At 46.1% G+C, this 72,089-nt stretch overlaps 1 protein-coding gene across 3 annotated transcripts; it reads left to right on the top strand.

Annotated features, from left to right (window-relative positions):
• Window positions 1-18,467: 18,467 nt before the first annotated feature.
• Window positions 18,468-70,013, top strand: LOC146071279 (scaffold attachment factor B2-like). 3 transcript variants are annotated; one of them, XM_083179433.1, is made up of 19 exons: window positions 18,468-18,719; window positions 21,530-21,617; window positions 23,265-23,326; window positions 29,242-29,269; window positions 29,964-30,423; window positions 30,715-30,761; window positions 40,145-40,245; window positions 42,800-42,949; window positions 44,432-44,541; window positions 45,549-45,664; window positions 46,025-46,116; window positions 47,899-48,035; window positions 48,226-48,516; window positions 56,094-56,225; window positions 56,366-56,402; window positions 56,883-56,977; window positions 57,705-57,763; window positions 57,853-57,913; window positions 67,200-67,464. In XM_083179433.1, exons 1-19 carry the CDS (start codon window positions 18,561-18,563, stop codon window positions 67,309-67,311), a joined length of 2,337 nt encoding a protein of 778 aa, XP_083035559.1. In that variant the 5' UTR covers window positions 18,468-18,560; the 3' UTR covers window positions 67,312-67,464. The 3 variants fall into 3 exon arrangements, with proteins under 3 accessions (XP_083035559.1, XP_083035560.1, XP_083035558.1); XM_083179434.1 differs by lacking the exon at window positions 67,200-67,464 and adding an exon at window positions 69,820-70,013 and having other exon boundaries at window positions 18,469-18,719; window positions 56,363-56,402; XM_083179432.1 differs by having other exon boundaries at window positions 18,469-18,719; window positions 56,363-56,402.
• The last annotated feature ends 2,076 nt before the right edge of the window (window positions 70,014-72,089 follow it).

The raw sequence follows: 72,089 nt of genomic DNA, 5'->3' as shown, positions 1-72,089 counted from the left end.
TGGTTAAAAAAATAAAAATAATTCTTTAAATATATCGCTCTGAAGAGCACTTCTGAGTATTAGCTTTTAAAAAGTAGTCTAACGTGTATGGGGCTTCAGGGACAGCCATCCTTGCCATTGCCATCGATGGCAATTCTGCAACTGACCATCGGTAGTGCTAAACTATGCAATGGCTGACCAGCGATATTGTTATATAATCGATGGTCATCCATTGTGTCTGATTGATTGGCCTGTAGGGACGAGGCTTTGCAGATGTCGGGGGCGGAGCTGTGTGCCGTGCTGTTGAGGGGGGGGAGACATCATGCTCCGCACCAAAGGTGTCTAGCTCCACCCATTTACTGACACAGGAGTGTGTTCTGCACTGGCAGGTGACAAGTATAGCATACTTTTCAACTTTTGTCTGCTTGAAATTGTGACCTGCTGCGACAAAGGCATGGACTAGTATTGTGTCCCCTATTTCTGTCATTTCTAGCAGCTGGGCAGCCCCTGGCTCCCTGACTGCACTCCCTCTGTCCCTGCACCATATACAAAGCACCATATTACATTATACACAGACCCCGATATTACATTATACACAGCCCCCCATATTACATGATACACAGTCCCCCTATATTATACTATACACAGACCCCCTATATTACACAGACCACCCCTATATTACACTATACACAACACACCCCATATTACATTATGCACAGCCCCCCATATTACATGATACACACACAGACCACCCCATATTACATGACACACAGACCACCCCATATTACATGATACACAGCCCCCATACTACATGATACACAGACCCCCCCCCACACACACACACCCACACACACACACACACACACACACACACACACACACACACACACACTAGGGGCAAACGCAGGATTTTCAGATGTGGGTTTCCAGAGGGGCAGAGCAAAGCATGGAGATGGACACTTAGGAGATCCAGTATATGCCGGGTCAGTTAAAGTATTATAGATAGACCAAATTTATATAAATAATAATAATAAAAATATATATATACATAAAGAATAAAGAAAAAGGCTGGCACTCCGGGGTCTTTTCAAACGTGCTGTATTGATGGCAAAAACGACCAACGTTTTGGGGGGTGGTCCCCCTTTGTCAAGGTGCGTGGTGATAACAAGAGAAAACATGGTGGGTGCTTACCTTATAAAGGGTGAGTGTAGGAGACGTGTCCCGCCGTTTGCCGCACGCCCGCCGCCGGCTGGTCTGTTTACCGGAAGTGTCCGGGTAGGAAGCCCGTCAACTTCCGGTCTATGGAACGCTGTGGAACGCAAACAATATAGTAGTCGCGGCTACCGCAGTGTGATTGGGTGCTGTGTTCCCGGCGGCTGGTGATTGGCTACGGCAAGTCACGATCCCTATTACAAACAAAACAAGATGTGAACAGTTCTAATATAATAAACAGTTCTAATATAATAAACATTGCATGTGACAAAAGCGCTTATCTTTAAAAAGTATTTGAAGTGACAAAGCTTTATGCATGTGGCCTAAAACGGCGTTTGTTTAAAAGTTCTAAGATGCGCTACAATATGTCTGCGCAATGTAAGAGCCTCAGTGCCTGTATGTTACGTGACTGGTCCATGAGGCTGTAAAATATTCCAAAGTGAGTTTGGTGTGAGATCCTATTTACTTGGGTCTGTGCGGGCTAAGATGGATGCGTGTCCATGTACCCACTTTGTATATGATATATACAATGTCCTAGGTCTATTGCTACAGGGTGATTTACATTAATGGAGGCCATTGTATGGCTGTCTCATGTTCCTATGTGTCTCAGGGGAATAAAAAAAAATATATGTGTCCGTACCCCAAAGGATCATGTATTCATTGGTACGGGGGTGATTTCCATTAGTTTAAGCCGCTATATGGCTATCTTATGTTCCTGTATATCTTGAAGGGAATATACCTGGAAAGGACACATTTGTCCATGCCCCGAGGGGTCGTGTATCAGCTCCTGTCCTATTGGTGAGGCTTAACTGCTTGTTAATGTGATTGTATTTATATACACCAAGAGCATGTACATGAGCATAAACATACATTAGAAAAAAATCTAAGGATAGCAAGATAGTTGGGAGAGGAAGAAAAAGCACACCACAGGCTCCAAAAGAGCACTATATCATATAGTTACATAGGAATTTGTATATATGTATATACACACAAGAAGAAAATCAAAGGATAGCGAGATAAGACGGAGGTGAAGAAAAAGCACACTGGTAATTCTATCGAGGTTCATTATTAATGGCACTGAGAACAGTCTCGATCATGCAAGACCTCTGTGGGACACAATATAATATACATACAATAGAAGAAAATGGTACTCTTTACTTAGAACGGCGCCCACGATTTTGATCGTGGGCATTGTTAGTAAAAAATCTCGGGCATTGAATGCACTAAAAAATCGGGTGCGATGCGACCAACGCGATGCCCGCGATTTCCCATAGGGAACAATGTTAAATGTCTCAATTGACCCGATTTTCCTGTTCAATGCCTCAATTGACCCGATTTTTCCATAGGAAACAATGTTAAATGGCCCACAGAGGCCAAATAGGCACCCTGAAGTGTGAAATGGCTCCCACAATTGTTAACGCCACCCCACGATCAACGTGAACCCGAAGCGTGGCGAGCGAAGCGTGGCGAGCGTAGCGAGCCCGCGAGGGGCGGCGGTACGCGTCCTACGACCTTTTCATACCCCCACTATCCACGTCGGCGTGGAGTTGAGAATAGAAAGTGTGGCAGCGGAGCGGACAGCTGTAAAGCCCGCGAGGGGACGCGGATACCTGTGAAGGTATCCGCGTCCCCTCGCCACGCTTCGGGCGCGGTGGCTCGCTGCGCTAGCCACACTTTCTATTCTCAACTCCACGCCGACGTGGATAGTGGGGGTATGAAAAGGTCGTAGGACGCGTACCGCCACCGCTCGCCACGCTTCGGGTTGACGTTGATCGTGGGGTGGCGTTAACAATTGGGGTGGCCATTTCACACTTCAGGGTGCCTATTTGGCCTCTGTGGCCTCCAGTCGTAGCAACTTGCCCGCTCGGTCTCCTCGTCTTATTCCAAAGTGCCTTGTTACTGGCTGGTCGTTGCCCTTGCCTGCCAGTGCCTGACTTATAGCGGACTTATGCAGGCCCATTCGTTCCCTTACTGATCTTATGGTCTTGTCCACATAAGTCATTTTGCACGGGCAGGTGATAACATACACCACGTGCGTTGATGTGCACGTCAACACGTGTTTGATGGGAAACTGGGCAAGACTGTGTGGATGGACAAAGCTGGTTCCTGTCGTCATATGCTGGCACGTGGTGCACTTGATGCACTTATAGCATCCAGGTGGTCGGGTTAAGAAGTTGGTGCTGGGGGGTTGCTTTTGACATGAAGCCCGTGACATCATTGTGTACAATGCTATCCCTGATGCTGTTGCCTCTAGTGTAGCACAGCAGGGGCCAAATGTAATAGGGTGAGAGTTTCAGAAAGTGAGAGATTTTGGGAGAGTTTTCACCTTTTTTTTAAAGGAGCAATCAATTACACTGCAAAACCAGGTTGATTTTGCCATGTAATTGATTTGCTGCTTTAAAAAACAAGGGAAAACTCTCCCAAAATCTCTCACTTTCTGAAACTCTCACCCTATTACATTTGGCCCCATGGGTCTTTTCTTTCTGAGTCCTGGGAGTTCTTTGTCTGTTTTTACAATGGGCCACAATGCCCTGGTGGCCCTAGGCAAAACAGAACTGGATACATTCAGTCTCGTCACGAATGGTAGTATCTCTTCCTGTGTATCTGAATTGTTGGTTCTTGGTGCTAGTAGATATTTTCTGTCCATGGCCAGAACCTCACTTTTTTGTTGTGTGAGTGCCTTTCTGTCATATCCCCTCTCTTCAAATTTGGAAATGAAACCGTCCAGGATCATAGGTAGGATGTCCCTGTCACTGGTTATCCTAGCGGCTCTAACCATCTGTGACTTAGGGAGGGCTCGTTTCAGCGCCCTGGGGTGGAAGCTATTTGCTTTTAATAAAGTGTTTCTGTCCTTGGGTTTACAGAACACTTCCGTGCTGATGGCACCGTCCTGGACCCTTACCAGAACGTCCAGGTAGCTGATGGTACTACCCGATGTTGTGAACGTTAATTTAATAGGGGATGGTCTACTGTTAATCTCTGCAATCAACTTGTCCAGTTCTTCCTTCCCTCCTGACCAGATCATGAATAGGTCGTCTATATACCGTGTGAAGCCCTTAATTCGATTCTGTGTCACCGGGTCGTCAAAGAACATGGACCTCTCTTGTTCGAAAATGTATATGTTCGCAAATGAGGGCGACACACAGCTCCCCATAGCGCACCCAGTCTTTTGTCGGAAGAACCGGCCGTTGAATAGAAAGTAATTATTGGTCAACGTGAGGCGCAATAATTCCATATACAAGTCCAGATCCAATGACTCCATTTGGTTGTTCATTAGGAACCGGCTCATTACCTCCAGGCCCTCTTGTTGCAAACACAATACCTATTGGTCCCTTCTGAGTGATATTTTTAAAATAAATTGGGTAGTGTGTATGGGGCTAAAGGGCTGGCAAGGATTGAAGGACCAAGAGGAGATGAGCAAATGGAAAAAGGATTACTTAGCAAGGCAGTGGGCGAAGCTGCAGAAAGAGAGGATGAATTTAAAGTGATGACCACCAGAGATCCCTATTCTTTCCAGAAGCATTCAGCAGTGTGCAAGTGTTTTTGCAGGAACATTAGTTTACGTACATGCTACTGAATCCTAGGTGTCCATCAATCATGGTCCGGGAAAACCCCCATGCCGGACCATGATTGGCTGGTGAGCCGGCCTATGCCCACGGGAAGAGTGCTGCAGGGCTCCCGGAGAAGCGCTGAAGACGGTTGGTGAGTATAGTTTCTCTCCACAGGTACCCAAGTGGATACTACTGGAGAAGGGGACCGATGCTTCGTGGCAAAATAGGTGAGTATTGGATGAATGGGCTCCAAAGTGTAATAAAGGTTTACTGTCAGTGTGTGCGTGTGTATTTATTTAACTATTTGTGCTACTTTGGGACTACAAGTCCCAGCAGGCCCTTTATTGCCCCACATGCTGGGACTTGTGGTTCTCCAAGTCCCTGCATGTGGTGCAGGCTTGCTGGGACTCGTAGTCCCACAGCAGGATACAATAGTTTTGCTTTCTTTTTACACCATTTATCAGCTCGATGCCCACCGCCCAGGGGCATCGAGGACAGCCCTGGGCTTCAGCATGGACAGGTTAGTTCTGGAGGGGGGGACCCCTTCTTTGGGGGGGTCCCCACTCCCCCAGGACCCCTGCCCATGCTGACCGGTCAGGGGTGAATGCTTTGGCCAGGGGGACTTGTATAAAAGTCTCCCCCCGGCTGTGGCATTACCCTGCTGGCTGGTTGGGCCCGGTGCTGGTTCTTGAAGTACAGGGGACCCCTAGTCATTTTGTCCCCCGTATTTTGGTAACCAGGACCGGCCCTTGAGCCTGGTGCTGGTTTTGGAAAATCAAGGGAACCCCAACATGTTTGTCCCTGTGATTTTATGAAACCAGGACCGGTTCTTTGAGCCCGGGGCTGGTTATGCTCAGGAGGGGGGACCCCAAGCCGTTATTTTCCCCGTTTTTTTTTTAAACCCTTTTTTTTGGACAGACCATGCACAGATCACAATGATCTGTGCATGGTTCTGTCACATTCGCCAGCCAGAACCTGGCCTTATTTTCTGGGCGATTTTTGGTAACGTTTTCCAAAAATCGCACCCTATTGCATGTGCGAGTTAGATGCTTTCCAATGGGAAAACATCTGGAAGCGAATTGAAGTGTGACTAAAAAACGGCACTTCAAAATGTGCGATTTCACAGCTTTTTTACTGCGAATCGCACCCTATTATATGTGCGATTTTTGGAAAAAACAAAAATCGCACATGTCTAAAAAAATCGCCTCCTATTACATAGGTGTATAGATGCCCATTTCCAGCAACCATCACTTCAGTGTTCTAATGGAACATTGTGTTTGCTAATCGCATTAGAAGACTAAAGCAGGATTAGAAAACCCTTGTGCAATTATGTTAGCACAGCTGAAAAGGGGTTTGCTTGTTAGAGAAGCTATACAACTGGCCTTCCTTTGAGCTATTTGAGTATCTGGAGCAACACATTGGGGGGGGGGGGGTCGATTATATTCTCAAAATGGCCATACTCTCAAAATGGCCAGAACAAGAGAACTTTCATGTGAAAATCGACAGTGTTGTTCTTGGAAATGAGAGAAATTGGTAAGAAACTGAACATTTCCTACAACTGAAGCTCTAACCAGAGTAGAAAAAGAAGTGGGAGGACTCAGTGCACAACTGAGCAAGAAGGCAAGTACATTAGAATCTCTAGGAATAGATGCCTCACAGGTCTTCAACTGGCAGCTTCATTAAATGGTACCCGCAAAACGCCAGTGTCAACGTCTACAGTGAAGAGGCAACTCCAGGATGCTGACCTTCTAGGCAAAGTTGCAAAGAAAAAGGCATATCTGAGACTGACCAATAAAAGGAAAGGATTAATATGGGCAAAAAAACACAGACGTTGGACAGAGGAAGATTTGAAAAATGTGTTATGGACAGACAAATTGAGATATTTTGGATAAGGAAGGCTATGACTCCATTTTACAAAGCTATGCCATACCCTGAGGACAGCACTTGATTGGAGCCAATTTCCTCCTCCAACAGGACAATGACCCAAAGCACATCTCCAATTTATGCAAAAACTATTTAGGGAAGAAGCAGACAGCTGGTATTCTGTCTGTAATGGAGTGGCCAGTGCAGTCACCAGATCTCAACTCTGTTGAGCTGTTGTTGGAGCAGCTTGACTGTATGGTGTATTCGAAGTGCCCCTCAATCCAATCAAACTTGTGGGAGGTGTTTAAGGAAGCATGGGGTGAAATTTCCTCAGATTACCTCAACAAATTAACAGCTAAAATGCCAAATTTCTGCAATGCTGTAATTGCTGCAAATGGAGTGTTTCACTACAAAGCATACACAATAATAGGTACTTGTATAGTTTCACTGCGGCAGGCTATGCTACGTTTTCAGCGTAGGCTAAGCTATGTTGTCAGTGTAGCCCAATGGCTGCCTAGCGTAGTCAGCGTAGTGTCCCCGCGGTAGCCCTGCCTAGTCAGCGTAGTGTCCACGTCAGGCAGCGTATTCACTGTACTGTCCCCGCAAGCTGCAGCTCTGTCCCCGGCGTCCCTTGCATGCCTAGTGAGCGCCTCTCACACAGCATCGGTAACTACCAGATCCCCAGAACTGGCAGACGGTGGCGGAGAGGGGATCCAGTTTGTGCCGCGGAGAAGCGCTCCATCTGCACGAGCATCTCAGATGCTTGTGCATCTCAATAATTCTTGCAGCAGGGTGCGGCAACCCTGCCCAGGTCCGCTTCAGGGACATGGGGTTAGGGGTTCGTTAGCACATGCGTCTTGTGCAAAAATGGGGGTGTGGGCGCAAGTGCATCTCATGCACAATAAAGGACGCATTTGCCAGTGCACCATGTTACATACTGGCAAATGCCTTGTCACACCGGGAGGATTTGATGAGGTTGTGTGGTACACAGGAACTGAAGACGGACCAGCAGATGAAAGGTTAAATCGAGCAGGTTTAATGAAGGATTGCATATAGGGTTGACAAAGATGACTGTCACAAACTTAAGTTATTGTTTGGTTCTTACCTGGTTTGTGACTTCTCCTGTCAGTTCAGCTCTGCTCCATGCTGCAAGGAAGTTCTGTGTGGTCTGAGCTTTGCTAATTGATTGCAGCACCTGGATGAATCCATGCTGCCAGGCAGTTCTGTGTAACCTGACCATTGCTTATTGATTACAGCACCTTAGTGAGACATGCTTAGCCCTCATTGATTGAGGCACCTGTGAGAATCCAGTTCCTTGTGCTTCCTATAAAAGGCAGTCTCTGGCAGACAGACTCTGCCAGAGTATAGGTTTACTAACCTGCTCCAGCGTTCCCAGTGCTTGGTCTGATATCCTGTGTTTCCAGTGTATGATTCCGGCTATTCTCCTAACTATTATCCTGCCTGATCCTCCGGTACCATGTCTAGTGATTCCAGTGTATGACCTCGGCTATCCTGGTGACTATTCTACGGTCGGCTCCCTGTGTACTGCATCCGTGATATCCTGTGTATGACCTTGGCTTGTTCTGTGACCATTCTCTTGCCTGCTCCCTGTGTACTGCATCCTGTGACTCCCAGTGTATGACCTGGCTAGTACTTGGACTCTTGCTCAAGCCTGCTCCTTCATTACCTGTATCTGTCTGCAAGTTCCTGACCCGGGTAGTCTGACCATGAGCATTCCAGAGCTTACTCTGCCTTACACCCAGTGTTTACCAGCACCATATGGGAAACCTGATCAGGGGACCGTTACCGGGAGATGTCCGTTTGGAAGAATATGAGACAATAGGATACCAATGGAAAAGAACTGAAAGACTGTGGAAACTGAATCCAGCCGAGCTGGACCTGGAGGCGAAGAACCGAAGAGACCAGGAGCGCGGGTTGGCAACCAGACTGGACTGAGACAGCAACGACGGGATCAGGGCCATCCCGCTGGGACTGAGAGCAGGGCAGGAGTAGCAAGAGCACTATAGGTAGTCAGGAGTCTTCTTACGAACTGCACATCTCAAGATACTTTTTGAACTGACACTGTTTAGCCTAGACAGATCCCCTATATCCCTAGAGGGCGGCTGCCATTGGCTGACAGGACAAAATGGGCGGAAAGACCCTAACCTGGCCCAATCACTCCTTTGCCCACATTCAGGATGGCGGTGCTGGCCTCACAGCGCCACCAATCAACAAAGCGCGTGCTGCTCCCTCTGTCCTCCCTACTGCTGTGTCTGACCATCGGAGCCTGCAGCCACATGCCGGGAGACCACACACGCTAGCTGACGGTGGGCACGGACGGGTGTACTGTACCCACCATGCACCGCCGCGGCGGTGTGTGACATGCCTCCTTTTCAAACCACCAATATCCATGTTAGCCTGAAGCATGCACGTCCTCCTGACCTGTTCGTACCTCCACTATCCACGTTGGTGTGGAGTTGAATTTAGCGAGGCACCAAGCCCGACGCATGGCGAGCGGCCGTGTAAAACGTGCCCGAAGCATGGCGAGCGGCCGCTTCAGCATGGACAGGTTAGTTCTGGAGGGGGGGACCCCTTCTTTGGGGGGGTCCCCACTCCCCCAGGACCCCTGCCCATGCTGACCGGTCAGGGGTGAATGCTTTGGCCAGGGGGACTTGTATAAAAGTCTCCCCCCGGCTGTGGCATTACCCTGCTGGCTGGTTGGGCCCGGTGCTGGTTCTTGAAGTACAGGGGACCCCTAGTCATTTTGTCCCCCGTATTTTGGTAACCAGGACCGGCCCTTGAGCCTGGTGCTGGTTTTGGAAAATCAAGGGAACCCCAACATGTTTGTCCCTGTGATTTTATGAAACCAGGACCGGTTCTTTGAGCCCGGGGCTGGTTATGCTCAGGAGGGGGGACCCCAAGCCGTTATTTTCCCCGTTTTTTTTTTTAAACCCTTTTTTTTGGACAGACCATGCACAGATCACAATGATCTGTGCATGGTTCTGTCACATTCGCCAGCCAGAACCTGGCCTTATTTTCTGGGCGATTTTTGGTAACGTTTTCCAAAAATCGCACCCTATTGCATGTGCGAGTTAGATGCTTTCCAATGGGAAAACATCTGGAAGCGAATTGAAGTGTGACTAAAAAACGGCACTTCAAAATGTGCGATTTCACAGCTTTTTTACTGCGAATCGCACCCTATTATATGTGCGATTTTTGGAAAAAACAAAAATCGCACATGTCTAAAAAAATCGCCTCCTATTACATAGGTGTATAGATGCCCATTTCCAGCAACCATCACTTCAGTGTTCTAATGGAACATTGTGTTTGCTAATCGCATTAGAAGACTAAAGCAGGATTAGAAAACCCTTGTGCAATTATGTTAGCACAGCTGAAAAGGGGTTTGCTTGTTAGAGAAGCTATACAACTGGCCTTCCTTTGAGCTATTTGAGTATCTGGAGCAACACATTGGGGGGGGGGGGGTCGATTATATTCTCAAAATGGCCATACTCTCAAAATGGCCAGAACAAGAGAACTTTCATGTGAAAATCGACAGTGTTGTTCTTGGAAATGAGAGAAATTGGTAAGAAACTGAACATTTCCTACAACTGAAGCTCTAACCAGAGTAGAAAAAGAAGTGGGAGGACTCAGTGCACAACTGAGCAAGAAGGCAAGTACATTAGAATCTCTAGGAATAGATGCCTCACAGGTCTTCAACTGGCAGCTTCATTAAATGGTACCCGCAAAACGCCAGTGTCAACGTCTACAGTGAAGAGGCAACTCCAGGATGCTGACCTTCTAGGCAAAGTTGCAAAGAAAAAGGCATATCTGAGACTGACCAATAAAAGGAAAGGATTAATATGGGCAAAAAAACACAGACGTTGGACAGAGGAAGATTTGAAAAATGTGTTATGGACAGACAAATTGAGATATTTTGGATAAGGAAGGCTATGACTCCATTTTACAAAGCTATGCCATACCCTGAGGACAGCACTTGATTGGAGCCAATTTCCTCCTCCAACAGGACAATGACCCAAAGCACATCTCCAATTTATGCAAAAACTATTTAGGGAAGAAGCAGACAGCTGGTATTCTGTCTGTAATGGAGTGGCCAGTGCAGTCACCAGATCTCAACTCTGTTGAGCTGTTGTTGGAGCAGCTTGACTGTATGGTGTATTCGAAGTGCCCCTCAATCCAATCAAACTTGTGGGAGGTGTTTAAGGAAGCATGGGGTGAAATTTCCTCAGATTACCTCAACAAATTAACAGCTAAAATGCCAAATTTCTGCAATGCTGTAATTGCTGCAAATGGAGTGTTTCACTACAAAGCATACACAATAATAGGTACTTGTATAGTTTCACTGCGGCAGGCTATGCTACGTTTTCAGCGTAGGCTAAGCTATGTTGTCAGTGTAGCCCAATGGCTGCCTAGCGTAGTCAGCGTAGTGTCCCCGCGGTAGCCCTGCCTAGTCAGCGTAGTGTCCACGTCAGGCAGCGTATTCACTGTACTGTCCCCGCAAGCTGCAGCTCTGTCCCCGGCGTCCCTTGCATGCCTAGTGAGCGCCTCTCACACAGCATCGGTAACTACCAGATCCCCAGAACTGGCAGACGGTGGCGGAGAGGGGATCCAGTTTGTGCCGCGGAGAAGCGCTCCATCTGCACGAGCATCTCAGATGCTTGTGCATCTCAATAATTCTTGCAGCAGGGTGCGGCAACCCTGCCCAGGTCCGCTTCAGGGACATGGGGTTAGGGGTTCGTTAGCACATGCGTCTTGTGCAAAAATGGGGGTGTGGGCGCAAGTGCATCTCATGCACAATAAAGGACGCATTTGCCAGTGCACCATGTTACATACTGGCAAATGCCTTGTCACACCGGGAGGATTTGATGAGGTTGTGTGGTACACAGGAACTGAAGACGGACCAGCAGATGAAAGGTTAAATCGAGCAGGTTTAATGAAGGATTGCATATAGGGTTGACAAAGATGACTGTCACAAACTTAAGTTATTGTTTGGTTCTTACCTGGTTTGTGACTTCTCCTGTCAGTTCAGCTCTGCTCCATGCTGCAAGGAAGTTCTGTGTGGTCTGAGCTTTGCTAATTGATTGCAGCACCTGGATGAATCCATGCTGCCAGGCAGTTCTGTGTAACCTGACCATTGCTTATTGATTACAGCACCTTAGTGAGACATGCTTAGCCCTCATTGATTGAGGCACCTGTGAGAATCCAGTTCCTTGTGCTTCCTATAAAAGGCAGTCTCTGGCAGACAGACTCTGCCAGAGTATAGGTTTACTAACCTGCTCCAGCGTTCCCAGTGCTTGGTCTGATATCCTGTGTTTCCAGTGTATGATTCCGGCTATTCTCCTAACTATTATCCTGCCTGATCCTCCGGTACCATGTCTAGTGATTCCAGTGTATGACCTCGGCTATCCTGGTGACTATTCTACGGTCGGCTCCCTGTGTACTGCATCCGTGATATCCTGTGTATGACCTTGGCTTGTTCTGTGACCATTCTCTTGCCTGCTCCCTGTGTACTGCATCCTGTGACTCCCAGTGTATGACCTGGCTAGTACTTGGACTCTTGCTCAAGCCTGCTCCTTCATTACCTGTATCTGTCTGCAAGTTCCTGACCCGGGTAGTCTGACCATGAGCATTCCAGAGCTTACTCTGCCTTACACCCAGTGTTTACCAGCACCATATGGGAAACCTGATCAGGGGACCGTTACCGGGAGATGTCCGTTTGGAAGAATATGAGACAATAGGATACCAATGGAAAAGAACTGAAAGACTGTGGAAACTGAATCCAGCCGAGCTGGACCTGGAGGCGAAGAACCGAAGAGACCAGGAGCGCGGGTTGGCAACCAGACTGGACTGAGACAGCAACGACGGGATCAGGGCCATCCCGCTGGGACTGAGAGCAGGGCAGGAGTAGCAAGAGCACTATAGGTAGTCAGGAGTCTTCTTACGAACTGCACATCTCAAGATACTTTTTGAACTGACACTGTTTAGCCTAGACAGATCCCCTATATCCCTAGAGGGCGGCTGCCATTGGCTGACAGGACAAAATGGGCGGAAAGACCCTAACCTGGCCCAATCACTCCTTTGCCCACATTCAGGATGGCGGTGCTGGCCTCACAGCGCCACCAATCAACAAAGCGCGTGCTGCTCCCTCTGTCCTCCCTACTGCTGTGTCTGACCATCGGAGCCTGCAGCCACATGCCGGGAGACCACACACGCTAGCTGACGGTGGGCACGGACGGGTGTACTGTACCCACCATGCACCGCCGCGGCGGTGTGTGACATGCCTCCTTTTCAAACCACCAATATCCATGTTAGCCTGAAGCATGCACGTCCTCCTGACCTGTTCGTACCTCCACTATCCACGTTGGTGTGGAGTTGAATTTAGCGAGGCACCAAGCCCGACGCATGGCGAGCGGCCGTGTAAAACGTGCCCGAAGCATGGCGAGCGGCCGTGGAATACGTGCGGGATTTGCTGCGCTCGCCACGCTTCGGGCTTGGTGGCTCGCTGCACTCACCACTCTTTATAAAATCAACTCCACACCAACGTGGATAGTGGGGGTATGAACAGGTCGGGAGGAAGTGTAACGCTTCGGGCTAACGTGGATAGTGGGGGTGTTTAAAGAAAACATTCACACAATGTCATAAGTAGTGACACAATGCTGACTGACTACGCTAACTGCGTAGCGCTGACTGACTATGCTAACTGTGTAAGCTGTGGCTAGCTGCGAACGTACTGACGTACTCCGGCTAGCCATGAACACTACGCTGATTCTGACAGGGATGCTGACTACGCTAACTACGCTGGCCACGGGAACACTACGCTGCTTCTGACAGGGACACTACGCTGACTACCTAACTACCGGCGTGAAACTACACAAGTACCAAATAATACACTCCAATATAACAAAAGTGGCTGCAAACTGTTCTCTGGTTGCTCTTTTTCCGACAGAGCAAATATAAATGTTCGTCAATGGTAGAACATTTCTATGTGCAGACCAGATGTTAAGTGAATGTCCCCGTGTAGAAGTCTATTTCTTTTATTCATCAAGGGCCTTATTCAGACCTGTTTGCTAGGCTGCGTATACTCGCAGCCTAGCAAACAGTCCAGCACTACCCGCCGCCCCACTGAACGCTGGTCGTTCCCATGGGTACGCAGATGGGCCAATACCTGCCATGGGCGGGTGGCTGATGTCACAGGACATCTGCAATGCTTACAGAGCAAACCAGAATCAGGCACAGAAAAGAAACGGTTTCACCAGGTGTGATTTGTGAGCATTAAGATAGCTTTAACTTACTTTTATGGGGTTCCTATGGTTATAAGGACTCCTCCAAAAAACTCCGGACAGATCTTGAGAATGTAGAAACACATGCACCAATGCAAGATCAACAGTGAATGCCGGCCAATTCACAGTTTCATAGTTGCTGCAATTCGCTGGTGTATTTCAATGGGGTTTTGACTCAAATTGCCTGCTCGTGACAGTGGTGGCAGCAGCTGGTGCAGTGCAGGACAAGAGAAGCAGGGCACTGGAGTGTGGACTGAGCTGTAAGCAAGTGATCCAAGCAACAGATGATTCCACAGATTTTTAGACTGATTGTGTTAAGCCAGTGGTTCCAAACCCAGGCCAACCGGCAGGTGCACTCATTATTCAGGCACATTTGAAAATATCCACAGGTGGAGCTAATTATAGCACTTGTGATTCTGTGTGGAGACCTGCAAAACATGCACTGTTGGGGGTACTTGAGGACCAGGGTTGGGAACCACTGTGTTAAGTGATTAAGCATAGGTGATTTCTGTTATGCAAGGGAAAAATAGGTTATTTTAAGGTGGGTAAAGCACCACTTAGCACAATCGCTCAGCACACAGCATCGTGAAGTGCATCTTGGGTGTCCCGCAATGTGAGCTGAGCGATTGTGCTTAAGCCTGTCACTCAACACAGAGGACAGGTTATCCTGTGCGTACGGGGCTTAAGTGATCTGAATAATCAAGAATGCTTGATCTATCTACTCAAGATCGCAGATGCAGATCGTTATGGGCCCTACACACACAACGATTTGTGCTTTTCTAAAAATGGGGGGGGTAGTCAATCCCCACCTGGAGAAAAAACACACAAGGGGTCACGCACTAGGCATGTTCACCAATGTTCACCGAAAGCGAACAGTGAATGCCGGCCAATTCACAGTTTCATAGTTGCTGCAATTCGCTGGTGTATTTCAATGGGGTTTTGACTCAAATTCGCCAAAAGTGTATTCAATGCTAAAATTGAGAACTGCTTTCACCGTGATTTTCGCCGAGTTTCATAATTTTGCATTTAACATCTTTTTAAGGTGAACTGTAATGTGTACTTTTAAAATAATTGTTTTTCTATTAATTTTTTTGGTGTCAAAAAAATCAGTTTAATTATTATTTGAAGGATCTTCCTATTTAGATTTCTTTACAAGCACAACATCATTTTATCTAGATTTTGTTTTTCATGACATGCGGGGGGTGAGGACCCTCTCATTAAATATTCACTGCGCTTGGTTCCGCTCATTACATATGCATGGATCGGGACCAGCACAGCTCTCCCAGCACCTCCCCGCCTGCCCTGTCTCCTCTCCGGCCGCAGCTGTGTGCCTGTCTCCCTGCCAGCCCTCCTTCACCTCCGCCGTCTCCCCTGCAGCTGTGTGCGGTTCTGGAAGGGAGGTCACCATCCCCCTGCCTTCCTCTGTCCTCCCTGATGTGTGCGACGTTTGCTGGGTAGGTGAAATTTCGATGTCAGGGGTAGCAAGCCCCTGATTAGTTTAATACAGCAGCAGCGCAGCGAATCAGGGACCCCGGTGAATCACAGCAAACGCATGGAGAATCCAAAATGCTGTGTGCTCGCCGTAGCATTGAATACCTGCCTTACAGTCTGTGCTCAGTACTTCCCTCCATTCCAATCATGTTCCCCCACTTCTGCTTTCCATTAAGATCCCTCATGGTGCCTATGGATAACCCCCCCCCCCCCATGCTGACAAAGTGCAGCCTGCTCGTGGCAGTGGTGGCAGCAGCTGGTGCAGTGCAGGACAAGAGAAGCAGGGCACTGTAAGCAAGTGATCCAAGCAACAGATGATTCCACAGATTTTTAGACTGATTGTGTTAAGCCAGTTGTTCCCAACCCTGGTCCTCAAGTACCCCCAACAGTGCACGTTTTCCAGGCCAACCGGCAGGTGCACTCATTATTCAGGCACATTTGAAAATATCCACAGGTGGAGCTAATTATAGCACTTGTGATTCTGTGTGGAGACCTGCAAAACATTGGGGGTACTTGAGGACCAGGGTTGGGAACCACTGTGTTAAGCGATTAAGCATAGGTGATTTCTGTTATGCAAGGGAAAAATAGGTTATTTTAAGGTGGGTAAAGCACCACTTAGCACAATTGCTCAGCACACAGCATCGTGAAGTGCATCTTGGGTGTCCCGCAATGTAAGCTGAGCGATTGTGCTTAAGCCTGTCACTCAACACAGAGGACAGGTTATCCTGTGCGTACGGGGCTTAAGTGATCTGAATAATCAAGAATGCTTGATCTATCTACTCAAGCGATGTGCAGATCGTTATGGGCCCTACACACACAACGATTTGTGCTTTTCTAAGCGATCTAGTCAAATCGCTTAGAAAATATGCCAAAACCGCTCCTTGTGTAGTCAGATCGCTTAGAAATGGGTCTGTAATTGGAAGTTTTTTTCCCAAAGGAAAAGAAATCAGGCGCTGTGGCAGGAGCTGTGATTCTAAAGAAAGCAGCTGCTCAAAAAGGGGGGGGGGTAGTCAATCCCCTCCTGGAGAAAAAACACACAAGGGGTCACGCACTAGGCATGTGAGCAGCGCTGCCCACATGCCTAGTGCGTGACCCCTTGTGGGTCTGTAATTGCCCTGTGTGTATGGCCCAGTTAAAATCGCCTATAAGCATAGGTAAAACATTGGGTACTCTTTACCTAGCACGGCGCCCACGATTTTGATCGTGGGCATCGCAGGTAAAAAAATCGCGGGCATCGCGGCCATTGAATGCACTAAAAATCGGGTGCGACGCGACCGACGCGATTTCCCATAGGGAACAATGTTAAATTTCTCAATTGACCCGATTTTACTGTTCAATGCCTCAATTGACACGATTTTCCCATAGGAAACAATGTTAAATGGCCCACAGAGGCCAAATAGGCACCCTGAAGTGTGAAATGGCCCCCACAATTGTTAACGCCACCCCACGATCAACGTCAACCCGAAGCGTGGCGAGCGCAGCGATCCCGCGAGGGGCGGCGGTACGCGTCCTACGACCTTTTCATACCCCCACTATCCACGTCGGCGTGGAGTTGAGAATAGAATAGTGTGGCGAGCGCAGCGAGCCACCGAGCCCGAAGCGTGGCGAGCCCCGCGAGGGGACGCGGATACCTTCACAGGTAAACGCGTCCCTTCGCGGGCTTCACAGGTATTATTATTATTATTATAATTTTATTTATAAGGCGCCACAAGTGTTTCGCAGCGCCGTACAAAGGAACAATACAGGGAGACAAAACTTGGCATAACATTGAATAAATAACAAAAATAGAGTACAAATAAAGAGCACCACAGTTCAATACACATTACAGCTTAAATGTAAGTAGTGAGGACCCAATCAACATACAACTAGAGGCTTGAGGCCAATGATGGAGATGAGTATGAAGATGGTCACTGAGTGTTGGATTAAAGGAGAGCTGTGAGTGAAATGTGAAGAGAAGTGGGCTTTGACAACAGGAGGGAAGAGGGCCCTACTCGGAGGAGTTTACAATCTAGTAGGAAGGGGAGACAGACAGATTACAAGAGGTGCAAGCGAGGGGGTGGTGGTTAGATAGCAGGATGTAAGCAGGCAAGGGGTCGGAGAACCAGCTGGTTTATGCAGTGGAAGGGTACGCTTTGATGAATAGGTGAGTTTTCAGTGCCCGTTTGAAGCTTTGCAAGGTCGGGGAGAGTCTAATGGAGCGAGGGAGTGCGTTCCACTGAAGGGGTGCAGCACGGGCAAAGTCCTGGACTCTAGCATGGGAAGCAGTGATCAGGGTGGAGGAGAGACGACAGTCGTCAGCTGACCGTAGAGGGCGGGAGGGTGTATCCTCGTCCGCTCGCCACGCTTCGGGCTCGGTGGCTCGCTGCGCTCGCCACACTATTCTATTCTCAACTCCACGCCGACGTGGATAGTGGGGGTATGAAAAGGACGTGTACCGCCGCCCCTCGCGGGCTCGCTGCGCCCGCCACGCTTCGGGTTCACGTTGATCGTGGGGTGGCGTTAACAATTGTGGGGGCCATTTCACACTTCAGGGTGGCTATTTGGCCTCTGTGGGCCATTTAACATTGATTCCTATTGAAAAATCGTGTCAATTGAGGCATTGAACAGAAAAATCGGGTCAATTGAGAAATTTAACATTGGTCCCTATGGGAAATCGCGGGCATCGCGTCGGTCGCGTCGCACCCGATTTTTTTAGTGCATTCAATGCCCGCGATGGGCGCCGTGCTAGGTAAAGAGTACCAAACATTGTTCAGCACACCTAGCTTGGGCCGTACACACACACACACACACACACAGGCATTTTCTGAGTGACCTTACTTCATTTAACTACATCTCTCAGAAAATGCCCCAAGATCGCTCATCTACACACATCGCTACGCCAAAAAACACGGGCAGCCGTCGCCACGTGTGTACGGAGCTTTGGAATCAAATCAATAGCCTATAAAAAAAATTCGGAAACTTTTGAAAACTCTCGCGAGCATTTTGTCTGTTGAGCGCGTGCTTGCGTCCTGAGCAGACCACGCCCCTTAATGGTACGCACGTTACGCCGCCCGTCTGGTGTTGATTCTGAGCAGGCGCAGCATCCATTTTGTAGTGAGTGAGTGCGGGCGGTGGTCGCAGCGCGTGTGTGTGTACAGCAGCATTTACGCAGCTTTCCCGGGACAGCATGGCGGACAGTCAGCCTCCCGTGGATTCGGGCGCTAGCACCGACGTGGAGACGAAGAAGCTCAGCGACCTGCGGGTTATTGACCTGAAGGCTGAGCTGAAGAGGCGGAACTTGGACACCGGCGGGAACAAGAGTGCGCTCATGGAGCGGCTGAAAAAGGTGAGATTGCTCGATTCCTGTGCTTGCATGCAGTGCGGTCGGGCCCGGAGATTGGCGAGGAGTGGGGTAGCAGAGGCTACAGGGCTCACCCGGGGCGGCGGGGACGTTTTGTGCGACGAGTGTCCTTTGTTTCCTTCAAGGCATCAGCTGCCAACGTCCCTCCGGGTTTAAGTACGGAGTCCTGTTCTGGTCTGTTGTTGGTAATCGGGCTGGGTCTAGTATGTACAAATTTGTGATTGTTTTTCTATTCCCCTTCTGTGTACTGTATGTTTTTTATGTGTGCTGCTTGTGAGACTGCAGCTTAAGCCATCCCCTGGTGGATATACTGTAGAAGCTCGTCAACCCTCATGTGCACTCTCTCATTGGCATTGCTATCCACCAGTGTGTATGTGCAACGTATTGACTTATTATTAAATACTGAGTTTGCCATAAACCTCTTACCCTTTTGTTTAGGGTTATTGAAATTACCTATATTGTGAGTTCTTACGGATGCCACCAGGCTTGACAACATGTCTCCAAGGGACCCGTTTATTAAGGATTGTATTTGCAATGTGTTCTGGTCAAAATGTGAAGGTGCACATACATGTTACAATTATTGCATACAATATTGTATACAATATCGCATCTCATTGTTTTTTGGTTTTGCTATGAGATGAGATCTAGTCCAAAAAGTATGTGCTGCACATACTTTTTGGACTAGATCTCATCTCATCGCAAAACTGAGATGCGATATTATATACAATTATTGTATTCAATATTGTATATAATATCGCAACGTGTATGGGCACCTTTACTGTGCATGATTGCATTGTAGTATGCGATCCTAGCGTTAGGATGTATTATCCTGCACATTAGCCCAGCGACCTAAAGCGATGCTGTGAAATGTTGAGCCATCAGGCAGCTTCTCATTTACCCATAGTAACCTATGGGGGATGCAGCTGGGATCGGAGATTCCTGCTGTGGTCCCTCCTGATACATTCAGGTGGTACTTAATATCTGTGGCTAAACTTTCGGGCAATTGGCCTTAAATTGTAAATAGTTGAAACCCCCCCCCGGCTGTAAATTCCATATTTTTTGGTGCTGAATGTTTGCATTTCTATTAAGTAAGGATTTTGTGTGGAATGCAACTTATAGTTTTTAAATGCACAAATGTACTTTTGATAAAATAAAAACACTCCAGGGGATATGTTTAATTGTTTATAATGTCCGATCTCTAGAAGAAGGGGTTAGCTGTGTTTTTTTTTTTATTATTGTGCAGAGACAGGACTGTTTCGGCTGTGTAGCACTGCTAGACCTGGCCACAAGTTCTGGTTGAAACCTGGCAAGTGCCTTTCGGGCACCCAAGAGGCAGATCGCTCAGTTTGTAGGCACCCCAGCAATGGGACTGCTCATCTCTGGGCTAGACTTATACTGCATGCATCTGGTCATCGCCAGTGTTTTCCCACCAGAGAACACTGACCAAACCAGGTTGCTCAGCACACATCGATGTGTGTTAAGTGATCTGTGCTGAGCACTTGTGTGTGGAATAAGTAGCTTTGGAAAACCCAATAAAGCTCCCATACACATGGGGTGGTGGCGGTTTCCATGCTTAAAAGAGCCCATACACGGTCCGTTGTGGACCGGCTCCCTTCTGTAATATGCTATGCACTATCCCGCGCATCACATAGTACGGTACAAAAAGTATGTGCTGCACATACCTTTTGTACTAGGTACACATCGTATCGGATCGCAGTGCATGCACTAGGGATGCGATCCGACAATGTGTGCTGTTTAAGTTCCAAACGGATCCGTTAAATGGACCGTGTATGGGCTGCTTATCATTGATCATTTGGCACACTAGGAGACACAATGTGTGCTGAAGGCCTATACACACTAGGAGAAATCTAATGTAAAAAAGTGAAAGTTGAGAAATTGAGTAGGCCAAATCGAATTGAAAATCAGATCTGTGTGTACAAAGTGTGGTGTTGACCCTTCTGTATCTGGCTGATCTTTTTTGCAGCAGAGCATTTTGGCACATTGTTGGAGCTGGATGGTTTTTTCAGGATTACTGTTTTGTTTCTTCTCGGGCTGACACTAGCTACAGAAGTGTATTGGACCACAAGGGTTAGCCAGGCTAGGAATGTTTATTGGGGAAAAGGGTCTTAAGAGGGGACATGATTAAAATCTATACATCAAGGGCCAATTCAGAGAAATGTCAGGTGCTCTCTACCATGAAATTTATGCACAGGACATGTGGGCATCCCCTAAGGCTGGAGCAAAGGAAATTTCGCACGCAACGAAGGAAAGGCTGTTAAGATATGGAAATAACTGCCAGAAAAGTTGTGGTGGCTGATTCACTAAATATATTTAGGAAAGGGTTAAAATTATTTTTTTTTTTTAGCTCGGAAGTCTCCATTTGGGCCCCTTGTTCTGACCTTGCTCCACTCCTCCCCAGGTCCTCACAGCGAAGGGCAACTAGCCTCTTCCATACAGCCATCAATTATGATGCAGACTGGGAGGAACAGTTAGGGTAAAATCATGTCAGCATTTGTAACCTTTTACTTGTGTTGACCTTCCGCCTGATGGCCAATAGTGGTTGAACTGCCTGTCGACCTAGACACCGTTGACCTAATAGCCTAGCCTGAACACTAGTGTGGTCTACTTCTGTTGTATACTCTATGGTCACTATTTGTATGGATTTAACCTTATAGTTGTGCTTTTAGATATCTCTGGCATTTTTTGTTTAATTTACGTAGCGCTATTGATGAGTTTAGAATAATTTTTTGCTTTGTCTGGCTTCTCATTTCCTTGTTTGTAATTTCATTAAAAAGGCTATTGAGGAAGAGGGTGGAAATCCAGAGGAGATACAAGTAACACCAGATACTCCTAGCAAAAAGACCCCAAAGCGAAGTGGAAGAGGTTTGTACAAATGTGTTTTCTTTCAGTGTACTGCATCTGTCTCTTGATCTACCATATAGGACTAGAGATCTGAGCGATATTTATTTGATGGTTGGGTTTAGCCATGCATCGCGGCTAAACTCAACCAAGCTAAAGGGTGTTTCATGGAAAGTCTTTTTTCAGCACTTAGAGGTGACTTTTTGTGTATATTAGCTCAGTTCCCCTGGAAGATGCAAGCTGAATTGCCAGCAGTAGTGTAGTGAGGCATTGTGTCTGAAGCATGGTGAATGAAGTGCTGTAGTAATTTATGTACATGTTGACTGGTTTTGGCATTGACAAAAACCTTGTCCACCTAGACCAGGGCTGGGCAACACCGGCACTCCAGATGTTAGTGAACTACACATCCCAGGATGCTTTGCATCAGTTTCAGCAAAACTAATGCAAAGCATATACTGGGATGTGTAGTTCACTAATATCTGGAGGTCCAGTGTTGCCCAGCCCTGACCTAGACCAGTGGTTCCCAACCCTGGTCCTCAAGTACCCCCAACAGTGCACGTTTTCCAGGTCACCCGGCAGGTGCACTCATTATTCAGGCACCTTTGAAAAGATCCACAGGTGGAGCTAATTATAGCACTTGTGATTCTGTGTGGAGACCTGCAAAACATGCACTGTTGGGGGTACTTGAGGACCAGGGTTGGGAACCACTGCACTAGACCTTTGCATTCACGCACTTATATACTGTGCTACAAGAGTTTTCCCTCATAAGAAATGTTTAGAATAGTTTTCCAACAATATCTCTGCAAATTTAAAACAAAATGGGTACTTGTGGAGTATCACCTTGATCGTTTGATAAAAAAATCGCATGCGATGCGATCGCACCCGATTTTGCACTGAAATGCATTGAAATGTGTAGTAAACATGTGAAATGCCCCCAAATGCCATTTTTCATAGTGTACCACCCCCACTATCAACGTCAACCCAAAGCGTGGCGAGCGGCGGCGGTACGCGTCCTACTACCTTTTCATACCCCCACTATCCATGTCGGCGTGGAGTTGAGAATAGAAAGTGTGACGAGCCCGAAGCGTGGCGAGTGCACTCGGATACCTTCACAGCTATACGCTATAGGGGGCCTCACGGGTATCCGTGTCCCCTCGCGGGGCTCGGTGGCTCGCTGCGCTCGCCACACTTTCTATTCTCAACTCCACGCTGACGTGGATAGTGGGGGTATGAAAAGGTCGTAGGACGCGTACCGCCGCCCCTCGCGAGCTCGCTGCGCTCGCCACGCTTCGGGTTGGCGTTGATAGTGGGGGTGGTACACAGTGAAAAATGACAGTTGGGGACCAATTAACATGTTTCATACTAATTTTAATGCATTTGGATGCATTTAAGATAAAAAATGTATGCCATTGTATGGCATCCGATGCGATCGCATACGATTTTTGACCAAAAATGCTGAAAAATCGGTAAAAATCGCATTGCATCATATGCCACTACATATGGCATACGATGGGAGCTGTGATACTCCACAAGTACCACAAAATGTAATATCAAATTATAGATATTTAGCATTTTAATGTGGTTTTACACCAATCCTGTTGAAAACGTGTAGTAACCAGTGCCCTTCGAAACAATCATAACTTTTTCTTTTTTTTTTCTTTTCTTGCATAGTTCGAAAGCAAGAGGAAGGTGCAGAAGATAACGGGCTTGAGGAGGATTCAGGCGATAGTCAGGTAAATAGTTTAGGTGTATTTGATCTTCTACTTTTCAACAAACTAATAAATTACTGTAAATCTTTCTACTAAGACAGATGTACTACTTATTTGTTGCACTTCCCCTCTCCTGCCATATTAGCATTTCTCTGACATGCAGCAGGGGCCACTGGGAATCACTTCGGGTTTTGGAGCATGGATAGCTGGGAGCTAGGCACTACTTAGTTTTTATACAGGGGAGACTAGCTCCTCCCCTCCAAGACCCATCATCCCCCAGTGAGAAAATTGTGCCTGAGGGAGCTAGTCACAGCTCTCACTGCTCCTGCACTACTCAAAGCTTTGAAGCCTTTTTTTCTCTAAATATTCAAGATCTACACTAAGGATCCCTTCCCTGCTTATTGAAAAGCTAGGGTCCGGGCTTTCCAGCGGCCCTGGGTTTTTTCCCCAGGCTGTCAGTCAGGGCCTCTTCAAAGGCACCTGCCGCGACATTACAGCGTTCCTGCCACCCTCCATAAAGAGGATTGCCAGGCGCTACTGAAGACCTCAGCAGGGGTGAGTAAAAGACCCATGTCTTCAAAATGTATCAGACGCCGCAGCGCTGACCTGTCAGACGCCGCGCTAATAGCCTGGCGCGGCGGAAGGGGTTAATGGCGGCTGCGGCGGGGATCTGAGCGCGCCTTTGCAAAAGGGCGCGCGTACTAGCCCCCACCTGTCCCTAGCCTCTATACGCTCAGGACAGCGCTGTCCCTGCAGGGCGCCGCCGCCATTTTGTCTGGCGCGGCGGGGGTTAATGGCGGCCGCGAGGGGGGATTGATAGATGCCTGAATAGACAGGCGCAACAAGCCCTCCAAGCGCCGGACTGTCCCCTTCCTAAGCAGGGCACAGGCAATGCTGCAGTGAAGAGGGGGGAAGGTGCGCGCTGAGGGGGCATGGCGCGGCCCTGTTACACACACACACACACTTTATATGTTGCTCTCTCCTCTTGTCTTGCAGACTGCAGCTACAGTAACCCTTTCAGGGCACTTTCTTTCAACTTGTTTATAGGGACTTACTCCCTTCCAGGACCCGCTCTCCCAGGGGGGATTTGGGTATTGCCCTAGGGTGACCCACTGTCTGTGTGTGTGTGTGGGAGTGTGTGTGTCCCTTAAAAATCAGTCGGCAGGACCACGTGCAGACATGGCGAGCAGGTCCAAGGCTGCTCAAAAGTCTTTCTCCTGCACAGTTTGTTCAAATAAGTTCTCCCAATACACTGATGGGGGAACTTCAGTCTGTCAGACCTGTGCGGTTCCCCCGTCAGGGTCTCAGACTACCGACACGCCAGCCCCCCAGTGGGCTGCAGCATTAGTTGGTACTATGACAAAATTATCTGCAGAGTTGGCAGTATCCCGCAGGGCAGAGCCTGCATGGGCTACGGCTTTGTCCAGGTCAGTGGACTCCTTGGCGGGGGCCCTTGCCAAGCCCCAGAGGCCGGGTCCCTTAGCCCAGAAGCGCCCTTTTCAGATGATGCTTCAGGGAGAGGACACAGACGAGGAGCCTGAGCCCTTTGAAGAGATGGAAGAGGGCGAGTGGGAGGAGGTACAGGATACCCCTCAGGAGGCGGAGCCAACTCCGGTTGGTATAGAAGCCCTTATCCTTGCAGTTAAAGAGGTCTTACATTTGCCTGAGGATCCTCTTCCGGCTCCCCAGGAGTTGGATTTATTTGGAAATACACAGAAAACCTCTGTGGTGTTTCCTTGCCCAAACCAGGATCAGCTGCTAGAGGCCTGGAAGCGGCCAGACAGGCGTTTTCAGGTACCAAAGAGGTTTCCTTCGATGTACCCTTTTGAGCAAGCAGCCTTCAGCAAATGGGAAACTCCTCCTCCGGTGGACACATCCGTGTCAAGGTTATCCAAGAAGACCACCTTGCCAGTCCCAGGGGCGTGTTCGCTCAAGGATCCGTCAGACAGAAAGATGGAAGCCACCTTAAAGGCTATCTATACGGCGGCGGGTGCCCAGCTTCGGCCGGCCATAGTGTCGGCCTGGGTAAATAGGGCAAATGCCAGGTGGGCGGAGCTGATCACTGAGGGCCTCGACTCAGGGATGCCAGCAGAGGAGATTCGCCAGCTGGCGGAACATATTAAGGAGTCGGCAGGATTCCTTGGAGACGCTGCCAAGGATATTTCCCTTATTTCATCACGCATCTCTGCGAACGCCATTGCAGCGAGACGGGCCTTGTGGCTGCGCTCTTGGCAGGCGGACGCAGAATCTAAAAGAGCGGTCGAGGGTCTCCCCTTTGCGGGTGATATTCTATTTGGTCCAGAACTGGACAGATGGATTTCGCAGGCTACCGGGGGAAAGTCTGCTTTCTTGCCAACAGCGGCACCTCCTCAGAGACGCCAGTATGCGGGACCCTCTTTTCAATCCTTTCGCCCACAACGTTCCTTTCGGGGCAGAGGAAGAGGCTTCCAATCTTCCAGAGGTACTAGAGCCAGATCTCGTCCACAGGCCGCCCTCCGGGCCCAGGAGCCAAAACAGCCCCCAAAGCCGGCAGCATGACGGTTTGCCAGCTTCAGTGGGAGACTGGTCAGTCGGAGCACGTCTCTCCTACTTCAGAACCCAATGGTTCTCCCTAACGGAGGACCCTTGGGTTCGCAGGATTATCTCGGAGGGCTATCGTATACAGTTCGACGCTCCCCCTCCCAACAGGTTCTTCACCACAGCGCTGCCAGAATCCTCGGTCAAAAGGGATGGGATTCTCCTGGCTATACAGATGCTGTTGGACTCTCAGGTCATCTGTCCGGTTCCGGTCTCACAGAGAAGGTTGGGGTATTACTCCAATCTCTTTGTGGTGCCGAAGCCGGATGGGTCTGTGCGACCCATACTAAACCTCAAGGCCTTGAACCTACTGGTCTCGCACCAACCATTCAAGATGGAGTCAGTCCACTCAGTAATAGCTTCCTTGGAGCCAGGAGAATATATGATTTCCCTGGACATAAAGGATGCTTATCTGCATATCCCCATCTGCAGCCATCACCAGGTTTTGCTACGCTTCGCAGTGGGCAGAGACCATTTTCAATTCAGGGCTCTACCTTTCGGATTATCGTCAGCCCCCAGAGTGTTCACCAAGACTCTGTCGGTGGCGATCGCCGCTTTTCGGAGCCAGGGGGTGACGATAATCCCTTATCTGGACGACCTTCTCGTCAAGGCCCCTTCAGTTCAGATTCTCGAGGACCATACCAGGAGGACGATTTCAATGCTGACCAGCTTAGGCTGGGTCATGAATTACAAAAAGTCCTCGCTGACCCCTACTCAGAGAATTCGGTTTCTGGGCCTTTGGTTGGACACAGAGGCTCAGAGAGTCTTTCTTCCGGAGGAAAAGATTTTGGCCATTCAGGAGCTAGCTCGAAGAGTGTTGCTACCCCAGAGGGTCAGTTTACACCTTTGTGTGCAGTTACTGGGGAAGATGGTGTCGGCCTTTCCAGCACTGGCCTGGGGGCGCTTTCACTCCAGAACTTTTCAGATGGACCTCCTCAAGAAGGGAGCAGGTTCTCATCTATTGCTTCAGACAGATCCGGTTATCCCCTCACGCCCGGCTATCCTTGACTTGGTGGCTCCAGCGAGATCACTTGAGCGAGGGCCGTCGCTTCGCGATCCACAATTGGACAGTAATGACGACGGACGCCAGTCTGAGCGGTTGGGGAGCGGTTCTCCTAGACCTCAGAATGCAAGGAAGATGGACTACCCAAGAACAGACCTTACCGATCAATGTATTGGAGTTAAGGGCTATTTACAATGCACTGGTCAGATCGGAGAATCTACTTCAGGGTCACGCAGTGAAGGTCCGCTCTGACAATGCGACAGCAGTGGCCTATGTGAACAGGCGGGGGGGAACTCGCAGCAGAATGGCCATGACAGAGGTCAGAAGAATCCTTCTTTGGGCAGAACGTTGGAAGGTGGTTCTGATGGCGGTGTTCCTTCCAGGAGTGGAGAACATAGAAGCAGATTTTCTCAGCCGAAAAAGTCTGCATCCAGGAGAATGGTCCTTACACCCAGAGGTGTTTCAAGACCTCACCAGGAGGTGGGGCACTCCCGAGGTGGACCTGATGGCCTCGCGGGAAAATCATCAGCTACCAAGGTATGTGGCTCGCACAAGAGACCCAGGAGCAATAGCAATCGACGCGCTATCAACTCCGTGGAACTACAGGTTGGTCTACCTGTTCCCTCCGCTGCCTCTCCTAGCGCCAGTCTTGAAGAAGCTCAAGAGAGAGTCAGTTCAGGCGATTCTCATTGCGCCCTTTTGGCCTCGACGGTCATGGTTCTCGGACATTCAGAGGATGGCAGTGGACGAAGTCCGGCTGCCGCTACGCCAGGACCTTCTACAACAGGGCCCATTTTGGCATCAAAAGTTGACACAGCTCCATTTGACGGCGTGGCTATTGAGACCGCGGTGTTGAGGGAGCGGGGCATACCTCGTTCAGTAATTCCCACCATGCTGAGGGCTCGTAGACCGTCGTCAGCAGCCCATTACCACCGGATTTGGCGCACATATGCGAAGTGGTGTGAGGAAAAAGGCTGGCCTTATCGAAATTTCAAGCTCTCTCGCTTACTGTTGTTCCTGCAACGAGGTCTGGATGCAGGCCTTAAGCTAGGATCGCTGAAGGTACAGATCTCAGCGTTGTCCATCCTTTTTCAAAGGAGGTTAGCACTATTGCCTGAGATCCAGACCTTTTTGCAAGGGGTCCTCAGAGTGCAACCACCTTTTGCTCCACCTGTTCCTCCATGGGACCTAGACTTGGTCCTGTCGTTCCTCCAGTCAGAAACTTTTGAACCACTGGAAAGGGTGGAACTTAAGTTCTTGTGTTGGAAGACGGTCCTTCTGCTAGCTCTGGCCTCTGCGCGCAGAGTATCAGAGCTTAGTGCACTGTCCTGTAGAGCTCCATATCTTATTTTTCATGAGGACAGGGCGGAGCTACGCACGACTTCTGCGTTCCTCCCAAAAGTAGTTTCTTCATTTCATATGAACCAGCCTATAGTGGTACCGGCTTTGCAAGGGGACTCTTCTCAACAAGAATCGTTGGATGTTGTGCGTGCCTTAAAGATTTATGTGTCTAGAACTAGACGAATCCGAAAAACAGATAGTTTGTTCGTGTTGTACGACGCTTTTCGCCGGGGACGTCCGGCTTCAAAACAAACATTAGCGAGATGGATTAAATTCACAATCAGAGGTGCCTACTTAAAGGCGGGGAGAGTTCCGCCTTCCTCCTTGACGGCACATTCTACCAGATCTGTAAGCACGTCTTGGGCTGCAAGACGAGGCGCTACAGTTGCGCAGATTTGCAGGGCGGCCACTTGGTCGTCCGTAAATACGATTGTACGCTTTTACAGTTTCGACACCTTCGCTGACTCTGCCGCAGCGTTCGGTCGTTTGGTCCTCCAGAATCCCCAGCGCTCTCCCACCCGGGGCCTGGTCTTTGGAACCTCCCCGAAGTGATTCCCAGTGGCCCCTGCTGCATGTCAGAGAAAAGAGGATTTTGGTACTCACCGATAAATCCATTTCTCTGAGATCAGCAGGGGCCACTGGGCGCCCAACCCAGCCTGCGGATCCTGGTCGTTGTGGCTGTACGTGGGTCCAGTTTACTCGCTTGCCTGGTTGTTGTGTTATTGTTGTTTTGTTATAACGTTTTTGTTCCTATCTCCTCTAGTTACCAATTTTCTCACTGGGGGATGATGGGTCTTGGAGGGGAGGAGCTAGTCTCCCCTGTATAAAAACTAAGTAGTAGCTATCCATGCTCCAAAACCCGAAGTGATTCCCAGTGGCCCCTACTGATCTCAGAGAAATGGATTTATCGGTGAGTACCAAAATCCTCTTTTTCCCTTCAATCAGTGCTTTGAATTCCAGTATTGGTGTTGAATTCTGTATTTTCTGTTAGACTAAAACATTTTTTCTCTTTTCATAGGAAAATGAGGAAGCCAGTTTGGAACAAGGTATTGTCTACAATAAAATGTGTATCTCGTTCTTTAAGTTGTGATGTTTTTGTTTCCTTGTGCCCAACAAATTTGAGGCATGAGCCGCAGAGATTGGAAAAGTAGATTGCCAGATCTGTGCAATTTGCCTGCTTAAAACAGTTGCATAGTTAAATGAAAAATTTGAATTTCATAGATCTGGCGATAAAGACAACAGGCGCTTGGTTATTCTGCATCACAATTTTGTTGAAAGTAAAGCATTCGATGCAAGAAGATGAAAGTAATAAGGACCAGTCAGCTTTTTTCCTTTGGAACGTAATTTAATGCGTTGCATTTCTTGCGTTATGGATCACTGGAAGATTACTTTCTCAATGGATTTATCAGAAATTGGAATTGAATTACTCAATGAAATACTGCAGTAAATGAATGGACGATTTGAAGTTTACAAGAAGACAGAACATCCGCACAACATCAAGTCTGCTTTAATTCAAGACATCATGAAGCTTAAGCGGTAGCCGTGTTTGCAGCGTTTAGTTTAGTCGGCGTGCATTGTTTAAACTTCTAGACTTTCAGCTCAGTATATACACATTGCTTAATATAACTTTCCAATCTCTGCATAGTTTTCTAATTTGGCAGCCATGCCAGTTCCACGTTTCTGTGATTTGTTTTTCCCTGGTAATTAAATTTTGCCGTTCTATTCCTATTAAATCTATAGAAAATGAGAAAGTGCTCGACATATTGGGGGAAAGTGATAAATCTGAACAGCTTAAAGAAGAGGCTCCGGAAGGGGAGGAGTCAGTTAATCAAGATGACAGTTGTGTTGACTCAGAAAAGACCAAGGATGAGGAAGAGGTTTTTGTGACAATCGAATCTGCAGACAGCACTTTAGATTTAGATGGAGAATCTAATCAAGAGTGTGAAGCTGAAGACATTAAACCTTTAGGTGATAGGGAGACTAAAGAACAGAGCACAAACAAGGACATGGACTTTGAAATGCTAGAGATAGATAAAACAAGTGGTCAGAGTAGCCAACAGCAACCAAATCTTGGTGAAGACTTGGAATGTGAAGACAAACCACTGGAGGATGAAGATGCAACAAAAAATATTGAAGGCACAGAGGAAGAAACTTCGGCCACTAGAGAGTCCTCTGCAAAAGAGGATGATCAGAAAATGAGGTTTGTTGTTTTCTAAGTATTCGACAAGATATATTTTTCCTTTTCGTTTTTTTTCTATTAGAGAGGCATTTTAAGATATGGTTTTCTTTGGCAATCTTTTCTGTAGTAATTCTTGCCAGGTTTTTTAAATGTTCTTTTCACTTTTGATTAGAATCTAGTTATCCAATATACTGTGAATATATTTTGCATGTAACTTCTTCCCAATATTTTTTTGATTGAGCGTCAAACGGTAAGTATTGAAAACCTGTAAAATATCTTGAAGTTCATCACTAATTTTAACTTTTTATTTAGTTCGACTGAGGAAGAAACCGATAAAAGCATCACAAAAGATGAAAAAGGTGTGTTTATGTTTAACATACAGTTCAAATGCAGTTTACTCAATGGTTAAAGTGTACATGGGTGCACATTGTTAAAGTTAAAAAATCTACAAAGTTCCCTTCTATAGGCTGCAGCATATAACCTTAACTTTGTACACAAATACCATAGTCGTATAAGCATTGGTTTGGGCTTTCTCTTTGACGACTGCCCCTGCCTGGAGAGAAGAGCATCTTAAATACTATAATTTTTCACAATTCTCTAGCTCAAATTCTGCATGCTGTGTTTTAGTTAGGTGTATAAATCACAAATGGTTTCAATAAAATTATTTTAGTACACTCACAGATTGAGGTGTTGGCAAGGAAGTGTATTGATCAGTCACTTCTTAAAAATGCCTTATGGGCCAGAAATAGAGCAGGTGACATTGTGGTCCTTTTTGTCTCAACAAGCTATGCTTTCCTTAAACACACTACATCATACATGCAACATCAGTTCAGGTTACTTTCTTAACCATGACTTTCTCTAATAATCATGTTTCCTTCCAGTTTTCTGCTTGCAATATATTTCACTTATGTGATCATCTAACAATTCAACATGTGACAGACCTTAACTGACTTATAAATTGTACCAAGGAATATTTTTGGTGTATACATTCCATATAGGGATATAGATGGTATGTAGAGTCTGGCACTTGGAAACTGAATTGATTTGTCATGGCTCCTCCCCTTCTGTACACCACCTAAATACTGTTAAATTGCCTGTTGGAGCTGGGCGGTTTCTTCAGGCTTACTTTTGTTTCCTCTGAGGCTGACACTAGCTGCAGGAGTGTATTGGACTACAAGGGCTAGCCAGCCAGGCTAAGATTGTTTAATGGACAAAAAGGCTCTTAAGAAGGGACATGATTAAAATCTATAAATACATCAATGGCTAATTCAGAGAACTGTCATGTGCTCTCTGCCTTAAAATATTGATGCACGTGACATGCGGGCATCCACCAAAGGCTGGAGGAAAGGAAATTTCACATGCAAAGAAGGAAAGGGTTCTTCAGTTAAGGCAGTTAAGATCTGGAATTATCTGCCAGAAAAGGTTGTGGCTGATTCACTAAATATATTTAGGAAAGGGTTGGACCAATTTTTAGCAGATAAATACATCCTTTAAATTATTCATAGAGGGAAGTACAGTAGGATAAATACAGTCATGGGCTCAGTGAATGCTAGAGAGGATACTATAATTTTAAAAATAGATTGAACTCTGTGGAGAGAGATATTCATTCTATCCATGCAGGATAGCACTCCTTAATGAGGTACAGCTTCTTAGGTGCCTTCCTAGGTACTCCAGGCATGGAGTCCAACAATATCACTCTGGAGGCAGCACTCAATAAATAAATCTGTCAAAAGTGGTAGCTTAAATCAACGTTTCGAAGCACATTTATTTAGCTTCTTCAGGACACAAATAGACAATGAAAAGTGTGACCATTATATACATACCAACAATCAGTGCATCCGGATGCCGTCTCCCGGTTATGTACAGCTGTGCAACACGATGACGTCACAGACACTACCACGCCACTGTTATTGAATGGCACAAGCAGTATGTCTGTCAGTGCGTCACTTTGTGCGTCGTCCGGCCCCTGTAACCTTGGCGACCCGACAGCAAAACATTTAAAAATTGACAGATTGTAATCAAAGGCGTACAAAAGGCATATGTTAACAGGCAAACCGTGGCCCCACTTCTCTGTACTCCATGCTAGTCTAGTACGCTGTTTCAGAATTGTGCTGAACATTATAAGCGTAATCTACCTCCATTGTATTCATAAAAAGCAGTGTTAACCCGGGGACTCATTCAGACTGATTGGTGCTAGCGTTCCCAGACCTTGCTTCACATCTTAACAGCTTCAAAGACCGGTTACCTGTCCTCAGAGGCAGGAATGTGATCAATAATGATACACTTGAGTGTTACTATGCTGTGCTTCACCAAGAACAAATGACAAGCCAACGGTTGGTTGCTCCCACGTTTTTGAAATGCTGCTTTAATCGAGGACCGATGTCCAGTAAATTGTTTTAATGTTCTTTCAGTTTTTCCTACATAGTTAAATGAGCGTGGGCAAGTTAACATATAAACAATATATTTATTTGTACACGTGACCTGATGGCAAATAGTGAACTTCCTACCAGAGTGGGGATGCAGGAAATCCATGCTTGCTGTCATAGAACGGCAGGTGGTACAATTTAAGCACCTATAACACACATTATGTGGTCTTAAAAACTGTTAGTGATATTGGTCTTCATCACCATATCCCTCACATTCCTCCCTCTGGTAAACCAGCTCATAATGCTTGTATTATGGAGGCCCAGAGCATCATCTGATTCGATCATGGGCCACAGATCTTTAGTAATCCTGCTAAGTTCAGGGCTAGCTTTATTGAAGTGGTTAACACAAGAAAAACTATTGATTGCCTTATCTTTATTCCTGTACTCCAGAAGATGTAGAAATATACTATATTTTCTATACCCTTAAGTAGTAGTGGGGCTGCATACTCCCTTTTCAAAAACTTCTCAAACATCTTATCTATTTCTCTTTTTGCCAATACATCATTGCTACATATCTGTTTCGCCCGTATAAATTGTGAATACGGCAATACGAAGTTGAGACTCTGGATGAAAGTTGGATGTGTGCAAAATGGAATTACGTTCTGTTTCTTTGAATACACTTGTGGTAACATCACCCTCGTGTACTAAAATCTGAACATCTCAAATTCACTGAGTATTAACTGTATATGTTAATTTCACTGGGCTGTGCCATTTGCTGACCAGATTAATACAGTTTGGACCCTCAAGGTAATGATCCATTTGTGCATGCGTCAGTTTGGGACATTTGTCTCTTTCAAGGTAGTATAGTTTGTCATTTTCCATTCCTAGATTCTTCAGTTGGTCCTGCTGTCAAAATTGGACAGTTCTTGTCTGTTTTAGATTTAAGGAGCCCATACACGCTCCGTTTTGCGGTGGCTCTGTTTTGTACTATGCGATGCACGCTCCCGCGCATCACACAGTACGGTACAAAAAGTATGTGCTGCACATACTTTTTGTACTAGCTACACATCGCATGCACAAGGCATGCAATGTGTACTATTTAAGACCCGAACGGATCCATTAAACGGACCGTGTATGGGCAGCTTAAGTCTTCTGCCTATCCTTTCTTTGGTTCCTAAACTCCAAACATCTCTGCACGAGTCCTACCTTAATTTTCTAGTTTTGAACTGTTAATGGATGCAAACCTCTGGGCCTGAGAAGGTGTTGTGTTCCAATTAGTTATAGAGGAGTTTGGTCTCCTCAGGTGCCTCTGTTATCCTGGAACCGGGGCAGTCTACAATGCCTTTGTGGTAGCTCAAAAGCATTTGCATTTAAGTCCAGTTGGTAGACTGAATGCCGTGACTTATGCTAAGCCGCAAGGGTGCACGAAGAGTGCCATGGCCAGGGAAAAGCTGGTACTATGATGCTGCAGCGAATAACTTCTTTGACGTATTATCTATTAGGTTTCCTATTGGGGAGACACATTCTTAGCCATCACAATGCTCACCTGGCAACATTTTTAAGGATCTGTTATCGAGACTGGGCTAGCTGGATGTAGAACTCATGGTATTTTTAGCTAAATAGGCTTTTTTTTTTTTTGCTCTGGACTGAGAGTCCTGGGAACAGTAGCTGTGCTTGTACTTTCAGTTATGCATAATCACTTGAAACACTTAACGCTTTTGCCTCTAGTTCCACACCACCTTAAATTGGCTTTGTTTTACGCAGTGGCTGTATAGATTGTATTCAAGTAAGGGGAGGTTTAGTTGCTGGTGCAACCAAACAAAGTAATTTCTTAGTGGAGGCACACTATTTTTAGTATATCACATTAGTTACAATAATAAAACCTAACATTTATTTATGCTTTGTTAAAGCGGGAAGGAATTCTTTTTATTTGCAGTTTTTTTTTTTATATAGTGCAGCTTATTCCGTTGTGCTTTACAATAGGAGACAGTGATACAGCAATCTGGGTATTTACAGAGTCAAAGGTATGAGGGCCCTGCTCGCAAACTTACAATCTATAGGGAAATAGGCATTAATACATATTCTTTATTGCATTAATTCCACCAGAATGCAAAGGTTCCTGGTGTGCTTTTCCAGTTTAACCAGGGGTCCAGTTCCAGTTTGGCCAGGGGTCAGGAGGATGGAAATAGTGAGTGGATATATGTGGACTGTACAGTGGGGATGTGATCAGATTGGAATGGAATATGAAGGTTAAGTGACTGGTTCTGGAATTTAATAAGCTTGCCTGAAGAGGTGAGTTTTCAGGGAACGCTTGTAGGTTTGGAGAATGGATGAGTCTTATTGTGCTTGGGAGGGCATTCCACAGAGTGGGTGCAGCCCGAATAAAGTCCTGCAATCGGGAATGGGAGCGAGTAATGAGTGTGGATGAGAGATGTAGAGGTCGGGTGGAAGATATTTTGAGATAAGAGATGTATGTTGGTGTAGTTTGGTTTATGGCTTTGTGTGTAAAATTTTGTATAGAATACAGGTAACCAATGAAGTGACTGACCGTAGCTTTTCAGACGATGAATGTCTAGCAAGGAAGATTAGCCTCGCAGCTGCATTCATGATGGACTAGTGGTGAGAGTCTGTATTGGGGAAGGCCATAAGGGAATTATTGCAATAATCCATGCATGAGTTGTGTGTAAGGTAAGGGTGAAATTTTTAATTTTTGGTACTTATGTTAGTTGGGCGCCCACTATAGTTAGTACGCTTATACCCCCACTATCCATGTCGGCATGGAGTTGATTTTATATAGCGTAGCGAGCAACCTTGCCTGAACTGTGGCGAGCGGATACGTAAAACTAAGCAAATGGCTTAGTGGGTGCCCAACTAACATAAGTACCAATATTTTTTTTCTCCTTCGGGAGACATCAGGGGCCACAGCGTTACAGTGGGTAGTAAGGAGGGAGAGCACTCCTCCAGGCCAGGAAGCTCAGTTTTTTTTTTGGGTGCTGGCAGGAGCTAGAGGGGCTGCTATTTTAGCAGCCTAACTGCATTTTCTTTTATTTTTCATTTTTCTTTTACACTGACCCTATCCGTGACAGAGCAGCAGCACTGGGGGTCTGCACAGACCCCTGTGCTGCTGGCTCCATCACCCGGGTCCGGAGCTGCATCGCCACTCATGGGTGGGGACCTGCAGCGGCCCCCGGGCACTGGGGAGCATACAGCCGCAACCGGACGTCGGGAACCTGACCAGGTAACTCGCTCCCCGCTGGGAGCGCGCACGATTGCACTTGCGGGGCATTGCGGCTGCAGCAGTTCGGCAGTGGGGACACCACTGACAAGCGGACGACTGGTCCAACACTCGCTCCCGCTGGACCAGGCAAACAGAGATGAGGTCATGAAAAGTGGGTGTTGACTGCTCACTGCATTGCATTAACCATGGCACAAGTATATGTTGTAAACACATTTTATTGTTTTTTATATACTGGTAGGTATCAGTAGCCTCTGGTAGCCTCACATGGCTGCCGGAATATTTGCAATGTTTGAGTACACTGTGGCATCTTTTGACTGTCAGTCATATTTGCTGATCTCCTCCTCCCCTCTCACTGCCAGCAGCTCTCATTTCTTGCTCCTTCCAGTGGACCATGCTGTCCTTTCTTCAGCTCCCTCATGACCTTAGCGGCCAGCCCCGGTGCCATGCCTTCCCAGCCCATCCGTGAGGCCCATCCTCACAACCAATCAGTCAGCACCCAACCAGGTGAGCCAATCAGTGCCTACAATGTGTAATCACAAAAACCCAGGTCGTACCCTTTAAGGCAGCCGGCGACCCAAGTTTTGGAATTCAGACCTGGAAAAACCCTGGTAAATTCCAGGGTTGAAGCCCTGGTATTTTAGACCCGGGTTGATCCTTTCAGACAGGTCCAGGAGGGTAGACCCGTTTTTTTTTCTGTCTGAAAGGGGTGTTATACAAATAATAAAGATAATGGCTTTACTTTAGTAATTTCATCATGGTGCATGAGTAAATCATACCTTTGGCGCTAAAAAGTTGAGGAGCAAGTTCTAGAATGCCGACAGGCTATTGGTAGTAACAGAAAAATCAATATTAAGCCTTTCTGATGTGATTGTAGCCTTGGTCAATGCTCCACAACACCAATTTAAACAAATCTATATGGCAAGAGCAGCAACACCATCTCCGACGCTACACACAGCTTTAATTGGTCACCTCAAAATATAATCAGTGTACATAATATGGATGTGGATTCTTCGTGCAAAATCACATAACCAATTGGTGTTAATGTGTGTAAAGATAAAGGCTGGACGTTCCTATCACACCACTCCTTCTGACATCAAGTGATCGGATGGGTGAGATGGGGAGGGAGGATCCAGGGGGAGAGAGAAGTTGGAGGGATACCACTCCATTTGCAGTGTTAAGCAGCCCCTGATGCCAGAGGATTGCAGGGACTGGATACACTGCTAGAGTGGGGACCCCCACACAGAGCAATACCTGTTGATAGAACATTCAGGTGTGGAGAAGCCTGTCAGCAAGGACAAGTTATGTTCCCCTAGTAGCAGGGAGCCGCCTGTGGAGTTCGGAATGCATTTTACCACGTGGGCTTGTTCACCTGTAAGCCTGACTGTATAGACTATATAGAAAGATCATTGTATTCCCGAGGTGGCCATCCCAGTGATAATGCCTCTCTGCTTGGCATTACCACTGCATTGGGATGTGGGGGTTTTTAGGTTTCCTGGTGCGTGGACACTCCATTTCCCACTGGTCTTGCCCCTTTTTAGTTTCCCCAGGTGAGACTGGAATACTTGAAGTTGCACTTGACTGCTTGGTCCTCTTTCCTGCATCATCTTTTTGAATTGCTGGCATTCTATGAAAAGGGTTCTCTGTAGCCCCTGTTTCTTCCCACAGCCCAAGGGGACTTTGCTCATTTTATTTTCATTACTTTTTGAGTAGCTGCACCTCAAGTATATTACTTGAAGGCATTCTTCTTTCTGATGGTTGCATTTGCCTGATCAGTCTCAGAGCTGGGTGCCTTATCCTTTTGCAGTTTTTTCATGATGACCAGGGCAAAGCACCAGAACAAACCCTCCTTGATGAATGTAGCCTAAAAGTTCCACATTAATTGGTAGATCTCCACTGCCTGGGTAAAGCTGGTGCATTCCAGACATTGCCCACTCCAATCATTTGGTTGCTGCTTTAAGGCCTCTGCTGCTCAACTTTGTAGGGAGGCTACTTGTCTTAGTTGCATGGGTTTGCTACATTTTATTGTTGAAATCTTGTGACCAGAGAGTTGAACTTTGGGAGCCAGGTTCTTCATGTGGCTACGGAGTGAAAACTGAAGAACATCACCAGTTTATGGGGTTAAATAGATATTATTGGTAATAATCCAAAGGGCGCCCTTCCAACACTTTATTCTGGATTTTTTTTTATGCTGTTGGCTGGTTTTCCAAACTGTTGTAGTGACTTGTTAAAGTGTTTCCATTTATACCCCTTTTACACCAAAATCCCTGGTCTGACCCTGGTCTATGAACACGAAAGTTTCCAGGGTCGGACCCTGCTTCATACCCCATTTACACAGCACTTCAACCTGGGTCGGACCTGGGTCTGCACCATTTACACTGAACCTGGGTCAGCCCTGCTTTCCCCTATGGATGACATTAAAAATGTCAATTTTAGGACTGATAAACTGCCAGCCAACCTTCCCTCAATGATTTAAATAAAAATTAAAAGACATGAAAAGTTAGCATTGAAAAATGTTGGTTGGTTTATTTAGCAAAATATTTTTTCAAAAAGTTATATTCAGTGCTCAAGCCTACATAGTGGTATAAAAGTGCAGCATCACCCATGTGCTCCCCCCAGTCCTCTGCCCCTGCAGCAGCAGTCAGTTGGTCGACCTAAAGATGGTCGACAGTCATTAGGTCGACACCACTAGGTCGACATACTGCAAGGTCCACATGGGACAAGGTCAACAGGTCATTAGGTCGACACAAGCATTAGGTCGGCATAGGATTTTTCACTGTTTAATGAGCCGACATATACCGACAGGCAGTATTTCATGCCCTAATATCCACTAGGGCAGTGATGGCTAACCTTGACACTCCAGCTGTTATTGAACTACACATCCCAGCATGCCCTGCTACAGTTTTACTATTTGGCCATGCTAAAACTGATGCAGGGCATGCTGGGATGTGTAGTTCAACAACAGCTGGAGTGTCAAGGTTAGCCATCACTGCACTGGGGCATTGTGGGAGAATAAAATAGTGTGCCGAGTGCATGGACACTTAAAACTGTCGTCATTCGGGTAAAAAAAAAAACCCAGTGAAAAACCCCATGTTGACCTTTTGACTGTCGACCTAGACCATGTCGACCTAATGCTTGTGTCGACCTAATGACCTGTCGATCTTATCCCATGTCGACCTAGACACCAGTCGACCTTGCAGTATGTCGACCTTATGACTGTCGACCATACAATCCATACCCCTCCCCCCAGCCCCCCCAAAACAAACATAAATGATTTCTGTAGGTAGAGTATATATCCCTTAAAAAATGAAGTCACTGGAGTGGGAGGCACATCACGCACCCTCCTCATTTAAGCTTTTGGTCCCACTACTGCCTGACAGCGCTGCATCCTAGAGCCAGATAGGGTTGTGGCAGGTCCACCTGTGGAGTGCCAGGTAGCAGCCTGTGTGCACTGTCCGCACGGGTTGCTGTCTTCTGCTGCTGCAATGCACTGTGGAACGCATGGTACTGACTTACGGAAAGGCGTCCCATGCTTCTGGTATCCTTTCAGCACTAGCCAGATGTCCCGACCTGGGTTGGGACCATTTACACCGCTCACGACCCAGGTCCGACCAGTGTTCAACCCTGGTCAGGACCTGGGTAGAAGACCAGTGTCAATGGACCTGGGTTGGTCCCATTTACACCAACACTGGCCTGGGTCCGACCTGGGTTTTTCGTTGGTGTAAAAGGGGTATTAATCTTAACTGAGGTGATAGGAAGTGCCAGGAAGTGCCATGTCAAATCAATTTATCTTTACCATGCAATGCTTGACAACACTGTATAATCCCCAGTGTTTTCAGTGTCCATCATGGAATCTGAGAGAGCTTTTACAGGTAAGTTCCAATAATCCTGTTTTTCACTAGCTTAACCTACTAGGAAGCTATGGGTGAACTTTCCTATACTGCTGTAAGTAACGGTCTATAATTACCAATTGTGGACAATTATTTTGCTTATTCTCCTGCACAATTCTGGAAAATGTGTTCTCTGGTTATTGACCTTACGGGTGTGCCTGTTTGTCAATTAATGTTACCTTTTTAATGCTGTAATTTGTGGCACAATCTCAAACTGCATCCACCTCACTACTCTTCTCTTTATTTGTTAGTGCAAATTGATGCCAACATTGGTAAAAATCTTTGGGTGAGTGGGCTTTCGTCTACCACAAGAGCAACAGACTTAAAGAACCTCTTCAGCAAATATGGAAAGGTACGTTTTTTTGTTTTTCTCCCCCTGTCATGTTTTCTATTAATCTTGAAGCAATTCCTCCTGCATGCAAAGTTGTGTTGGGAAGACTTTTCCCTTTTTGTTTTTAGTTCTATTATGCTTTTTGGGTCTAACTGCAGAATATCAATAGGTGCATGTATATTTTATATAGATTTATATACAGTGGTTGAAGTGGAAACTTTTACATGGAGGTATGGAGAAGTGATGGTTGTAGTTATGCATATGCTCCGAATAAGCGGATGTGGCTACTCAAAAAGGGTTCTGACACTAGAACACAATAGTAGACCCCTTTATACTTGCCCCGTTCACATTATTTTACACGGAATAAGTCAAAATTCACACGATTGAGAAAATCATGTTATGCCACAATTCGCGTTCTGCTACACGATAGGTGCACCCAATTTGGTGGCAGTTGAAAATGAGAGCTGGGTGCAACCTACGTGGGCGCCTGGAGTGGCGGCAGTGGTAAGGGGACCAGATATAGAGAGCTCTAAAATTCTTTTATTTCAGCAAATAGGAGTGGAGAGGTTGCCTTTGGCAACCACTCAGATTTGAAGGAACATTTATTAAGTGTAGTATTCACTCTAGGATTTATTTATTATTGCAGCACACCATAATGCCCATTACGCATGATGGTGTACAGTGAAAGTTCTCCACGGCACGGTGGGGGGCAGCATAAGGGCACACAGTGCCAAACACAAAAAGGGCAGGATGCATTGAGGTTTTAAAAATGGGCAGGGTGCGGCACCCTGCAAAAGAAGCTTAGAGGGAACGCTTAAGTGCATTCAGTAGTTATATAGGTAGCCGCACTTTAAGAATCTACCCCTTGGACAAAGTAATGTCTGGCTTTGGTATGAACATTCAAAAAATGGTTAAAATATTTTGCAGCTATAGTATTTTTAGGAGCTATAAAGACTTAAGGTGGCCATACATCAGAAAGATATTGTACCCAATCATACAATCTCAACTGATTGTAAGATGGATTGTATGCAGATTGTGTGCACATCTTATGTACATAATCATACAATCAATCAGCAGATGGATTGTATGACATTGTAAGATGGATTGTGTGCAGATTGTGTGCACATCTTGTGTACACAATCATGCAGTAGATGGATTGTATGATGGATTGTATGATGGATTGTATGATGGATTGTATGATGGATTGTATGATGGATTGTATGATGGATTGTATGATGGATTGTATGATGGATTGTGTGTAGATTGTGTGTCCAAAAACCACCAAGGACTGCCGGGGATTTCAAGGGAAATTGTACACAATCATGAGCGCAATCGATCTTAAGATCGATCTTTCTGATGTATGGCCAGCTTTACATTTAAAAAATCCTGGATGCTGATTACTTCTAACTACAGCATCAGAATGTAGACTCATCCCTTGTCTTACTGAATGAGAACATGGCTGCTCAGTGCTCTTGTTCATACAAACTGCCCTCACTGAGTGAACAAATTTCTACCCCATCAATTTTAATTGTTGCTCTATTGGGACACCCCTCTACTGCACGGGTGCAAGAAGAAAATGTTAGATGTGCGTTTTGACGCTATAACCAGGACTTAAGACAAGATTAGTTGCTATTTACTACTAAAATCTGTCCATCTGAGTGTGTGTATATAGCAATAGGTGCCCAATCAGAGCAACAATTAAATTTTAATCACCCCCTAGTATCAGTATGCTCAGTGCACATCATCGAAGGGCCTGGTCCGCCCTTATGAAGGGCCCACTCTAATTATTGAATGATGTACTATTTAGTAGCACATTAAATATCAGGTAGAATCGGTTCTTCATTGTCCATCTGCTTTAACATATATTCTTTAGTATTTGATGTAATGTAAATGATGGCTGACTATGCTAACCCTATTTTACTTTTGTCATTTTAAATGATTTTCTCCATAAATCTCAATAAGATTTCTCCATAAATTAAGGAAATTGTTTAATCTAGATAAGTGGTTCCCAACCCTGGTCCTCAGGTACCCCCAACAGTGCATGTTTTGCAGGTCTCCACACAGAATCACAAGGGCTATAATTAGCTCCACCTGTGGATCTTCTCAAAGGTGCCTGAATGAGTGCACATGCCGGGTGACCTGGAAAACGTGCACTGTTGGAGGTACTCGAGGACCAGGGTTGGGAACCACTGATCTAGAGTTTCCTAAATTATACCATTACAGTCCAGGTGTTAGGATGGCTGTTGAGCACATGTGACTTAATTAGTAACTTAGTCGATTTTTAGTTTATCCATCTGGGCTGAAGTATGAATATCCTAAAACCTGAGCTCTAAAGGCAGAACGTTTGGTTTCATTAACTTTTTTTTATGCCAGGCATTGACTTCTGCTTTGAATTGATACAGAATATTTTACACTTGCTAAGTTACTTCAGGTGTAATTAAGTCCTATGGCTATTTGTGAACTGATGACTGCTTTTACTGCAATATTTTGTACATTGTGAGTATGTTTAACATTCATTCTTAATGGTGGCACAGTCTGTAAAGGCCATTTTGTAATTTATTTTAACAACTTTTAGGTTGTTGGTGCTAAGGTGGTAACCAATGCCCGTAGCCCAGGTGCACGCTGTTATGGATTTGTAACCATGTCCTCGTCAGAAGATGCAACAAAATGCATTAGCCATCTTCACAGGACAGAGCTTCATGGAAGGATGATTTCAGTAGAAAAGGTAAGGTCACCTGGTTAGGCTTGAAGTGATGGTGTTCTGAAAGCAGAAAATAATGGACCAGTTGGCGGTCTTGCATTTTGACACAATATAATTTATATATTCCACTAACATTTCTGCCTTAATTGTGGAACATGCTTTGCTTATGTACTGAATATGTTTCACAGGTCAGTTAGGAATATTGGAAACTGATGTGTGCGGGTAGTGGGCAGTCAATCTCTGTTCACGCTGCCTTTAGTGCACCAAAATAGGAGAAACAAAGATACTGATATATGAAGAATAGGTGCACATGGGGCGCGGTGTCCCAAGAATGAAGTTGACAATGTGTGACGCAATTGAGGTAAAGTGTGCACCTATTCTTTGTAAATTATCGGAAGAGTATTGCCACAGTCCAGCATTTATGCCGCCTGTATATCACAATGCTGTAGAATTTCACGTTTAATCCTTCATGGAGTCTGATTTTCTGCAACCAAAGGCCCCCATACACTAGTTCAATTTGTCCGAAGGACAAGTCGAACCTGATTTCCCTGGCAGATCCCGGGAGGGTCAAATACGATTTGGCACTTGATGTGCCCTTTTTTACATGTGAGTAATCGCATGCAACTCTTAGGGAGCTACATTCAGGGGGGCTGGCCAGAGTTGGAGGGAGAATACAAATGATTGCTGATTGCAGCACATAAGATTGCACATGGGGTGCATCATGTATGAGCTCTGGCTCCGATTCGATGTGCACAGGACCGCAATTCGGATGTCATACACATGCGATTTGGGTCGATTTCACCTGATTGCTCTGCCCAGTTCGCTGAAATCAGGCCCATATCGCATACTGCCTTATGGCTAAACTGTTTCTGACAGGTTTGCGTGCCTAGCAAAAACATATGTAAAGCTGCCCATACACGCTGCTTTGTTAGCGTGCTTTCCGTGCTGTACTAGCACGGATCAAATCGCATTGCATGTGCACACGTTGTGCATGCAATGCGATTTGATGAACTAGGTACAAAAAGTATGTGCAAGCACATACGTTTTGTACTGTGCGATGAGGTGCGCGGGAGCGCGCACCTCAAAACACACATCGGGTCAGCCCTTATAGCAGCGTGTATGGGCTGCTTAATGCATTAGATGCTGAGTACAGCATACGTAAGGTTTCTTGAGCTTAAATAGTTTTTTAGATGTTGGATGGATGCGCTTTTTTTTATTTTTTTCCTGATGCTGGGAGGCTTAATTCATTTTGCCCATGTATGGGGTGACCATGTGCTATTTTGCCCATGTATGGGGTTACTAAAATATCAGGAAGGTTGATATATAGATAGATATATATATTTTTTTTGTGTTAATCTGTGCTTTTTGACTGGTAAATTTGTGCAATGTGTTTCCCAACTATAGCCGTTCTCCTTCAATTTGAAAACTTTTTTTAAGTGTGTGTGTATGTATGTGTATATGTATATAATATATATGTTATCTATATCTCTCGTTGTTTGACTCTAGGCAAAGAATGAGCCTGCTGGTAAAAAACCTTTAGACAAGAAAGAAAACGAGACCAGAAAAGAAAAATCTTTAAGTGGTGATCGACGGCACTCAACAGATAAGTCAGAAAAGTATGAATGCATTTGTTCATTTACATTATATTTTGGTTATACATTATTTATTGGTAGGCGCTATTCTCACTTCTGGCATACTTAAGGACCCTATACGCTATGTGACTTTTCCGAGGGGAGAAGTCGCATGTCCTTCATGTTTGGCAGGATCATATATGATTGTTCTATATTGATGTGGTATCAGCAGTAAACTAAGCATCCCACGGTTTGTCAATTACTGAACGGATGTCAAAACCACTTTTTTAATGTAAAAACAGAGTGGTGGACACCAAAGAAAGGCTTTGGTATACACTATGGCAATGGTTCCCAAACTCTGTGCCGTGGCTCCCTGGGGTGCCTCAGGACACTTGCAGGGGTGCCCTGGGTTGGTGGTCCAATTCCAACAAAAAATATTAATGGTGCATTATTTATTAGAAAGAACAGTGCTGATGGCTGCCAATCATAAAATGTGTACAAACAGAAGCAAACCCTGCCATTTACCACATAACTGACATAAAGAATCGCATATAAACACAATCTAATTAACTAAATTTTGGCCTAGGTGTGCCGTGAAAAATTCTGATATTCTAGGGGTGCCTTGATTAAAAAAAGATTGGGAACCCCTGCACTATGGCAATATGGCATCCTGTTTGGTAAGCATATACATTTCGCAATCAGCCAATTGCTATGTTTGTGCAGATGCCACAATCAGATAGGAATTTGAATTTGCTACACAGCTATGCCATTCTCCTTCAATTTGTGTACAGGTAGTTAGCTGGTTGTCAGCACACAGATCTGTGCTGCAGGGCATATGCAATATGTCTGAATAACGTTCTAGAGTAGTCTATGTATACACCTGCCGATGGCCTATAGATTTATCACCCGTTTGGTGCTACAGATATCTGTGCCTACCCCATACCAAGCTGTACATCTTTTATGGTTTTATGTTTAGTGACCTGGGCACAGCATTTTCATAACTACTTTTTAAGTAAACAAAAATAACAATTTGAAAACCTTATAACTTAAAGGTCATCCCCAAGCAAGAAAGATGAAGCATCTGATAAAGTTGATGACAAAAGCACTGATAAGGACAAGGAAGATCACAAGAGTGGAACATCTGATCGGTCAAGGACTAGCAAATCTGGTATGTTTGGTTTGTTAAGAGAAAAGAAAAACTGATGTAAAATGGACCTTTTGGAACGTTAAGGTGCCCATACATGGTGCGATGAACTGTTTTTAGTACTAGATTGCATTTTATCTAGTTCAAAAAGCATACAATGTGCTACAGCACCGTGCTTATTTTATATACGATGCAACCTAGCACTCAAAGCATGGGCAGCACATACTTGATGTGCGGTGCGATGGGTTGTGCACGAGATCCTGCATCTCATCGCACTACCCAGTTGCACCGTTTATGGGCACCTTTACACTGCTGTACTTGAGCTATGTAAGTGCCCAAAATGACTTCTCTCTTTTTTTTTTTTTTTTGTACCCTTTGCTCTAGGGAGCAGAGGAACAGAAAGGATAGTTGTCATGGATAAATCAAAAGGAGAGCCTGTAATTAGTGTGAAAACTTCATCTCCTTCAAAGGAAAGGGTAAGACTGTTAAGTGTGGTATGGTGAAAAGTCCTCTTATTACTTCAGTTCTCTCCCTGAGACATTTGGCAAACTTGTGTAAAAAAATAAAAAAAAAATAAACTTCAATTATAATTGGGTTACACTGAGATATAGATGATAGAGCAGTCTAATTAGTAAAAGGTTAGTCTTACTAAAAAGGCTCTTCCTCCCTTCTAAAGTCCACCCATTTTCTTTTTTTTTTTTGGAGTGTCCCAACATCTCAGGACTGAAAACCCTTTAACAATTGTAATATCACATAGGTAAATCCTAAATCTTTGGAAATCTAGCCTGATCCCATCTCAGAGGAGTACACAGATTCAGCGGATCTTTTCTTTAAAGATTTCTTAATTATACTACCAGATTAACTCTCCTTTTTGACTGTAGTGCTGGCTCATTTGTGCAAGAGCAACATTAAAGAATTTGCCCAATATTTTTTCTTCAATAATTTTCAAGCATTCCAGGGGAAGCTTTTGGCCAGATAAAACAGTTTATCCGCCTTGTTTAGTTAGCAGTGTCCTTGCATGAGAATGACCCTCCTCTGGTGGCTGTACATCCATGTAAAGGACTGGTCTTTCCTTATCACAGATGCAAGTCTGAGACATTTTGAGTGAGTGACAAGGCAGACCACCTTTTGCCAAGTGATGGAAAGACTTGCCTACCAATAAACATTTTTGTAATTTCAGACTGTTAATCAGGTCTAAATCTATTGTGGGTGCTTCGGGTCAAAGTGCAGTCAGAAGGGCGTTTCCTCTCTCTCCATTTACCCTAGTTTACTTTCCCTGCCAGTTGTGCTACTCTAGTGAACCTTCTAAACTAAAATGACAAAGGCATTGGCCTTGCAGAGACTTAAGTCAACCTTCAGATGTCAACCTTTGCATCTGTCACTGAGGCCAGATTTCCTCCACCATAGGTCCATTACTCCATAGTACACTTATCTCATTTATTTTATTTACAGTTTCTTATATAGCTATAGCGCAGCAGATTCCGTTGCGCTTTACAATAGTAATTGACCGCATAGCTGTTGAGACAGTCCTCTTGAAGGGCCAATGGGTTATATGATGTATTTCAAACCATGCTTCAGGCTTGGAAAACTGTCCTCCTTTAGTTACAGCCAGGTATGGATACAAATGTTGGTGTCTGTCACAAGGATTTAATGCCTCAGCTTTTATTTATCTTTCCCTCAAGCCAGCACTTGGAGAACAAGTGCCAGCATGTCCAGACACTAAGCTTTCTGGTTCCTGTAGTCTAACTGTAGTAAGACAAAAAGCCATTAACTTTTGCTTGGCCATGTTGCTTGCTGTTATCCTCTGCAGGTAAATTCTCTGGTTACACTGCCTCCCGTTCTGGAGGATTGTGCCGTGATCCCTCCAGATCTAGCACCACCACCAAACTGTTGGTGTGTTGTGCTGACTCGAAAAGGGGTCAGGCATCTGCTCCAGTCTCTGTAACCTACACACAATATAAGTTGGCAATGAGGTTTCCTAGTTTCTAAGCTGGCTATAAAACCAAGAAACTCGACAACCAGCCAGGATTGGGGGAACAGGTTGTCAGATATTGTGTACCTTCCAGTGACTAACTGGTCTGTTGGGAGTTGGATTTCCCAAGGATTGGACAAGTGTGCACCCAGCTCAACATGGACTAGATTTATGTCTGCTTCCTTATTGTGAGGGTTAATTTCTGCATGTTGCGCTTGTTAAATTTCCTGGTTGAGTGGATTGCAGTTCAAAACATGACTACAGTAATTTATTTTTACTATTTTAGAGTTCCAAGAGCCAGGACCGAAAATCTGAAAGTAAAGAAAAGAAAGAGATACTATCTTTTGATAAAATTAAGGAGCAAAGGGAGCGTGAGCGACAAAGGCAGAGAGAAAGAGAGATAAGAGAAATGGAGAGACAAAGGTATGTTGTAAATGCAAGATGGTGTTTTGTTCTTTTTTTTTTTGGTAAGGAAATGAACAGAGGGTTTTTTTTTTTCTTCCCTTTATCCATATTATGGGTGTATATTTTATAAAAACACATGCATGTTCCTAAATTAGTGAGTGGAAAATTGGCCCTCTTTTTAAAGTTTTATATTTATGTTGTGCAACAGGGAGCGAGATCGAAGAGTTCGCGAGAGAGTTCTAATGGTCCGTGAAAAAGAAGAGCGAGAGCGGCTAAGAAGAGAACGCATCAGACTTGAATTTGAAAGGGAGCGGCTTGAGCGAGAACGGATGGAGCGTGAGAGACTGGAAAGAGAGAGAATGCGCATAGAGGATGAAAGGCGGAGAGAGCAAGAACGTATCCAGAGGGAAAGAGATGAACTGCGCCGCCAGCAGGAGCGTTTGCGATATGAACTGGATCGCAGGCCAGGAGTGCGAAGGCCTTATGATGTGGATGGAAGGTAACTTTCATTTGCATGAAATCCCTGTTAAATATTTCCAAAGAGTACATTCAAAATTGAAATGTGAAATGGCTGCCTGATGGGGAGTGCAGGGACTCATGGAAGCTGTTCTGTCGAAAGTGCACCAAAATGATGGGGGAGAATAGAAACTGGTAATGGTCTGCAGTAATATGTGAAAGACCTAAAGTTATCACAAATTGAAGTATTTTAGTATTAACAATACTGTATACACAGTATTGGGTTGTTCTTAGATAAATTATAAGAAATGAACAGGCCTAGATAGAACTAATTTTTATTAATTAAGCAAACAGTAACATCTCGCAGCAGATGATCCCATCATAATTCTAAAATTAATCTTCGGGGATTTATTTACTGAAATGGGAGTTCTATTGCAGATGAGATGTTGCCCATAGCCACCAATCAGATTCTAGCATTGAGGAAGGTGCTAAATAAGTAGAATCTGGTTGCTATGGGCCACATCCCATCTTCAATAGAACTCCCATCTGTATATTTACCGCTATGAACGGGTTTTGAATATTTTTTCAAATAGTTTTCTAGGAATCTATTTTGTTTTGACTATTTTCATTGAAACATACAGCTCTTTTTAGATCTCCCTGAAAGCCCATAAAATGTTAAGTTAAGCTGGCCATACATCAGAAAGATCGATCTTAAGATCGATTGTGCTCATGATTGTGTACAATTTCCCTTGAAATCCCCGGCAGTCCTTGGTGGTTTTTGGACACACAATCTACTCACAATCCATCTTACAATCAGTCATACAATCCATCTGCTGTATGATTATGTACACAAGATGTGCACACAATCTACATACAATCCATCATACAATCAGTCATACAATCCATCTGCTGTATGATTATGTACACAAGATGTGCACACAATCTGCATACATTCCATCATACAATCAGTCATACAATCCATCTACTGTATGATTATGTACACAAGATGTGCACACAATCTGCATACAATCCATCATACAATCCATCTGATGATTGATTGTATGATTTGTGTACACAAGATGTGCGCACAATCTGCATACAATCTATCTTACAATCAATTGAGATTGTATGATCGGGTACAATATCTTTCTGATGTATGGCCACCTTAAGGCTTTGTCCAACTTAATTAGGTGAGTTGCAACTGTACTTTAAAAAATAAAAGCATAGAACACCATATGTAAGCAACTAAACCACACTTGAGACAACCTCTCTCTCATACTGCTTCTCACATTCTGCCAGGGCTCGCCTGCCTGTCATCTAATCCATTTCACTTGCTTAATTTTCATTTCTATTCTCCATTGCAAAATACTCAGCCACCTTTATGCATAATCTGGCTACTTGCTCCTAAACTGGCTTCTTATGTCTTGTGTAATCTTGTTAAAACAAATCATCCAAGCCACTAGGATCCCAAGATTTTGAAATTCAGTTATTGACCATTTATTTGTGACCCATCAGTGTTAGACTTCACATATTCCTCTCCTGCCTTAAATATTTAATCTGTGCTACGCTCTGTTAACTGTCACTACATTGTTTTAAACTTAAGAATTGTTGTTGTATTTCCCCACTTTACAATGCTGCAAAATGTGGACCCTGATAAACAATGTTAGCTTGTAGCTATTACTGCCAAATTATCCTATAATGGAATTGTAATTCTGACAGCTAAAAAGAGAAACTGCCTATTCTCTTTTGTCCAGTCCGGTGACACAGCTAACCTTGGGATGTAGGAGGGTCCGCAGGAGCCAAGGCACCTATTGCTGGAAACTTTCCACTGGCTGCAGGCTCCTCCCCTTCTGCATTCCATGATGCTCCAGTTTGTTTTAGGTGCCCACAGCAGTAGGTGCTTTGCTGATCGGCTGCTGCCACAGCCGGCTTTTTTACTGGATTTTTTTACTAGATCAGCTAGGTTTTTATTTTATTAACTATAGTCTAGTGCAGGTTCTTTTACACCAGTGTACTGCTTCTAATAGAAGCTAGGCACACAGAGCGCAACAGAGGCTGACAGAAGCGCGTCTTGTGTGCAGGGGTGACTGTCTGTACCCGATGCACAGCGCTTAACCCCAGCTTTGCTGGGGTTTGCCTGGGCCCCGGGAGCGGAACTGGCTCCTTACAGAAGGCGATCATGGGGAAGGACCTCCTGCGATGGCGGGCGCCATCTTGGAAGGGTTTACAGCCTGAAATCCCTCCGGGGAAGGCTGTTACAGGAGTCCTGCGGGACAGGTCTTTAAACTGCAGTGTTTGCGGGATTAAAATTACATGTGAACAGATGGACCAAGGGGACCTTTGCCCTTTTAAATCTGTGCCCGGCAATGCGCATGCCCAGGGGTCTGAGCAACTTCAGCCAGCGTGGGCAGCAGCCTTGGGGAGGTCTATGAATGCCCTGGTGAGCCCCTCAATAGGCAGAGGGACAGTTTTATCATGTCTCCTGGCCCCAGTTCTTCCTCCCAAAATTCTATTTGGTCCATTGCTTCTGCGCAAGGAGACCCAATATTGTTACAAGTCATTCAGGACACTGCGCAGGGGGTACATAAAATGAATGCACGGTACTTGTGTATTATAGCGGCGCCCCCGATGTTCATCGCGCAATGTTTTTATCGCATGCCATGCACCTGATGGCATTCGATGCGATTTTTGCCCCCTATGCGATGAAACATTGTATAAGCACCCAAATGGGTGCTTACAATGTTAAATGCACCCAAACGCCACCCCTCCATAAACGTGAACCCGAAGCGTGGCTAACGCAGCGGTACGCGTACTCCGACCTTTTTTATACCCCCACTATCCACGTCGGCGTTGAGAATAGAAAGCGTGACGAGCCACCGAGCCCGATATTGACGAGCGCACGCGGATACCTTCACAGGTATCCGCATCCCTTTGCGGGCTTCACAGGTATCCGCGTGGCTCGCTGCGCTCGACACACTTTCTATTCTCAATTCCACGCCGATGTGGATAGTGGGGGTAAGAAAAGGTCGGAGGACGTGTACCGCCGCCCCCTCGAGGGCTCACAACGCTTCGGGTTCACGTTTATAGTGGGGGTACGTTTAACATTGTAAGCACCCATTAGGGTGCTTATACAATTGTATGCCATATACAATGTCATACAATTTTAATATTGTATGACATTGTACAATATCGCGCGATATCGCATGCCGTATGGTATGCGATGCGATGGGCGCCGCTATAATACACAAGTACCGAATGCACTTATGGAGAAGTTTGCTAATACCTCTGATAGTCCTTCCTCTCTAGACGGCCTTCAGCTACACCTCCTCTGTAAGCAGCAGATGATGGTGTGTGTGTGTGTGCAGATGATTTATCTGGCTGTAAGACGGGCTTTAGATGTCAGAGGAAGTTACGATTCAGGCTCATTGTATCTTTAAGAGAATGTGCAGAGAATCTGTCACTTTCCCTTCAGACCCCGGTATGGTCTCATTGTTAGGGGAAGCTTGGAAGTTCCCTGACAAAGTTGTCAATGTCCAAGAGATATGCAAATATGTATCCCATGCCTGAAGAGCATGTAAAATTGTGGGAGAAAGTCCCGTTGGTAGATGCCCCAGTGGCTAGATTGTCAAAGGCCACACCATTACCAGTTCAGGGTAGTGCAGCCTTTAAGGATCCGGTGGATAAAGTGGAAGGATGCCTAAAACAAGTTTTTGAGGGAGTGGGATTTACACTCCGCCCCATTATTGCCTCAGCTTGGGTAGCAAAAGCTATGATTAAGTGGCTGAGACTTTGGGAGATCAGCTGCGGCCTAATTCTGAGGCGCTTATCCTGGAGAGAAACTCAGGTGTGCTGCAGAGTACATCACTGAGACTGGGGAAGAAGGCACCAAAATGGCGTCCAAGGTCTCCGCCACTTCTGTGCTGAAGGCCTGGGAGGCTGACAGTGAATCAAAGAAAGCACTGGAAACCCTAGAGTTTGGAGGGGAGTTAATTTTTGGCTCTGAACTAGAAACCAAGAAGGGTTTTTATTTGATGCTCTTCTTGGTGCCCAAACCAGACGGTCAGTGAGACCCATACTAAATTTGAAATCTTTAAATCAACACCTCTGGGTGGATCACTTCCGAATGGAGTCCCTGCTCTCAGTGTTTGACAGCATAGAGCCAGGGGAATATTTAGCATCCGTAGACATCCAGGATGCAATTCAATTTGGTTCCCTCCCAGAGATTGCTATTTCTGGGAGTAATCTTGGACACCTATTTATACCGTGTTTTCCTGCCGCAGTCCAAAGCAAAGGATCACCATCAGTTAGTTCTACTTTTACTGCAGGCTTCAAGTCTGGCAAGGGGTGAAACTTCGTGGCAAAATTGTGGCGACCTTCGAGACGCCTCAGTTTGCCAGGTTTCATTCCAGAATGTTTCAATGGAACATTCTGTCCTGTTGGTCAGGGAATGCAAAGACCATGAAACAGGAAAGTTTACTTCTCTCTCAGGAGACAAAGGAGTCCTTACTGTGGTGCACTGACATAGAGACATTGCAGCTAGGGCGGTCACTTCACTCTTGGGACTGGGTGGTGATAACGACAGACGCCAGTCTCAGGGGTTGGGGGGCAGTTGCCCTTCACCATCGGTTGCAGGGTCTGTGGTCCAAATGGGAATCCAGGCCTCCAATAAATATATTGAAGCTTTGAGCAGTCTGGCAGACTCTACAACAGGCTGAGGATTGTTTGAATGGTGCAGTCAGACAACGCCACGGCTGTGGCCTACTTGAATCAACAAGGAGGGACTCGCAGCAGGATGCCAATGCAGGAAGTATCGAGGATATTCACCTGGGCAGAAATCAACATTCCCGTTCTGTCTGCTGTATTCACATTCCGGATCCCTGGAATGGAGACTGATTTCCTCAGCAGAGAAGAACTGCTGGAGGGGGCATGGTCATTACATCCGGAGGTATTCCAGGAGATTGTGAGTTGCTGGGGACTCCCAGAAGTGGATCTAATGGCATCCAGAAACAATTGCCAAGTTCAGAAATTTTGTTCCAGGACCAGGGATCCGACCGCTTGGGCAGTGGATGCCATGACTGTTCGTGGCACTTTCACCTGGTCTTCATTTTTCCTCCGTTCCCAATGACACCGAGGGTATTCAGAAGAGTGAGGTCTCAGCAAGTGCAAGCCATTCTGATTGCACCAGACTGGTCCAAGAGGTCGTGGTACTCGGACATTCTGAGGTTATCAGAGTCTTGGCCTCTTCCTCTTCGCCAGGACCTCCTGAAACAAGGGCCTTTTCTACACCTGGACCTTGCTCAGCTCAGTTTGACGGCCTGGCTTATGAGACCACCTTATTAAAAAGAAAGGTCTCTCTGATGCAGTGATTCAGACTATGCTTAGGGCTCATAAGCCAGTCTCGGCTGCAAATTATCACAGAGTATGGAAGATTTTCATCAGGTGGTGTGAGTATCAGTAGGTACACTCCTCCCGGTTCAAGGTGTCTAGATTACTGGAGTTCTTACAGTATGGTTTTTCATTGGGACTGGGTTTACAGTCTCTGAAAGTACAGCTTTCTGCTCTGTCAATTTTCTTTCAGAAAAGGATAGCTTTTCTGCCTGAAGTTCAGACCTTCTTACAGGGTGTTACCAGGTTAAAACCACCATATAAACAGCTGGTGGCGCCTTGGGATTTATCTTTGGTTCTGTCAGTATTACAGAACCCTCCATTTGAACCGTTAAGTTTGGCTGACCTTAAGTATGTTTCTTGGAAACTGACGTTTTTGTTAGCCATTGCTTCGGCTAGGCGTGTTTCAGAGTTAGGAGTGTTGTCCTGTAAATCTCCACATTTAATATTTCACAAAGATAGGGCTGTTCTTTGAACAGTGCCTAATTTTTTTTTTTTTTTTTTATTTTTTTTACCAAAAGTGGTTTTGGCTTTTCATTTAAATCAGGAGATTGTGCTCTGTGTTTTCCCCTCCTGAAGGGGCAAAAAATAGGGACAAATTAAGAAAGTTGTATGTAGTTTGATGAATTTACGTGGAAAGGGTAAAGGACATCCGCAAAACAGATCTGTTGTTGGTTCTGTATGATGTGCATAAGAGAGGCTGGGCTGCTTCTAAGCAGACTATTGCCAGGTGGCTTAGGTCAGTAATTGCCTTTGCTTACACCAAGGTAGTTAGACCTGTTATTTCTAGGATTAATGTACATACCACCAGGTCAATGGCTTCCTCTTGGGCTGTGCAGCATGGGGCTACAGCGGAGCAGTTGTGCAGGGCTGCCACTTGGTCCTCTGTTCACACCTTTACCAAATTTTACAGGTTCCACGAGTTTGCGTCGGACGCTTCATTCGGACGGGCAGTGATGAGAACTGGCAGTCTGAGCGTACCCTCCCATAATACCGGCTCGTGAACGTCCCAAGGTTAGCTGTGTCACCGGACTGGACGAAAGAGGGGACTTTTGTAAGAACTTACTGTTAGAAACCCTTTCTCTGAGTCCAGTCCGGTGACACAGCTATCTCTCCCCTATGCTCAGGAAGTCATACCGTTCATGTGTGTCATGTTATGGTTGTATGCTTGTGCATATAAGATGTCAGGCATTGTACGGAGTTGTGTATCCTAGTGTGCTTTTTAAGATTGAACTGGAGCATCATGGGATGCAGAAGGGGAGAAGTCTTGGCTCCCGCGGACCCTCCTACATCCCAAGGTTAGCTGTGTCACTGGACTAGACTCAGAGAAATGGGTTCGAACGGTAAGTGCTTACAAAAATCCCCTTTTCAATTAAATTTCAATGTTTGAGCATAACCTATTGGGTTTCTGAATCCAGATCAAATTCTCCTTCATATTTATAAAAAACAAACGAAAAAAATTGGGCATTGTAGTGTGAATGATTTATAAGATTGCTAGCTGTTCATTATTTTTACTGCACTTTTAAATGTCGGGATGCGGTAATCTATTAGAATGAACTTAGGTCTACCCCACTAGGTCGACTGGCAGGAAGGTCGACCTGACTTAAGGTCGAATTTGCATAAAGGTCGACATGAGGAAGGTCGACTGGTCATAAGGTTGACATGGGTTTTTCACTGTTTTTTGAGCCGACATGTGCCGACAGGCGGTATTTCATGCCCTACCATCCACTAGGGCGTGGTGGGAGAATAAAATAGTGTGCCGAGCGCAGCGAGGCACCGTGCCCGAAGCATTGCGAGCGATGCGAGGGTCCGATTCTCATTGCCAACTGTGTCCATGTCGACTGTCGACATTCGGATCAAAAAAACAGTGAAAACCCATGTCGACTTTATGACCAGTCGACCTTCCTCATGTCGACCTTTATGCAAATTCGACCTTAAGTCGTGTCGACATTGGCCCATGTCGACCTTCCTGCCAGTCGACCTAGTGGGGTAGACCTAATGACTGTAGACCTAAGTTCATTCTGACAGATGTCCCGATTCCTAAATGTCATGTGTCTGGTATTCTGACCACTTAAGAAGTTGAGGCTTTTGATTACCCTAAACAAAAGTTTATTGGGTAACTTTTTTCATGTACTATACAAAATTCTGAGCATTAATATTGTTGCTTCCTTACCAATTCTTTCAGTTTACATTTTTTATGAATTTCTCTATATATATATTTTCTATTTTTATTAGAAGGGATGATGCTTATTGGCCAGAGTCAAAGAGAATGGCTATGGATGACCGGTATCGTGATTTTGGAAGACCAGACAGATTTCAAGATTTTGATAATAGGGATCGTGGTCGATACATGGATAATAACTTCAGGCAAGTCAAAAACGAAAAGTATTTTTTAGAGCATTTCTGGGGGGAAAAAAACAATCCAAAATGTTGATTTGTATATTCCTCTGGTGTATTTTTAAAATGTATAAATAGTAATTTCATTTTTTTCTTTTTTCTTCTAGAAGAGATGAATCAAGGTCTAGCTTGGGAGGCAGAGATGTGGTAAGTAACTTTGTATATTTTAATAACGAGTCTCCATGAATTGTTTGACTGCTTTCAGCCTAAAGCCCCTGTACACACAGGGCGACTCGGCATGAAAGCCGCCCAGTGTGTATGGGGCAGCGATGAGCTGTGAGTGCTGCAGCGCGCTCCTGCATCATCGCGGCTGGCCGGCACTTTTGTGCTGGTATTACCAGCACATGAGTGACTGAGGGCGGCTTTCCATAGCGTCCTGCTATGGAAAGCAGTCCACCCTGGGGAAAATGGCTGGGCATGTGGAAACCGCTCAGTGTGTATGTACTGAGCTTTTTTCAGCCGTTCCCAATCATCGTGCACCACACCCGCTGGGCATAATCGCCCAGTATGTATGTAACTTTTATGCTCATCTTGGCAAAGTACATATCTCTAACTTGTGTAGTTTGTTGCATGTTATTCAGGGATTGAGATTGTTATCTTAATGTTTTCCCCTTCATTTCTTCAAAGAACTATCCAGATCGTCATGGAAGAGAGCCTCGTGATGGGTGGGGAGATTATGACAGACGTGTCAGTGAAGGGAGAGGCATCCCACCACATGGAAGGTATATAAAATGCTTAATATTTACCAGATAACCTTAGGACCAACTGCATTATTTGCATTAAACAAATTTGGTAAAACATTAATCCTGTAATTTACATTTTTCTAATTTAAAATGTAGTCTAGCAGTGTTCATTGCGGGATCCAAAGTATTGCAAGAAAAAATGTTAACATAGCTACAGATGGAGCAGCTCTCACTCCCACTCGCCCTGCCCATCTCCGTTAAATGGAACGTTTAGGGCCAATTCGTTTTTAGTCTTTCACATAGCTTCTGGCTGATTTTTACTATTCTGCATAAATTTGAGGGCATTGGTTAGTGTGTGTGTGTTTATATATTTCACAGAACACCCACCGTGTCTCCCCGCAGGGTAGTGAGATTGAGAGGCGGCACTCTACAGACTTGTAAAAGGTTTTTTTAGTAATACGTCAAAGGGTAGGACAACGTTTCAAGACCACTTGGGGTGTTTTCATCAGGTCCAGAAAAACATAAGACCCCAAGTGGTCTTGAAACGTTGTCCTACCCTTTGATGTATTACTAAAAATACTTTTACAGACCAATATATAAGGAAAATGTATGTTGTGTAGTGCGTGGTATTGGTGATTAATAAACAAGTAACCAGGGCACCTGTTTTTCAAAGGTACATGGGCATGACAAACCTCACTCGTTCTCTGCAGCAAAGTACTTAGAACCACTATAAGGAAATATAATTTTGTACTTTCTTTTTTTCAAGGGATGGCCGCGACTGGGGAGATCATGGTCGTAAAATGGAAGCTGATCGTACAAGAGCAGGTAATTTCTATTAAGTAGGAAGAGCACTCCATGGGGATAGTAAGCTCTACCTCCAATGCATTAATGTTTATATTTTATTCTATTGAAAGGTGGTCGTGGAATGCCTCCTGGCCCCTCAGGACAAGGACACGTGAATAGAGGAATGCATGGGTAAGCCTGTATATGCGTAAGCCTAAACATTTTTGAATGCTAACATGGTACTTGTTTCCTAGCACGGCCACACCGATCTCCATCGGGGTGGTCGTGTCGGAAAAATCGCGTCGGTCGCATCGCATTATTGAATCAAATGTGAATAGGGTCCCTGGAACCCGATTTTACATTGGATTCAATGTAAAATATTCCCTACACCCCCAATTTTAGACCGTAAACCCCACCCCACGATTGACGGCGTTGCGCGTCCTCCGACCTTTTCATTCCCCTACTATCCACGTCGGCGTGGAGTTAAGAATATAAAGTGTGGCGAGCCCCGCGTATAACTTCACAGGTATACGCGTCCCCTCGCTGCGCTCGCCACACTTTATATTCTCAACTCCACGCCGACGTGGATAGTGAGGAATAAAAAGGTCGGAGAAGCGCACCGCCGCCCCTTGCGGGCTCACTGTGCTCGCCACGCTTCGGGTTCACGTCAATTGTGGGGTGACGACGGGGACATATACAATGTGAAATGGGTCATATTGGCCCGTTTCACATTTTTTACTATGTGAGATGGATTTAATCAAGTCCATCTCACCTTGTGCCATTATAATGGCACAAGACCGACGCGATGCTCCCGATTTCAATGTTAAAAAATATTTTAACATTAAAGCCTATGGCAAAATCGCGGGCATCGGGGCGAATGTTAATGGTCGCGACCGACGCGATGCACGCGATTTTCCCTTTGCCGGCAAAATGGACCTGATTTCAAAGGAAATCGGGTCCATCGCGGGCATCGTGTACCTTAACTTAAAGGTACACGATGCCAAAGATTGTGGCCGTGCTAGGAAACAAGTACCGCTAACATTTTTATTAGCAAAATAATACTCTGTAAAATATATGCAGGACACTGGCATACTGCAAAATCTTATTTCTACTTCTGGAGACGTCGGGGGCCACAGGCTCTGACAATGGGGAGTGGGAGAGAACCAGCACCCTAGAGGTTAAACTTGAACTTCCTCCCAGGCAACCAGCCTCCTCCCCTCCTCTACCCCGCCTCCAGGCCAGGAAGCTCAGTTTTTTTCGGGTGCTGGCAGGAGCCAGATGCACCTAATAGAGGGGCTGCTATTTTAGCAGCTTAATTTAATTTTTATATTTAAATTTTTCTTTTACACTGACTACTGTCAGTGACAGAGCAGCAGTGCAGGGCGTCTGAGCAGATGCCTGCGCCGTTGCGCAATCAACCAGGTCCGGAGCTGCATCGCCACTCATGGGTGGGGACCTGACAAGGGGCATTGCAGCTGCTGCAATTTGGCGGGGGGGGGGGGGGGGGCCTGATAAACGGACGGCTGGTCCGCCTCCCGCTGGACCACCAGAGAAATTGTTTGTGGCAGCGGCGCAAGGTATGAGGGGCCGACCCGGATCCCCCCCATTTTTACCGGCACTGCATGTGGACACCTCCACTGGGGCCATTTGTCAGCAGGGGGAAAAGGCTCCCCCCACATCAGCCTCTCCACCCGGGGACAGTAGGCAGGGAACTGCTCAGCCCAGGGAGTTCCCACCACTAATATCCCTTCCTGCCTGTTGCATGTGAGGAGGGTCCTTCACTGCCATGTCATTTGGGCAAGCCTCCCTGTACTGTGCTCCGAGTAGGAACCCTGTGCCATTATTGCATTGCCCTTGTATGCTTGCCTGCATTGTTTAACACTTTAGCTGCCTGTTGGTTTAATTTTCGTTACGCTGTACTATATTGACCTCCTGTATTGCTGGTTATGTCATGCTGCCTCAGCATGTGTGGAGGGACACAAGAGGGCTTATAAGCCAGTCTGGGGTTCCACTCCTTCGCTACCAGGCCACCTGGGCTCCCCTGTACCTCTCCTCCAGGAGTCAGGTTACAGACAGAGTTCAAGCTCCGGTCAGCTATTTCTGCAGCGCTCAGTGCATTGCAACATTGTATGTGTACTCTGGATTAACACAATCACTGCCTGTCAGAAGTATACTGTGTTATCTGTACTATATAGACTGCCTGTCTATATCACTGCATTGTATGCTTATTACAAGCTGGCTATGTAACATGATCTCTGCTTGCCAGAGGTCTACTGTGTTATCTGTACCATATAGGCTTCCTGCCTATGTCATTGCAATATATGGCTAGTACTAGCTTACAGGGTACTGTGTATAGCTTTAACACTATCTCTGCTTGTCAGAAGTATGCGGTTAGCTGTATCCTATAAGCTAAATGTCTACGCCACCGCAAGGTATGCATAGTACCAGCTTAGGGCGGTATTCAATGAGCCAGAATCGCCAAGTTTTATGGCGATTCTGTGTTTTTTTCATGTGTGCCGGCGATTTTATGAGCTGTATAAGCGAATCACCCTATTCAATGACCTATAATCGCCGTTGAGGACCGGTGAATGAAGCACCAATCGCCAAATGTAATTCTCTAAAAATCGCCGTTTTTAGTCTATAGGATTTTGCATGGGGAATCGACGGTAGTCGAGGGGAATCGCCAAAAGTGTATTCAATGTGAAGTTGGCGATTCCTTTTTCTTGTTACATATCGCCGTTCCTCACCGAGTGTCCCTCGTCATTTTTTTCTGGTGAACTTTGATAGGAACATGTCAAATAATTGGTTTTAAGTGTTCTATTTAACTGTGCAAGTGTAATGTATTATTATTTGCTGCCCTTGTGTGATGTGATGGTCGTAGAAGTGCTATACAAATATATATTTAATTTTTTGAGGTATTTTTTTTTCTCCCACAAAGCACTGTTCTTACCCATGGTGCACCTCACTTACCCATGATTCTCCTCCCCACCTCACTCCTTCGTTTGCCCTTTGAGCAGATTACCCAGCGTTTGCCGTATGCTGTATGGGAAGCGTTTGTCCAGGGTAATTTGCTTTTTTCTTGCATTTCTCTGCATTTTTTTAAACAACTGACTACATTAATGCGGCTGTATAGGGAAACGCCGGTATGGCTGAGAATCGCCGTTAGGGCCGGCGATTCTCAGCCACGTTGAATAGGGTGACTTGGCGACTCCCCACGAATCCCCATGCATGGCGATTCACAGCTAAAAACCGGCGATTGGCAGGCGAATGTTAAATCAGGATCACTGTGACCAACGATTCTGGCTCATTGAATACCGCCCTTAGTGTTATAGCTATGCACAGTATCTCTGCTGGTCAGGAGTATACTGTGTTAGGCAAGTAGCCTATATGGCACAGCTATTTTATGGCATTGTATGCCTTGTATACTTGTAGTGTATTGTCTTAACTGTGCCTTTAGCTGCCGGTTCACAATGCAATAATACTGCAATGTCTTCCAGGGGTACCAGTCCCAATGAGTCTGGGGCTCTGGCGTGGATGTCTTGTACATCCTGTAATGCTGGCCTATGCCCCCATGACTAGTACAGGGCGGCTTATGCGCAAGCTGCTACAATGCATGGGCGATGCCCACGGCTACAGCCTCCTCTCAGGAGCCTGCTTGGGCCACTTTCTTTACTCAGTTGCCGATGCAGCTAGTAGACCAGTTATCTGCACCACCCCTGCTGCCTTGGATCGGCATCATCCCTTGGGCGAGTGCTTATCTGCCTCCAGACAAGGTCCCCAGAAACGCCGTCCCTGTCCTTGGCGGGTGTAGCTCCCCGCACAGTGGAAGTACTCTGTACCCGCAGGTAGACGCGGGATACCCCCGTCGTCCAGACTCCTCCGTCAGCAGACACAGATGAGGACATCTTGGATTAGCAGTCGACAACGGTATGGAAGATGGGGGGCCCTGTGAGGTGAATCACCCAACTCGTCTTGAGGTGCCGACCTGGGTCTCAGCTGTCAAATAGGTCCTTACCTTAAACGACCCTGCTGAGCTGCCTACACCTTTGGGAGACTCCCTAGGTGTATTCTGGGTTTATTCCATAAATCAGTGAACGCGACTAAGGTCATCAGTTGGGAGATTCCTAAGTGGAAGTTTAGCTTGCCATTGGCGGTTTCCCTTCCTTTTACCCCCTTCCACAGGAGGACATGCCCCAGGCATCTGCTTGGGTGGCTAAGGCCTTAGTTGCGTGAGCAGCTTCTTTCGCGGCGGACGCTGCATAAGGGGTATCTGAGGAAACTCTGCTGCCTTCTATTGAGCATCCCGTGACACTTTACCTGGGGGTGGCGGCTCTGGAAATTACACCACTCACCTCCAGAGTGTCACCTTCGGCCATAGCTGCGCACACATACTGGTGTCTGCGCTCTTGGAAGGCCCGAACTCAAAAACCCTTTGAGGGTTCCTTCTTTGGGCCAGAGCCAGATTTGGGGGCCGGGTTAGATACTGTTCGGCAGTGGATATCCCTTCTGGGGGATTGGCGTCTGGCTCTACAGTCCAGATCAGACATCTTTCTCCCCCTGGTGGGTGTCTGTGCATGGGGGCCCTGGGGTTGGTGGTATCGGCCTTCGCATTGGCAAAATATGCTCAGTTCCATTCCCGCCCTCTACAGGGAAAGATTCTCTCCAGGTGGTTGGGACCCTACCACAAAATCCGGGCCCAGAAGGTCACCTGGTCTCCAGCAGAGCCCCCCCTACCTTTTTCCTAGTGGCTTCGGGACAGAACCTCACTACTGGATCCACCAGTAGACACTCCTAGCCACGCATGCTAGCCTCTGTGTTTGGGGGGTGGTCACTTGTCAGAGGTCGTTCTGGCGGCCCAGCTCTCCATCATCGTCCTCGAACTGAGGACAGTCTTCCGGGCAGTCCACCTGGCGGAACCTTGACTTAGGGGTCGAACGGTGCAGGTCCAGTCGGACATTGCGACAAGGGTGGCTTATGTTAACCACCAGGGTGGCACTGGCTGTCAGCCCGCTATGGCGGAAGCATCCTGCATCTTCAGAGATGTTCCCTGCTCTTTCAGCAATCTTTATCCCGGTAGTCCTGAATTGGGTGGTGGTCTTCCTTGGCCATCAGACCCTGGATGCCGACGACTTGACCCTCCATCGGGAGGCGTTTCAGATGCTGGTACAATGATGGGGCCCAACTGAGGTGGCCTCTTGCCATACCCACAAACCACCACTGTGCCAGGTCCAAGTCTTGCGACCCGGGGGGGGGGGGCATGCCTGCTAGACGCCCTGTCCACTCTGGCCGTCCACTTTTCCTACTCTTGTGAATGACTTGCAAGCTGAAGTCGGAGGGCGGCATGTTTTTGGTTGCTCCACCTTGGCCCAGACAGATCTTGTTTTTGGATCTGCGGTCCCTGTCATTAGCCCCTCCTATTCGCTTACCCCTTTGCACATGCCCCTTCTCCCTCTCCCGTTGAGACCTCCCGGTTAAGACCCAGTGAGTTTCAGTCAACAGTGACCTCCACCATGCTCAAAGCGAGGAAACCTTCCTAGACTGGGGTGTACCATCACATATGGAGGGCTTACTTTTCCTGGGGCGAACTCTAGGCTTCAGATTCTGAGATTTACTGCCTGGCTAGGGTTCTGTCCTTCTTGCAGAAGAGGCTGGGTTGCGTTTATCATCTTTAAAGGTTCAGATTTCTGCCTTGTACATCTTGTTCCGTCGACGGGTGGCCCTGTTGACGGATGTCTGCACATTCCTGCAGGGTTTCTTGCATATACAGCCTTCCTTTGTTGCACCGTGGGATCTCTCTAATCCTGTCTGCTTCAGGGCCCACCTTTTGTGCCCTTGCGGTCAGTTCACCTGGAAGATCGTTTTCTTGTTGGCAATAGCTTTGGCCAGGGGAGTCTCTGACCTGTCAGCTCTGTCCTGTAAGTCCTTTTTTTCTTAGTCTTTCGTTCTAACCAGGCGATTCTTTGTACCGTTCCTTCTCACCTACCTTTGGTGTCCAGCTTTCATGTCAACCAAGACATTATTGTTCCGGCATTAAGACAGTCTGTTACCATGGCTTGGTCCTCCTTAGATGTTGCCCCGGCCGTGGCGCATCTATGTGCGCCGCTCTAGGCCGTTACGCTAGTCTGTCTCTCTCTCCCTCTCTCCATTCCTCCCCTATATGGTTTTTGGATGACAGTGGCCAGCTCGCTGGATTCGCTCTGGCAGGCATATTTGGGTGCCTCCCTCACGGTACCGGCGGGGATTCGGGCACATTACTTTAGGTCTGTGGGGGTGTCCTGGGCTGTTAGGTGCCATGCTACAGTTGAGCAAATTTGCAGGGCGGCGACATGGCCATCTGCCAATACTGTGTTGTGTTTTTGCGCTTTTGATGCGTTTGACTCCCGGGACTCTGCCTCCGGCCAGAGTGTTGGCTGCGGCACAGGCGTGCTCCCACCCATAGGATGTCCCATTGTCAAAGCCTGTGGCCCCCTGACGTCTCCCGAAGTAGAAAACTTTGCCTGCTCTACTTCCGTTACTGTTAAGTTACGAATATGTTATATTGTTCCTCGGTTGAGGGTACTAACGTGTTCAAAATGTGTTTCTGTGTGGTGCTGGTCTTCTCTCGTCTCTGCCTTGGCTTGTTAAACTGAGCTTCCTTGCCTGGAGGCGGGGTAGAGAAGGGGAGGAGCACAGCTGCCTGGGAGGCAGTTAAGTTAAACCTCTAGGGTGCTGGTGCTCTCTCACTACCCATTGTCAATGCCTGTGGCCCCTGACCTGGTAAATCTTTCTTCGAGGACATCTCGTTTTATGTATCAAATGTCAGTTCTCTCAAGCCTCATTGCATTGCGGACTCCTAATGTTCTCCAGGTGGTGCATAGACAGGTTTATTATCTTGACCTTTCTAGTGCTTTTTTTCTTTAGAATTTTATATGGCAGTTTTCTCTAGAAGCATTCAGTAACTTTACAGCAAGTAGAACATCCACATACAAACACCAGCAAATCTATTTGGGTGATTCTCGCCCAATAGAGGCAGCACACTTGGGCTCACTGTGCATTATTATCCTAGATGGAGTAGGTTGCGCCTTGAATAGATCACATTGAATAGATGTGGTTGCATCATTCAAACGCTAGGCATAGAATCGCACCATAACAATCAGTTTGATGTATTTTTCATTCCGTCCATGGGTGTACCAAGTGAGACAACCTCGTTTGGTGCACTACAAAGGAAACAAGACCTATCTGTGAAAACCTATACTCTATCAGGCCTGGTCACCATCTGTTTTAATACTACACATCCCAGCATGCCCTGCCACAGTTGTAGCATTCTCTATTGGCGAAACCGTGGCAATGCATGCTGGAAATTGTAGTTTCACAACAGCTGAAGAGGCACAGGTTGGCCAGGCCTGCTTTATATTTTGTAGTGCAGTGTGTCCACAAAGGAAGAGTCTGTGGCACACTGCACTGGTTGTTGCTGGGTGGGTGTGTTAACAGTGGGGGGTTGAGAGCTTTCTGTAAGTGCACAACAATTGCGCAGCACTGGATGTATGCCTGAAACATTTGAGTAAGGAAGGTGGAAGACTATTAAGAGTAGTCATATATTCTAGCAAAAAAATGCTGATTCGGAGGAGAGGTTCATTCTGTCTCTGCAGGACTGGTTCAGTATTTTATGCCGAGTCTTACGTTTTTTTACATAAATAGTTTTATGGAAAGATGCTTGGTCTTAAACTGGGAACATATTAGATGTTGTAGCATGGCATAACCAGTGGTATAATTTAGAGTTAAGCTGTATGCATGACCAGCCTGAAGATGTGATCAATAACTCATGGTAATGCATGATGGCGGATGAAGTGAATTATTTTAAAGTCCAGATTTGTGTGAATTGGCCATGTTCAAAATATTGTCTGTGTACCCAGCTTAAAGGCCCATATACACTTGACGATTTTCAGCTGAAAATCGCCTAGTGTGTATGGCCCAGCGCTTCCCGACTAACAATGATGAGCGCTCCCGCATCATCGCTAGTAAAGCCCAGCGTCGGCTGGTTTTACCAGCATGCCAGAGATGATGGATGGTTTTTTATCCATCATCTGTGTGTGGATGCAGCGGGCTGAAACATGGTTATCCACTTGCAGCCAGTGTACCGCCCTGCTCCATATCAACAGCACCTGTCAGTCCACCCCGTCCGACTCTGCAAGTCTTTCCAGCTGCCCACTCCCAGGTCCGTCTGTCAGTCACCCCTCCCCACGCAGTAGCTCCAGGTCCTTCAGCCGCCGCAGCAGCAGCTCCATTGCTGCTAAAAAATAGTAAGAGGCTTTATTCCTTTCCTGCATGTTTCGGGCGATTTGCCCATCCTCAATGTGCTCATATACCCGAAAAAGTATTGTATTTATATTTTTTTCGGTACTTATGTAGTATCTCGACGCCCGATTTTGAAATCGGGTCCATCGCATCCGACCAAATCACATGCGATGCGATCGACCCGATTTTCCATAGGATTCATTGTAAAAATGGTCTTGTTCATTTCCTCACTATCCAAGTGGGCATGGAGTTAGATATAAATCTCTGTGGCGAGCGAAGCGAGCCACCGAGCCAGAAGCGTGGCGAGCGCAGCGGATTATTTTGGTGACATGGAATACATTTTAAATCTGCGGGGCTCGGTGGCTCGCTTCGCTCTCCACAGGTTTATATCCAACTCCATGCCCACTTGGATAGTAGGGAAATGAACAAGACCATTTTTACAATGAATCCTATGGAAAATCGGGTCGATCGCATCACATGCGATTTGGTTGCATGCGATCATCGCATCGCATCTGATTGTATGCCTTAACTTAAGGCATACAATCAAAAAATCGGGCGTCCAGATACTACATAAGTACCTTTTTTTTTTTTTTTCACTTTTAGTTTGCTGATTATGTTTCTATGGCAACCACCGTGCTTCAGGAAGCTGGTGAGCGGTGCTTAAGGATGACGTGTCATGCAGGATCAGCCCATGGTGAGGCACCTGTGTTGACGTCATAGGCGTCAGCGCTAATGAACGGGCAACACGCGGTAACCGTCCTCAGGGAGCACATCTGTTCCCTGAGGATGGGCAAATCGCTCGAAACATGTAGGCCCAGCGATCCGTTCTGAATCAGGCCCCAGAACAGAAATGCACTGATATTTAAGGGCCCCTGCTCCCACCCTTGGAATACAAACCCAGCCCATTATGTAAATATCCTTTTATAATGAAAGCTTTTCAGCAAAGTCTTTCGCCTCCTGAAAATCTCTTGCTTTTTGGGGAAAATAGCTCAGTGTGTACGCACTACTTTGGTTAAAGATTTATCTTTCAGCGATTTTGGCAAAGTCTTTTAAAATTAAAATCTCTAAGTGTGTATGGGCCTTTAGACTAATTCCCTTGGGAAACACTTTCTACAGTTCATTTACATGGACGTATGTGTGTTTGGTGAAATGGATTTATGTGTTTAATTAAGTATTGTATTTTTTTCCCTTCCCTCTTGTACAGTAATTTTATTCAAAATGAGAACTCTCCAAATATGTCTGCAACATTAGGACTTCAAGGAGGAAACTTTGGAGGGCAAAACAGACCGAATGACCCTCGGTTTACGCGTTACTAAACATTTTTATAGTTTTAATGTTTGACAATACTGTGTTTTTTTTTGTTTAAGTAGAGTTGTGCTTGTATTATCAGACTGCTTTACTTTGTAATAAAACTTCTTCATAATTAAAGAAGATTGACATCAAACGCTAAACTGTTGCAAAAAGCAAAATGTTTGTGGTTTTTCTTTTTATGATGCTGTTCACTAGCCACTTTTATAGTGAAAAACTTGTCCACTAAACTCATGTTGTATAAAAAATAGAAACACATGTTTGAGACATGTTTCACACTAAATTGTCAGAAACCATTTCTTCACAAACTTTTCCAGATTCCTTAAAGGAAACAATCATTCTCTGTTATCACATCCCCAGGGGGAGCCACTCTGCCACAGATTAAAGCCCATCTCTGAACAAGACTATGTTCTAGAGACCATAAAAAAGGGAGTGGGAGGAGCTGGCCTCTATACACCAGATGGGAGGTTCCGGTGTAAAAAACTTCCTGTCAAACCTTTAGGGACCTGGGGGACTAACCCATTGCCATGGGGCATTTAAAAGAAATAGAATTATCAATGATGTAGAACTCGTTAATTTCTTCCTCTGAACATGACGGGGTTGTAAGCACTGGCACAGCAACATCTTCCCCATGCGGTATAGGTTCTATGTCAGGATAATACTTGAGCTTCTGTACTGATTAAATCCTTTAATGTTGAAAGCACATAAAGTTGTCAGTTTTTTTTTTTTTTGTGTCCACTATGGGTACACCAAAGCTTCCATCCTGGTGACACAGCTCAACCATGGGATGTAGTGGTGCCAGAGCAGCCTTGGCACCTATGCTATGAGTTAAGAGGCAGGCTCATCCCCTGCTGCATCCCACAAATCACAGGAGTGTGTGCATATGTTATGGGCTGCGTGTTGCAGCCCATTTAGAGTTTTCGTTAATTTCTCTTCGCTAATTGCAGGTTTCAGTCTGACGTTTCCTGGCGAAACGTCTTTACACTGTGGAAGCACAGCAGAGGCTGAGAGAAGCACATCCTGGTCAGATTTCTGTTTGTTATGGAGATAGAGCTGCTTTCTCCCAGCACAGCGCTCTGACCTCCCCACCAGGGCACTTCCAAGAGACACCTTTCTCAAGGGGAGACACTGGGAGGTAGAAGAAACAGCAAACAGCGGCTGAAGTAGGAGGGCGCAAAAAAGGCTTTCCCTCCCCGCTGAAGCAGAGACTTGCCCTTTTCACCACTAGTCTGGTGCCCTTTTCCCCCACACTGTAGAGCTGAAAGGGAGGTTTTTCTAACGGCCCAGCTGGATGCTGGGAGTGTTCCAGGTCTGTGAGGACCGGGCACCAAGGAGCACTGTCTTTAAGGCACAGGTCTTCAACCTGTGGCCCTCCAGATGTTGTGGAACTACATGTCCCAGCATGCCCTGAGTTTTTTTGGCATGCTCTTATAGGAAAAAATGTGGCAATGCATGTTGGAACATGTAGTTTCACAACATCTGGAGGGCCACAGGTTGAAGACCCATCCTTTAAAGGCATGGGTCCTCAAACTGCGGCCCTCCAGATGTTGTGAAACTACAAATCCCAGCATGCCTTGCCACAGTTTTAACACTCCCTTATAGCAAAACTGTGGCAAGGCATGCTGGGATTTGTAGTTTCACAACATCTGGAGGGCCGCAGTTTGAGGACCCATGCTTTAAGGCATTGCAGCCTGTAGCTCCTCCCCCTAATACCCCTTCCTGTCTTTAGACCAGTTTTTTCCTTGGTGCTCTGAGGAACAGGGCGCATTTTTCAAGCAGAGGGCTGTTTCAGACCTTAACACTTTATTTTATGTCTCTTTTTCTTTCTTTATTTTTCACAAGTCAGGGCTGCAGCACTGACATACAGTGGCGCTTCAACTCCAGCGACTGACACGCTGACCTGTCGGCCAGCGTTACTCAGTCACCTCCCTGCACTAGGAGGGAGCCGCGGCTGTGGGAAGCTATACGCGGTTCACACCACCGGTGAGGGGTGATGTGTCCGTCGGGTCCTTGCAGTGGCACCCGTCTTATGCGGCGTATACCGCTAGACCACCAGGGCTTTTAATAGGGTAAGGCTTAGCCTGTGTGGTTCCAGGTGAAAACTGAGTTACCTCACTCCTCCGCCCCACCCCCTCGACTGTAACTTGCTCCTGAGGGAATTGCTTGTCTATTGAAGTTGGAACTAGAGAAGGCATACAGTACGTCAATAAACTGTGTAAATCCCACTGCACTAATGGAAATTGGATGCTAGATGTACGTCTAATGCCAGCATAGTTACTATGGCCTCAATCTGCTATATGACTGTGTGACTGGTGTCATACTTTCTTCCTTGTAAAACTAATTAGTATTCCAAAACAGAATTTTCCCACCAGCCAAGTATAGTTACCGTACAGTACTGGTGGGGTCAGGCCTAGACATTGAAAACCGTGGACTCTTGGGCTCTGCTTGGAAATTTGTGATATCTGAATGCACAGTTAGTTAGTGTGCTTTAACAAGCTTTATTTTTTTATTTTTAGAGACGGAGGAGAGCTTTTCAAACTGAAACTGAACCGCAAGTCATGAACATAGGTCAAGGCCTTAGCCTTTCCTTGCCACTTCCTGTTCTAAATAGCATGTTGTCCAGTTAGCATTTCTCTGTACATAAAAAAAAAATCTTAAAACCAGCGCTGGCTGAATTTCTCAAATTTGAATAAATAAATTTAAAAGACTGCTTCTTCAGAACGTAACAATTATTATGCAGACATGAATTAGAATAAAAATATAAAATATATAAAAACGTGTTTTAAAAGCCTCTTTATAAGGGACTGTGAATTGTATGAAGTAGTTCTATATCTAGGATGCAGATTCAATCAGAACATGGTCATTTAAATGCAGCAAGAGGTATATTACCAGGTGGCAGTAGGAGTCCCCAAAGAGGCATGTCTTGTCCACAATGATGTTTGTAAGGGTATCCAAAGTACATTATTGAAAAGGTCAAATCCTTATTACCCTTTTTACACCAGAGGTTGGACCCGGGATATTGCCGCTCCAGTCCAGGGCGCTGTGTAAATGGGCTGGGAAAAAAAAACGTGGGTACTGTTCCCCGGGAATCTGACCCGGCAAATGTTCAGGGTAACGAGGCTTATTCGGGGCTCAGGGTGGTGTAAATGGTCATTATCAGGGTTATTTGGCGGGTAGAAGGGCGCGAAGAGCTGATTGGTGCTTCTGCGGCTCTGGCAGATTGTCATCTGCCAAAGACCCGCACATGGAGCAGAAGCAGCGTTACCACGCTGTTTGTAGCCTGTACCCTACACTATAGCAACAGTCTGCTGGAAGCACTCTCCACAGTGTGTTTACAGCATGGGTCTTCAAACTGTGGCCCTCTAGATGTTGTGAAACTACAAATCCCAGCATGCCTTGCCACAGTTTTAACACTCCCTTATAGCAAAACTGTGGCAAGGCATGCTGGGATTTGTAGTTTCACAACATCTGGAGGGCCACAGTTTGAAGACCCATGGTTTACAGCCTCATCTGCAGCAACACACGCTGGCTGTCACAGTGTGTCCCACAGCATCACCCTCAGCCTGACTGTTTGGCAGACCCCAAACCTGCAATGCTGGGATCAGACCCCTCCCTTTCTTGTGACCTAATCTTACACAGCCCAAAAGGTCCGTTTTTAATGACAGCTGCAAGGAAAGGCAGGGCTGATCCATTTTCAGTGTAAAAGGGCATTACCTGGGAATAACCTGGATTGAAGTGCAGTGTAAATGGGGTCTGAGGCAGAGGCATGCCCTGGCAATGTCCAGTGTTCAATTTCCCGGGCCCTACCTGGCATTCTGGTGTAAAAGTGGTATATGTTGCAAGAAAGGAACATATATAAGATGTTTGTAATTTGGTGTGTCCAGAAAAAGGTGGAATCAGCAATCCTTGGGAGAAATGAGGGTACTTATGTAATATCTGGGCTCCCGGTTTTCTTATGAGACCGCGTCCGCTCGCCACGCTTCGGGCATTGTGGCTCGCTGCGCTCGCCACACTATATAAAATCAATTCCATGCGTAGTTGGATAGTAGGGGTATGAAAAAAAAGGGGTGCATTTAACATGGGAGCCCAGATAATACATAAGTACCGAAATGATGATTGTAAAAAGCAATCCTCAATGGTGTGGTGTAAATTTATGGCGTCAGCGCTATGCGTTTCTCTGGGTTGTGTCTACCAGCTTCATCAGGAGCAGAATGGTGTCTCAATAGAATCCATATATACCCTGTAGTTAATTGGGCAATGAATTGCAGCTGTGTGCTGCTCAATAAGAAAGAAGAAGCCGTCCAAAATCTAACAAAGCATAATCTTAATATTTATATGTCACAGTGAGGAATATAGTTATAATTTATCCTTCTGGAGACATCAGGGGCCACAGCTTTACAGTGGGTAGTGGAGTGGGAGTGAGCACCAGCACCATAGAGGTTAAACTCCAACTGCCTCCCAGGCAGCCGGGCTCCTCCCCTCTTCAACCCTGCCTCCAGGCCAAGGACTTCAGTTTTTTTGGGTGCTGGCAGGAGCTAGATGCACCCACTAGAGGGGCTGCTGTTTTAGCAGCCAAACTTCTTTTTATTTATATATTTTTTATCTTCTTTTACACTGACCCTGTCAGTGACAGAGCAGCAGCACTGGGGGTCTGTACAGACCCCTGCGCTGCTGGCTCCATCACCCATGTCCGGCGCTGCATTGCCACTCAGGTGAGGACCTGCAGCGGGCACTGGGGAGCCTTCATCCGCTGCCGGGGACCACAAGTGCTTGTGCACAGAGTAAC

The sequence above is a fragment of the Crinia signifera genome, chromosome 1 (assembly GCF_055691185.1).
Source record: "Crinia signifera chromosome 1, ASM5569118v1, whole genome shotgun sequence".
In the NCBI taxonomy this organism is placed as follows: domain Eukaryota; kingdom Metazoa; phylum Chordata; class Amphibia; order Anura; family Myobatrachidae; genus Crinia; species Crinia signifera.
The sequence above is the reverse complement of the archived record's forward strand: the minus strand, read 5'-3'. Positions and strand labels throughout refer to the sequence as shown.

Excerpts from the sequence above, each read along its gene's own strand:
- LOC146071279 (XM_083179432.1), top strand. The coding sequence starts at position 18,561 with ATGGCGGACAGTCAGCCTCCCGTGGATTCGGGCGCTAGCACCGACGTG. Across the intron at positions 29,270-29,963 it reads GGAAGCCAGTTTGGAACAAG|AAAATGAGAAAGTGCTCGAC; the intron begins GTATTGTCTACA and ends TTAAATCTATAG. Across the intron at positions 42,950-44,431 it reads GGATGATTTCAGTAGAAAAG|GCAAAGAATGAGCCTGCTGG; the intron begins GTAAGGTCACCT and ends GTTTGACTCTAG.